This window comes from Cherax quadricarinatus, unplaced genomic scaffold (genome assembly GCF_038502225.1).
Source record: "Cherax quadricarinatus isolate ZL_2023a unplaced genomic scaffold, ASM3850222v1 Contig1964, whole genome shotgun sequence".
In the NCBI taxonomy this organism is placed as follows: Eukaryota; Metazoa; Arthropoda; class Malacostraca; order Decapoda; family Parastacidae; genus Cherax; species Cherax quadricarinatus.
The window spans coordinates 1-72,063 of record NW_027196990.1 but is presented as its reverse complement, the minus strand read 5'-3'; the positions used below and the strand labels follow the sequence as shown (position 1 = coordinate 72,063).

Sequence of the window (72,063 nt, the reverse complement as noted above, 5' to 3'; positions counted from 1 at the left end):
CACAGGATATCAGGTAGTAGGTTGGTAGACAGCAACCACCCAGGGAAGTACTACCGTCCTGCCAGATGACTGTGAAACAAAAACCTGTAACTGTTTTGCATGATGGTAGGATTGCTGGTTTCTTTTTCTGTCTCATAAACACGCTAAGATAACAGGGATATCTTGCTACTCCTACTTACACTTTGGTCACACTTCACAGACACGCACATGCATATATATATATACATACATCTAGGTTTTTCTCCTTTTTCTAAATAGCTCTTGTTCTTTTTTATTTCTTCTATTGTCCATGGGGAAGTGGAAAAGAATCTTTCCTCCGTAAGCCATGCGTGTCGTATGAGGCGACTAAAATGCCGGGAGCAATGGGCTAGTAACCCCTTCTCCTGTATACAATTACTAAAAAAGAGAAGAAGAAAAACTTTATAAAACTGGGTTGCTTAAATGTGCGTGGATGTAGTGCGGATGACAAGAAACAGATGATTGCTGATGTTATGAATGAAAAGAAGTTGGATGTCCTGGCCCTAAGCGAAACAAAGCTGAAGGGGGTAGGAGAGTTTCAGTGGGGGGAAATAAATGGGATTAAATCTGGAGTATCTGAGAGAGTTAGAGCAAAGGAAGGGGTAGCAGTAATGTTAAATGATCAGTTATGGAAGGAGAAAAGAGAATATGAATGTGTAAATTCAAGAATTATGTGGATTAAAGTAAAGGTTGGATGCGAGAAGTGGGTCATAATAAGCGTGTATGCACCTGGAGAAGAGAGGAATGCAGAGGAGAGAGAGAGATTTTGGGAGATGTTAAGTGAATGTATAGGAGCCTTTGAACCAAGTGAGAGAGTAATTGTGGTAGGGGACTTGAATGCTAAAGTAGGAGAAACTTTTAGAGAGGGTGTGGTAGGTAAGTTTGGGGTGCCAGGTGTAAATGATAATGGGAGCCCTTTGATTGAACTTTGTATAGAAAGGGGTTTAGTTATAGGTAATACATATTTTAAGAAAAAGAGGATAAATAAGTATACACGATATGATGTAGGGCGAAATGACAGTAGTTTGTTGGATTATGTATTGGTAGATAAAAGACTGTTGAGTAGACTTCAGGATGTACATGTTTATAGAGGGGCCACAGATATATCAGATCACTTTCTAGTTGTAGCTACACTGAGAGTAAAAGGTAGATGGGATACAAGGAGAATAGAAGCATCAGGGAAGAGAGAGGTGAAGGTTTATAAACTAAAAGAGGAGGCAGTTAGGGTAAGATATAAACAGCTATTGGAGGATAGATGGGCTAATGAGAGCATAGGCAATGGGGTCGAAGAGGTATGGGGTAGGTTTAAAAATGTAGTGTTAGAGTGTTCAGCAGAAGTTTGTGGTTACAGGAAAGTGGGTGCAGGAGGGAAGAGGAGCGATTGGTGGAATGATGATGTAAAGAGAGTAGTAAGGGAGAAAAAGTTAGCATATGAGAAGTTTTTACAAAGTAGAAGTGATGCAAGGAGGGAAGAGTATATGGAGAAAAAGAGAGAAGTTAAGAGAGTGGTGAAGCAATGTAAAAAGAGAGCAAATGAGAGAGTGGGTGAGATGTTATCAACAAATTTTGTTGAAAATAAGAAAAAGTTTTGGAGTGAGATTAACAAGTTAAGAAAGCCTAGAGAACAAATGGATTTGTCAGTTAAAAATAGGAGAGGAGAGTTATTAAATGGAGAGTTAGAGGTATTGGGAAGATGGAAGGAATATTTTGAGGAATTGTTAAATGTTGATGAAGATAGGGAAGCTGTGATTTCGTGTATAGGGCAAGGAGGAATAACATCTTGTAGGAGTGAGGAAGAGCCAGTTGTGAGTGTGGGGGAAGTTCGTGAGGCAGTAGGTAAAATGAAAGGGGGTAAGGCAGCCGGGATTGATGGGATAAAGATAGAAATGTTAAAAGCAGGTGGGGATATAGTTTTGGAGGGGTTGGTGCAATTATTTAATAAATGTATGGAAGAGGGTAAGGTACCTAGGGATTGGCAGAGAGCATGCATAGTTCCTTTGTATAAAGGCAAAGGGGATAAAAGAGAGTGCAAAAATTATAGGGGGATAAGTCTGTTGAGTGTACCTGGTAAAGTGTATGGTAGAGTTATAATTGAAAGAATTAAGAGTAAGACGGAGAATAGGATAGCAGATGAACAAGGAGGCTTTAGGAAAGGTAGGGGGTGTGTGGACCAGGTGTTTACAGTGAAACATATAAGTGAACAGTATTTAGATAAGGCTAAAGAGGTCTTTGTGGCATTTATGGATTTGGAAAAGGCGTATGACAGGGTGGATAGGGGGGCAATGTGGCAGATGTTGCAAGTGTATGGTGTAGGAGGTAGGTTACTGAAAGCAGTGAAGAGTTTTTACGAGGATAGTGAGGCTCAAGTTAGAGTATGTAGGAAAGAGGGAAATTTTTTCCCAGTAAAAGTAGGCCTTAGACAAGGATGTGTGATGTCACCGTGGTTGTTTAATATATTTATAGATGGGGTTGTAAGAGAAGTAAATGCGAGGGTCTTGGCAAGAGGCGTGGAGTTAAAAGATAAAGAATCACACACAAAGTGGGAGTTGTCACAGCTGCTCTTTGCTGATGACACTGTGCTCTTGGGAGATTCTGAAGAGAAGTTGCAGAGATTGGTGGATGAATTTGGTAGGGTGTGCAAAAGAAGAAAATTAAAGGTGAATACAGGAAAGAGTAAGGTTATGAGGATAACAAAAAGATTAGGTGATGAAAGATTGAATATCAGATTGGAGGGAGAGAGTATGGAGGAGGTGAACGTATTCAGATATTTGGGAGTGGACGTGTCAGCGGATGGGTCTATGAAAGATGAGGTGAATCATAGAATTGATGAGGGAAAAAGAGTGAGTGGTGCACTTAGGAGTCTGTGGAGACAAAGAACTTTGTCCTTGGAGGCAAAGAGGGGAATGTATGAGAGTATAGTTTTACCAACGCTCTTATATGGGTGTGAAGCGTGGGTGATGAATGTTGCAGCGAGGAGAAGGCTGGAGGCAGTGGAGATGTCATGTCTGAGGGCAATGTGTGGTGTGAATATAATGCAGAGAATTCGTAGTTTGGAAGTTAGGAGGAGGTGCGGGATTACCAAAACTGTTGTCCAGAGGGCTGAGGAAGGGTTGTTGAGGTGGTTCGGACATGTAGAGAGAATGGAGCAAAACAGAATGACTTCAAGAGTGTATCAGTCTGTAGTGGAAGGAAGGCGGGGTAGGGGTCGGCCTAGGAAGGGTTGGAGGGAGGGGGTAAAGGAGGTTTTGTGTGCGAGGGGCTTGGACTTCCAGCAGGCATGCGTGAGCGTGTTTGATAGGAGTGAATGGAGACAAATGGTTTTTAATACTTGACGTGCTGTTGGAGTGTGAGCAAAGTAACATTTATGAAGGGATTCAGGGAAACCGGCAGGCCGGACTTGAGTCCTGGAGATGGGAAGTACAGTGCCTGCACTCTGAAGGAGGGGTGTTAATGTTGCAGTTTAAAAACTGTAGTGTAAAGCACCCTTCTGGCAAGACAGTGATGGAGTGAGTGATGGTGGAAGTTTTTCTTTTTCGGGCCACCCTGCCTTGGTGGGAATCGGCCGGTGTGATAATAAAAAATAAATCTGAGGACAGAAGACCTGAAAATGTGATCCTGTGTTTTTAAATTGGTTGGAAAACAAAACTAGTACACTAGTGGATGCTTAACCACGGGTATACAGCACCAGCATGCCGCCTGGAGCCGCCCCAGCACCTGGGGCAGCTTCAGGATTTCTATATAGGAAAGGTTTAGGGGGTCGCAATATAGTTAGAGTGGAGAAGAGCTAGAAGATTTTTCTTGAAATTTAGTTTAATATCTTATGCACCCCATACCCATCCTGTTGGCGGTAGTCAAAAGATTACAGAGGTACATAATGGGTCCAGGGACTGGGCCCCAAAGTTTTGATAGCTGAGCAAGGTACAAAGGTAATGACCTTCAGGTAGATCTGGTCACAATCATGACAAGTTACAAAGGTATTTACAGATTACAAAGGTACATAATGGGTTCAGGGACTGGGCCCCAAAGTTCTGACACCTGAGCAAGGTACAAAGGTAATGAAGTCACAGGTTACAAAGGTAATGAATCATGTAAGTAAATTTACTTACTTGTGTTTATACATGGTTATAATCATGAACAAATTATGGAGTAATGAGCAATTTACACATCCACACCCGGTCACAACTGTAATGAGTTATCGGTGCAAATATTAATTGTTGGGTCACACACACACATACACACACACACACACACACACACACACACACACAAACACACACGGTAATGCTTTATTTACAGGGAGCAAAGTCCAGGATATTTTTTCCAGAATGGTCTGTAATATACCACTGTGGATAAAATACTTTAACATATCTTGAACATTTCGGATAATTGTAGGGGTATCAGAATCTTACAGGATTCATTACAATGTAGTGATCCTTTGTTTTATTAATATGATGTAAAACGTAGCTAAGGTAGACCAAGTGAACGGGTTATCATATGTGTCAGAAGACAATCTGTTGTTTCCTGACGAATGAGCCAACGCTGGTATGACAGCGGTTGCTGTCATACCAGCGGGTCATGTCTTACGAAGGCCCGTGTCAGGAGGCACTTTCCTGGTTCCTGACCAATAAACCACCATTACCATTCCATGCACACGAGGTAACACAGGAAGCATAGTTACAATGTTCTTGTGAATCACACTGTCTAGCAGTTGGCCAACTGGCCCCTCGTATGTCTGTAGAGCCTGTTTTTAAAGCTACCCAAAGTTTATTCCAAACATACACAACTTGTCAGGCGTTGTCCACAGCCTGACTGATTAAAGACCGGGAAGTAATTATCAGTGGGAGGATCGGACCTCCGCTACTACTGGTACTGATGGGAACTTTTGCTTCAGACTCTCTTTATGATAATGGAATTCTGTTCTTTTCTCAAAGGAAACGTAATTATCATGTAATAATGTTGGTAGAATTACCGACAATATGTTAAGTAAAAGGACACTAAGTGCAACTAATGCAACGTTGTATTGTGGCAACGTTTCCCTCTTTCAATTTCCTGGAGAGTGAAACGTTGCCACAGTAAAATGTCACATTAGTTGCACTTGTGTCCTTTTATCATTCACTAGGGTTCTCAAATATCCTTTTAAAATACACTAAAAAGCTTCTTTTATTTCCCCTTGAATTCATTTAATGAAACAATTTTCACCCTTCCCTCTCATTAATTGGACTGTCGATTCTATATTTTGCTCTGGTACTCAATCCCAACACTATAAGTTTAATTCCAGCCTCATTGGTTCAATAACTACATTTCTTTTCCTTCACGGGAGTGAGGGAGGGGAGTCTTAATGCTACTGAAGGGTTTTTGTTCCAAGAAATTTTAGTTATCCTCCTCTTCCCAGGATTAAACCTAATTATCCCACACCTCGTGTTAGCCATTACCCTTATGGGTTTAGCGATTTTCCATGAATATAAAATTGCCTTTCCCGGTCATCACCAAGTTAATATATCGTGTCTGCATATTGCCTACCCTTTAAGGTACCTTGATGCTGATGAACGGCTCTTCATCCACAAGATCTGCTATCCATTACTTCCCAATGCGCTGTATGACCCCTACGGGCCCCTCAAAGAAGGTTCCTTGATGTTGGTGAGAGGCTCTTGATCTAGGGAATTAGATCTGTGCTCCAGTTCCCTGAATTAAGCCTGAATACCTTCCACATTCCTCCCCCACCCCAGGCGCTGTATAATCCCAGCACTCCCCCATAATAATAATGACCCCCTATGGGCTTAACGCTTCCTCGTTATTATAGTAATAATAATGGCTAGATGCTGAATGTGCCTAATATTGCACATATCTTTATAGGTGTCGACACTGCAGGATATCGCAAACTCGGGGAGCTGGAGTCGCCCTTCTCTCAACACGGTGACATCCTCTGATTTACGGAGGTAGCCATGAATATGTCTGCTGCTGTGTTCTAGTGGGTAGCAGCAACAAACTCTTATTTTATATCTATATCAGAAACTGTAACAAAAATGTGATGGCTCCACAAACTCTGAATTACATTCGTGATGTTGGACAAACTCAGTTCACTGATGGCAGTCTCTTCCCAGTGAACCTTAAGAAGGTAGGTGCCTAACCTGGCACCCGTGTACGGGGACGAGGCAACGGCAGGTGCCACCACTTGTGAGGCAGGATGCCGTATCTCGGGGACAACGAACAGCAGCAGCAGCATCCCAAGTTCACCACAGACTTCAGCTATGTCAAGAAGCTGCCGGGTGCCCTAATTGTCGTCCAGCTGGTTAGTTTGGAGTTCTTGTTGTGTGCTTGTGCACGCGTGTGTGCGTGCCTGCACGTGTTTTTTGTGTGTGTGTGTGCGTGTGCTTGTTTGTATGTTTAACAAAATCACTGCTAAACGTTAATTAATACATAAAAACTATGTAATTCTGAAGAACTCTGTCTCAACGCTGTCACTAGTGAAATTAGTTTTTTTAATTTTATAGTTTTATTCTTTCTTGTCGATTTACCATACAAGTTATTTCCTGAGCACACAAGTTGAGACTCCACATAACATATCGGTGCCTAGATGAAGAGCTTTCGATTCAAGGAAATTTATTTCCCATTTATCAGGTGCTGTATGATCCCTGTGGGGTTAGCGCTTTCACATTGATGTATACATATGTACTGAAGGTTCTGTCTTGCCACAGGTGTGTACAGGTGTGGGCTTCTTTCTAGCCCTGGGTGGCTCCCTCGTCTGGATGGTCAAGACCGGACACGGCTTCTACACCTTCATCTCCTTCGTCAGCTTCTTGAGCTGCATCTCCTGGCTGGTGGTCCACGTCTTGCAGCTCTACGCCCTCTTCAAGACCACCATTAACTGGAACAAAGTGGTAAGAGAACAAAATTTAAGAATGTCATTGAAATGGAATACTTATGTACAGTAAATGTAATCATAGCTTCATATCATTAATGATAAACAGTATTTGCAAGTTAATATGTACAACACATATGCAACCCTTGGGTTACGTTTAGGCAATAACGATACCCATGTATTGCACATGTGCCTTATTCATCGTAACTCTACCATAGGTGACACATTGGGTATAACATTAACATGTACGCTATTGTGGTGCAGGGCATAGTGTACAACGGCGTCAACGGCTTCCTTATGATGGTGGCCAGCTGCGTCATGGTGGAAGTCGCCTCAGAGGCCAGGGCGCTGAAAGCTGCTGGAGTAAGTAATGAACCTCCTTCCTTTTCAGTGAGGTGTTATGAGGCTGGTGAAAAGCTTTTTAATCCAAAGAATTGGATCTATCTTCCACTTCCTAGGAGCAAGCCTGAGTATCCAAGGTGCTATATGGCCTCCTATGGTTTAACGTTTCGTAATAATAATCATAATAATATTGGAACCCTCCTTACCTCTTTCCCCGACATGCGGCAAAAATCCTCCGCTTATGCTTTTTTTGGGACATCAATAAACACGAAAGGAAAACAGTAGTTTAAGAATGTTTTTGTACTATATTAAAATGTTGGGTGTGTTTTGAGTTCTGCTTCATAGTTGGTCTAACCTCAGCGCTTTTTACCTACCCATATTAAATTTATATAAATGTCTATCCACAATCCTGCTACCGTCTACACTGTCGTGATCCTCCTCACACCTTACCCCGTATGTATGTGTGTGTGTGTGTGTGTGTGTGTGACCACGTTCTTCCTTCAGGTGTTTGGGTTCTTGGCCTTCACGGGGTTCCTGGCGGGGCTGGTGTGGGAGGTGCTGGCGTGGCACAAGAACAGAGACTCCTGCGAAGCCTTCACTGCCTCGGTCGTGCGCGGTCCAGACCGACGTGAGTACCTGTCCACTGGTCTTGTCGACTCCGTCCACCTGCCCTGACTCCTGCCTACCTACCTGCCCAGACTTCTGACCACTTGCCCTGACTCCTGCCCACCTGCCTGAACGACTCCTGACGTCCCCTTAGCATGACTGGCTGCGCGAGTAACTTGTCCTTTTAACGATTAGAGGACGGAGGATCGAGCCTCCACTACTCTTTGCGCCGAATGGGCCACTCGCGTTAAGCGTTTCACATAAGGTTAAATATATATTCTCCTGCCCTCCAACTTTAACCTCAGTCCCCCTTTAATGCAAATTTTCTATTAATTTATTGTTAATGACACATATCATGTGGGTGGTAATCAGAAGATAACAGATGCGCATATAAATAATTTCTAGACAGGAGTTATCAATTTTGGGCACGACTGTCTAGAAAAGTCACTGTTTTTCACAAGCAGCACAAAGAGAGACGAGCACGTAAACAAAAATTCACCTAAGGTAGAGCTGAATAACTGGTACGAGCTTAGTGCTTTTCTTGAAACTAGACTACTAATGATTATAATATTTCACCTTATGGAAGAAAAGATACATTTCCGTACTGGAATCACATGATTCGGGAATCCATGTGATTTGTGAATGGTTAGTTTATTATCTTTATTATGCACATCATACCCATCCTGTGGGTGGGAGTCAAAAGATTACAGAGGTACATAATGGGTCGAGCTACTGGGCCCCAAAGCTGTGATAAGTAAGTTACAGTGGTGTCACAGTTATAATGAGTTATTTATGCAGACCTGAATTCATTCACAAAAGTTAGTGTAGTTTACATGTGGAGTTGAATTATTCATATTACCTTATATTTTACCAAGGTATGGTTGAATTTAAATAAGCTTAAGTGGTTATGAGTTATTTACACTAGGCAAAGTCAGGATATTTTTTTTTTTCAAAATGGTAGGTAATATTCAACAGTGGACTTTAAAATACTTTGACATTTTTTGAGCATTTGTGAGTGAATTGTCTCTGAATTCTTTGTGGATGATAATGGTGATGCTTTGGTTGCAGCTATTTTATGAATCATACGGGTTTAACGTGTGTCTTTTAACATAATATAAATTTGTTGCAGCTGACACTCCAGACAGTCAGTGTTTGGATGTACGGGGGGAGGTGGCTGGCGACCATGACGACGACGATGATGGGGCTGCTGTCGGCTTCGTCGGCATGAGGGCAAGACCAGTGTCCTCCTTCCTGCAGGTTAGTCACTCGCCCCAACTCTTACCTGTCACTGTCGTAGGAGGTGCCTTGATGCTGGTGAAAATATCTTAGTCCAGGGAATTGGAACTTTATTTATTTTGTGCAGCTTTCTATCTTGATATTTCAGAGGTCTATGATAGGTGTTACTAATATATTATAATCTCAGTTGTTTTATTATTGCACTTCTCTATACGTTAAGGGTCACGGAATTTGATCCAAGGGCTTCGTGAAACGTTGCCGAATTCATAATAGTTTTTGTCATTGGGTATTCTTCATGAACGGAATCTAAAATCACAACTATTACTATGTGGGGGTCCGCGAAATTTTCTGATAAAAATAGGGGCCCTTATACTTACAAAGTTGGAAACCACTGCCTTAGTCTGTGATATGAAAGTAAGTTTTAGTATATTATTACCTCTTCCTTCTATCCATTTTTTTACATCAGCCTGCCCCCAATGGAGAGGTGACCACGCCCATGCTGTACGCCCCTGGATGGGAGGAAAAAGAAAAACACTCTGATGTCAAAGCCGCCGTCAGCAGCCAGCACTCTGAGAAGTCCTCAAATTCCTCCATTGAAGGAGAGTGGCAAACACCTTCATGAGCCTTGCCTTTATTCGTCTTTCCTAATGATACCCATACCTAGTGTTGTCTCTGAAGATACCGATACCTAGTGTCGTCTCTGAAGATACTGATACCTGAGCGTCTTCTCTGCTGACACAGAAACGTGTGTGTCCTCCCTGATGACTCTAGACTTGGTATTCTTTCTACTTGCTGATACTACACAATCTGTGGCTGACCCTTTCCCTCCCTGCAGACGCTACAGTCTGGGTATCCTCCCGGCCTAGTGACACAAAACTGGACTACTATGGAACCCGTAGGATCCAAGGAGAAATGTATTGACATTTAAAAATGGAATGTAATCAAATCCACACACGTGTGCCTCTCATTACATTAATAGTATGCAAGACCAACGAGTTGATAAATAAGACATATGTGCAACACCTGGGCATCTAGTAGGGAGACATTTCGCCAACCAGTTACATATCTCAAGTCAGTGTTTGCTGGGGGGAAGGGTGTGACTGCCTCTTAATGTACTGTCTTCAGTACATTATATCTGTAGTGAATTGAAAAAGACCTCCATTTCCCCTGGTTGGCGAAACGTATTCATAATGAATATACCCAGGTTAGGTAAGGCAAGATTCGCGAGGAAACAGGAAAAGTGTTTCCTGACGCGAGATGCACATGTATCTTTCCACCAAGTATGGCTTTCTCTGGTTATAATGTTGATCCATTCGAGTTTATTTTTCCCAGGCATACTTGACACTGGAAAGTATTTCATAGATGGAATGAAGCGTGTTGTTGAATATACCTTACCCTTCAAGAAGGGAGGAAGGGTCCCTTGATGCCAGTGAAGGGGCTCTTATTCAAGGAACAAGCTACTGTCACTTTCTTTGGGTCACATCTGATTGCCTCCAATTCTCCAGGCGCTATATGACCCTTAAGGGTTTCCTGTTTTTCTATGAATATAATAAAACGTACAAACCTTAGTTCTGCATTTTAGACTGATGTGTTCTGTGTCAACTTATGAAATGAGAGACATTTATAAGAAATAGAGTTGACTAGTAATACTGATGTGTGATGTAGCCTTGTTCGCTGGTTATATTAATGATGATAATGGATCTACAGGCCTATCGTTGCTCCATGATAAAATTATCTCTTGGCGAAGGTTGATCGGCTGTAGTTGACAAGTATTTTGTGTGTTCATTAATCATGTAAACATGTTTATCTCTGCTTCTTTGTATATACATTATATATATATATATGTATATATATTCAGGGCATTATTTTTGTGATTTATTTTTCACTTTAATTTACCAATTAACCCCTTTATAAATACATCTAAAATACTGAAAGTTTTATACTAAGCCTAATGCACTATCAGTTTGGTGTCGTACGCAGGTGCAAATGTTGAGCGCGGGCAATGTTTATTAGTAATTGAGATTTATGTATAGTAAATTCTAAAAAGTAATGTAGTATTTGTTGGAACTTCTGAAAGGAAAAACTGAATGCCAGGAGTAGAACGTTATTACTGACTGAATGTGATACAAGACCCGTCTTGTCCTCTGTGGCCTCTAATGTCATCAGTCATTTTTACAGCAGGATATATGCACCAAAAAAAAAAAAAGAAGTGTATGCCGCTCAGTATATATGCATATATATATATATATATATATATATATATATATATATATATATATATATATATATATATATATATATATATATATATATATATATATATATATTTATATATATTTCAACAAGTCGGCCGTCTCCCACCGAGGCAGGGTGACCCAAAAAAAAAAGAAAGAAAATCCCCAAAAAGAAAATACTTTCATCATCATTCAACACTTTCACCACACTCACACATTATCACTGCTTTTGCAGAGGTGCTCAGAATACAACAGTTTAGAAGCATATATGTATAGAGATACACAACATATCCCTCCAAACTGCCAATATCCCAAACCCCTCCTTTAAAGTGCAGGCATTGTACTTCCCATTTCCAGGACTCAAGTCCGACTATATGAAAATAACCGGTTTCCCTGAATCCCTTCACTAAATATTACCCTGCTCACACTCCAACAGATCGTCAGGTCCCAAGTATCATTCGTCTCCATTCACTCCTATCTAACACGCTCACGCACGCTTGCTGGAAGTCCAAGCCCCTCACCCACAAAACCTCCTTTACCCCCTCTTTCCAACCCTTTCGAGGACGACCCCTACCCCTCTTTCCTTCCCCTATAGATTTATATGCTTTCCATGTCATTCTACTTTGATCCATTCAACAAGTCGGCCGTCTCCCACCGAGGCAGGGTGACCCAAAAAAGAAAGAAAATCCCCAAAAATAAAATACTTTCATCATCATTCAACACTTTCACCACACTCGCACATTATCACTATTTTTGCAGAGGTGCTCAGAATACAACAGTCTAGAAGCATACACATATAAAGATACACAACATATCCCTCCAAACTGCCAATATCCCAAACCCCTCCTTTAAAGTGCAGGCATTGTACTTCCCATTTCCAGGACTCAAGTCCGACTATATGAAAATATTATATATATATATATTATATATATATATTATTATATATATATATATATATTATATATATATATATATATATATATATATATATATATATATATATATATATATATATATACATACATATATATATATATATATATATATATATATATATATATATATATATATATATATATATATATATATATATATATATATATATTTATTATGTGTGTGTGTGTCGTGCCGAATATGTAAAACTGGCCAATTAGCAACAACTCATTTAAAATTAAGTCCTTTCTAAAATTTTCTCTTATACGTATAAAGATTTTTTTCATTAATGTTAATGTAAAAATTTATAATTTTCCACCAAAAGAATCTTAGAAAACTTACCTAGCCTTATTATAACAAGAACAATTTATTTTAGCCTAACCCAACTAAATATATTTTAGATACGTTTACAGTAATTTAATACTAAGTAAACACAGTGAAATATATTTTTTTCGTTAGGTTCAGAATGATTTTGGCGAAATTATTGCATACACAAATATTCACTCCTCTTATATAGCAAGACGAGCGTTTATATTTAATACAAAATCTCTATTTCTGCCTATTCTGCACCACACACACACACACACACACACACACACACACACACACACACACACACACACACACACACACACATATATATATATATATATATATATATACACATACATATATATATATACATACATATATATATATAATTATATATATATATATATATATAGGTTGGTAGACAGCAACCACCCAGGGAAGTACTACCGTCCTGCCAGATGACTGTGAAACAGAAACCTGTAACTGTTTTACATGATGGTAGGATTGCTGGTTTTCTTTTTCTGTCTCATAAACACGCTAAGATAACAGGGATATCTTGCTACTCCTACTTACACTTTGGTCACACTTCACAGACACGCACATGCATATATATATATACATACATCTAGGTTTTTCTCCTTTTTCTAAATAGCTCTTGTTCTTTTTTATTTCTTTCTATTGTCCATGGGGAAGTGGAAAAGAATCTTTCCTCCGTAAGCCATGCGTGTCGTATGAGGCGACTAAAATGCCGGGAGCAATGGGCTAGTAACCCCTTCTCCTGTATACATTTACTAAAAAAGAGAAGAAGAAAAACTTTATAAAACTGGGTTGCTTAAATGTGCGTGGATGTAGTGCGGATGACAAGAAACAGATGATTGCTGATGTTATGAATGAAAAGAAGTTGGATGTCCTGGCCCTAAGCGAAACAAAGCTGAAGGGGGTAGGAGAGTTTCAGTGGGGGGAAATAAATGGGATTAAATCTGGAGTATCTGAGAGAGTTAGAGCAAAGGAAGGGGTAGCAGTAATGTTAAATGATCAGTTATGGAAGGAGAAAAGAGAATATGAATGTGTAAATTCAAGAATTATGTGGATTAAAGTAAAGGTTGGATGCGAGAAGTGGGTCATAATAAGCGTGTATGCACCTGGAGAAGAGAGAAATGCAGAGGAGAGAGAGAGATTTTGGGAGATGTTAAGTGAATGTATAGGAGCCTTTGAACCAAATGAGAGAGTAATTGTGGTAGGGGACCTGAATGCTAAAGTAGGAGAAACCTTTAGAGAGGGTGTGGTAGGTAAGTTTGGGGTGCCAGGTGTAAATGATAATGGGAGCCCTTTGATTGAACTTTGTATAGAAAGGGGTTTAGTTATAGGTAATACATATTTTAAGAAAAAGAGGATAAATAAGTATACACGATATGATGTAGGGCGAAATGACAGTAGTTTGTTGGATTATGTATTGGTAGATAAAAGACTGTTGAGTAGACTTCAGGATGTACATGTTTATAGAGGGGCCACAGATATATCAGATCACTTTCTAGTTGTAGCTACACTGAGAGTAAAAGGTAGATGGGATACAAGGAGAATAGAAGCATCAGGGAAGAGAGAGGTGAAGGTTTATAAACTAAAAGAGGAGGCAGTTAGGGTAAGATATAAACAGCTATTGGAGGATAGATGGGCTAATGAGAGCATAGGCAATGGGGTCGAAGAGGTATGGGCTAGGTTTAAAAATGTAGTGTTAGAGTGTTCAGCAGAAGTTTGTGGTTACAGGAAAGTGGGTGCAGGAGGGAAGAGGAGCGATTGGTGGAATGATGATGTAAAGAGAGTAGTAAGGGAGAAAAAGTTAGCATATGAGAAGTTTTTACAAAGTAGAAGTGATGCAAGGAGGGAAGAGTATATGGAGAAAAAGAGAGAAGTTAAGAGAGTGGTGAAGCAATGTAAAAAGAGAGCAAATGAGAGAGTGGGTGAGATGTTATCAACAAATTTTGTTGAAAATAAGAAAAAGTTTTGGAGTGAGATTAACAAGTTAAGAAAGCCTAGAGAACAAATGGATTTGTCAGTTAAAAATAGGAGAGGAGAGTTATTAAATGGAGAGTTAGAGGTATTGGGAAGATGGAGGGAATATTTTGAGGAATTGTTAAATGTTGATGAAGATAGGGAAGCTGTGATTTCGTGTATAGGGCAAGGAGGAATAACATCTTGTAGGAGTGAGGAAGAGCCAGTTGTGAGTGTGGGGGAAGTTCGTGAGGCAGTAGGTAAAATGAAAGGGGGTAAGGCAGCCGGGATTGATGGGATAAAGATAGAAATGTTAAAAGCAGGTGGGGATATAGTTTTGGAGTGGTTGGTGCAATTATTTAATAAATGTATGGAAGAGGGTAAGGTACCTAGGGATTGGCAGAGAGCATGCATAGTTCCTTTGTATAAAGGCAAAGGGGATAAAAGAGAGTGCAAAAATTATAGGGGGATAAGTCTGTTGAGTGTACCTGGTAAGGTGTATGGTAGAGTTATAATTGAAAGAATTAAGAGTAAGACGGAGAATAGGATAGCAGATGAACAAGGAGGCTTTAGGAAAGGTAGGGGGTGTGTGGACCAGGTGTTTACAGTGAAACATATAAGTGAACAGTATTTAGATAAGGCTAAAGAGGTCTTTGTGGCATTTATGGATTTGGAAAAGGCGTATGACAGGGTGGATAGGGGGGCAATGTGGCAGATGTTGCAAGTGTATGGTGTAGGAGGTAGGTTACTGAAAGCAGTGAAGAGTTTTTACGAGGATAGTGAGGCTCAAGTTAGAGTATGTAGGAAAGAGGGAAATTTTTTCCCAGTAAAGGTAGGCCTTAGACAAGGATGTGTGATGTCACCGTGGTTGTTTAATATATTTATAGATGGGGTTGTAAGAGAAGTAAATGCGAGGGTCTTGGCAAGAGGCGTGGAGTTAAAAGATAAAGAATCACACACAAAGTGGGAGTTGTCACAGCTGCTCTTTGCTGATGACACTGTGCTCTTGGGAGATTCTGAAGAGAAGTTGCAGAGATTGGTGGATGAATTTGGTAGGGTGTGCAAAAGAAGAAAATTAAAGGTGAATACAGGAAAGAGTAAGGTTATGAGGATAACAAAAAGATTAGGTGATGAAAGATTGAATATCAGATTGGAGGGAGAGAGTATGGAGGAGGTGAACGTATTCAGATATTTGGGAGTGGACGTGTCAGCGGATGGGTCTATGAAAGATGAGGTGAATCATAGAATTGATGAGGGAAAAAGAGTGAGTGGTGCACTTAGGAGTCTGTGGAGACAAAGAACTTTGTCCTTGGAGGCAAAGAGGGGAATGTATGAGAGTATAGTTTTACCAACGCTCTTATATGGGTGTGAAGCGTGGGTGATGAATGTTGCAGCGAGGAGAAGGCTGGAGGCAGTGGAGATGTCATGTCTGAGGGCAATGTGTGGTGTGAATATAATGCAGAGAATTCGTAGTTTGGAAGTTAGGAGGAGGTGCGGGATTACCAAAACTGTTGTCCAGAGGGCTGAGGAAGGGTTGTTGAGGTGGTTCGGACATGTAGAGAGAATGGAGCGAAACAGAATGACTTCAAGAGTGTATCAGTCTGTAGTGGAAGGAAGGCGGGGTAGGGGTCGGCCTAGGAAGGGTTGGAGGGAGGGGGTAAAGGAGGTTTTGTGTGCGAGGGGCTTGGACTTCCAGCAGGCATGCGTGAGCGTGTTTGATAGGAGTGAATGGAGACAAATGGTTTTTAATACTTGACGTGCTGTTGGAGTGTGAGCAAAGTAACATTTATGAAGGGATTCAGGGAAACCGGCAGGCCGGACTTGAGTCCTGGAGATGGGAAGTACAGTGCCTGCACTCTGAAGGAGGGGTGTTAATGTTGCAGTTTAAAAACTGTAGTGTAAAGCACCCTTCTGGCAAGACAGTGATGGAGTGAATGATGGTGAAAGTTTTTCTTTTTCGGGCCACCCTGCCTTGGTGGGAATCGGCCAGTGTGATAATAAAAAAAATATATATATATATGTACATATATATATATATATATATATATATATATATATATATATATATATATATATATATATATATATATATATATATGTCGTGCCGAATAGGTAAAACTGGTCAATTAGCAAGAATTAATTTAAAATTAAGTCCTAACATTTTCACTTGTACGTTTAAAGATATATTTTTTTCATTTATGTTAATGTAAAAAATTTTTATTTTACACCAAAAGATTCTTAAAAAACTTACCTAACCTTATTACAACAAGAGCAATTTATTTTAGCCTAACCAAACTAAATATATTTTAGATTTATTTACAGTAATTTAATACTAAACAAACACAGTGAAATATATTTTTCTCGTTAGGTTCAGAATGATTTTGGCGAAATTATTGCATATACAAATTTTCACTTGTCCCATTTGGCGAGATGAACGTTGCTATTTAAGCCAAGATAGCAAATTCTGCCTATTCGGCACGACATATATATATATATATATACATATATATATATATATATATATATATATATATATATACATATATATATATATATATATATATATATATATATATATATATATATATACATATATTTATATATATGATATATATATTTATATGTTCTTTCAACAAACTGGCTGTATCCCACTGAGGCAGGGTGGCCCAAAAAGAAAAACAAAAGTTTCTCTTTTTTTAAATTTAGTAATTTATACAGGAGAAGGGGTTACTAGCCCCTTGCTCCTGGCATTTTAGTTGCCTCATGCAACATGCATGGCTTGCGGAGGAAGAATTCTGTTCCACTTCCCCATGGAGATAAGAGGAAATAAACAAGAACAAGAACTAGAAAGAAAATAGCAGAAAACCCAGAGGGGTGTGTGTGCATATATGTTTGTACATGTATGTGTAGTGTGACCTAAGTGTAAGTAGAAGTAGCAAGAAGTACCTGAAATCTTGCATGCTCATGAGACAGAAAAAAGGACACCAGCAATCCTACCATCATGTAAAACAATTACAGGCTTTCGTTTTACACTCACCTGGCAGGAGGGTAGTACCTCCCTGGTACTATATATATATATATATATATATATATATATATATATATATATATATATATATATATATATATATATATATATATATATATATATATATATATATATATATTATTTATTATCACACTGGCCGATTCCCGCCAAGGCAGGGTGGCCCGAAAAAGAAAAAATTTCACCATCATTCACTCCATCACTGTCTTGCCATAAGGGTGCTTTACACTACAGTTTTTAAACTGCAACATTAACACCCCTCCTTCAGAGTGCAGGCACTGTACTTCCCATCTCCAGGACTCAAGTCCGGCCTGCCGGTTTCCCTGAACCCCTTCATAAATGTTACTTTGCTCACACTCCAACAGCACGTCAAGTATTAAAAACCATTTGTCTCCATTCACTCCTATCAAACACGCTCACGCATGCCTGCTGGAAGTCCAAGCCCCTCGCACACAAAACCTCCTTTACCCCCTCTCTCCAACCTTTCCTAGGCCGACCCCTACCCCGCCTTCCTTCCACTACAGACTGATACACTCTTGAAGTCATTCTGTTTCGCTCCATTCTCTCTACATGTCCGAACCACCTCAACAACCCTTCCTCAGCCCTCTGGACAACAGTTTTGGTAATCCCGCACCTCCTCCTAACTTCCAAACTACGAATTCTCTGCATTATATTCACACCACACATTGCCCTCAGACATGCCATCTCCACTGCCTCCAGCCTTCTCCTCGCTGCAACATTCATCACCCATGCTTCACACCCATATAAGAGCGTTGGTAAAACTATACTCTCATACACTCCCCTCTTTGCCTCCAAGGACAAAGTTCTTTGTCTCCACAGACTCCTAAGTGCACCACTCACCCTTTTCCTCTCATCAATTCTATGATTCACCTCATCTTTCATAGACCCATCCGCTGACACGTCCACTCCCAAATATCTGAATACATTCACCTCCTTCATACTCTCTCCCTCCAATCAGATATCCAATCTTTCATCACCTAATCTTTTTGTTATCCTCATAACCTTACTCTTTCCTGTATTCACCTTTAATTTTCTTCTTTTGCACACCCTACCAAATTCATCCACCAATCTCTGCAACTTGTCTTCAGAATCTCCCAAGAGCACAGTGTCATCAGCAAAGAGCAGCTCTGACAACTCCCACTTTGTGTGTGATTCTTTATCTTTTAACTCCACGCCTCTTGCCAAGACCCTCGCATTTACTTGTCTTACAACCCCATCTATAAATATATTAAACAACCACTGTGACATCACACATCCTTATCTAAGGCCTACTTTTACTGGGAAATAATTTCCCTCTTTCCTACATACTCTAACTTGAGCCTCACTATCCTCGTAAAAACTCTTCACTGCTTTCAGTAACCTACCTCCTACACCATACACCTGCAACATCTGCCACATTGCCCCCCTATCCACCCTGTCATACGCCTTTTCCAAATCCATAAATGCCACAAAGCCCTCTTTAGCCTTATCCAAATACTGTTCACTTATACGTTTCACTGTAAACACCTGGTCCACACACCCCCTACCTTTCCTAAAGCCTCCTTGTTCATCTGCTGTCCTATTCTCCGTCTTACTCTTAATTCTTTCAATAATAACTCTACCATACACTTTACCAGGTATACTCAACAGACTTATCCCCCTATAATTTTTGCACTCTCTTTTATCCCCTTTGCCTTTATACAAAGGAACTATGCATGCTCTCTGTCAATCCCTAGGTACCTTACCCTCTTCCATACATTTATTAAATAATTGCACCAACAACTCCAAAACTATATCCCCACCTGCTTTTAACATTTCTATCTTTATCCCATCAATCCCGGCTGCCTTACCCCCTTTCATTTTACCTACTGCCTCACGAACTTCCCCCACACTCACAACTGGCTCTTCCTCACTCCTACAAGATGTTATTCCTCCTTGCCCTATAAACGAAATCACAGCTTCCCTATCTTCATCAACATTTAACAATTCCTCAAAAAATTCCTTCCATCTTCCCAATACCTCTAACTCTCCATTTAATATATATATATATATATATATATATATATATATATATATATATATATATATATATATATATATATATATATATATATATATATATATATATATTCAACAAGTCGGCCGTCTCCCACCGAGGCAGGGTGACCCAAAAAAGAAAGAAAATCCCCAAAAAGAAAATACTTTCATCATCATTCAACACTTTCACAACACTCACACATTATCACTGCTTTTGCAGAGGTGCTCAGAATGCAACAGTTTAGAAGCATATACGTATAAAGATACACAACATATCCCTCCAAACTGCCAATATCCCAAACCCCTCCTTTAAAGTGCAGGCATTGTACTTCCCATTTCCAGGACTCAAGTCCGACTATATGAAAATAACCGGTTTCCCTGAATCCCTTCACTAAATATTACCCTGCTCACACTCCAACAGATCGTCAGGTCCCAAGTATCATTCGTCTCCATTCACTCCTATCTAACGCTCATGCTCGCTTGCTGGAAGTCCAAGCCCCTCGCCCACAAAACCTCCTTTACCCCCTCTTTCCAACCCTTTCGAGGACGACCCCTACCCCTCTTTCCTTCCCCTATAGATTTATATGCTTTCCATGTCATTCTACTTTGATCCATTCTCTCTAAATGACCAAACCACCTCAACAACCCCTTCTCTGCCCTCTGACTAATGCTTTTATTAACTCCACACCTTCTCCTAATTTCCACACTCCGAATTTTCTGCATAATATTTACACCACACATTGCCCTTAGACAGGACATCTCCACTGCCTCCAACCGTCTCCTCGCTGCTGCATTTACCACCCAAGCTTCACATCCATATAAGAGTGTTGGTACTACTATACTTTCATACATTCCCTTCTTTGCCTCCATAGATAACGTTTTTTGACTCCACATATACCTCAACACACCACTCACCTTTTTTCCCTCATCAATTCTATGATTAACCTCATCCTTCATAAATCCATCCGCCAACACGTCAACTCCCAAGTATCTGAAAACATTCACTTCTTCCGTACTCCTCCTCCCCAATTTGATATCCAATTTTTCTTTATCTAAATCATTTGATACCCTCATCACCTTACTCTTTTCTATGTTCGCTTTCAACTTTCTACCTTTACACACATTCTCAAACTCATCCACTAACCTTTGCAATTTTTCTTTAGAATCTCCCATAAGCACAGTATCATCAGCAAAAAGTAACTGTGTCAATTCCCATTTTGAATTTGATTCCCCATAATTTAATCCCACATCTCTCCCGAACACCCTAGCATTTACTTCTTTTACAACCCCATCTATAAATATATTAAACAACCATGGTGACATTACACATCCCTGTCTAAAACCTACTTTTACCAGGAAGTATTCTCCCTCTCTTCTACACACCCTAACCTGAGCCTCACTATCCTCATAAAAGCTCTTTACATCATTTAGTAACTTACCACCTATTCCATATACTTGCAACATCTGCCACATTGCTCCTCTATCCACTCTATCATATGCCTTTTCTAAATCCATAAATGCAATAAAAACTTCCCTACCTTTATCTAAATACTGTTCACATATATGCTTCAATGTAAACACTTGATCTACACATCCCCTACCCACTCTGAAGCCTCCCTGCTCATCCACAATCCTACATTCTGTCTTACCTCTAATTCTTTCAATTATAACCCTACCGTATATTTTTCCTGGTATACTCAGTAAACTTATTCCTCTATAATTTTTATAATCTCTTTTGTCGCCTTTCCCTTTATATAAAGGGACTAACCATGCTCTCCGCCAATCCCTAGGTACCTTCCCCTCTTTCATACATTTATTAAACAAAAGTACCAACCACTCCAACACTATATAATCCCCTGCTTTTAACATTTCTGTCATGATCCCATCAGTTCCAGCTGCTTTACCCCCTTTCATTCTACGTAATGCCTCACGTACCTCCACCACACTTACATTCTGCTCTTCTTCACTTCTAAAAGATGGTATACCTCCCTGGCCAGTGCATGAAATTACCGCCTCCCTTTCTTCCTCAACATTTAAAAGTTCCTCAAAATATTCTCGCCATCTACCTAATACCTCCCTCTCCCCATCTACTAACTCCCCTACTCTGTTTTTAACTGACAAATCCATACTTTCCCTAGGCTTTCTTAACTTGTTTAACACACTCCAAATTTTTTTCTTATTTTCATTAAAATTTCTTGACAGTGCCTCTCCCACTCTATCATCTGCTCTCCTTTTGCACTCTCTCACCACTCTCTTCACCTTTCTTTTACTCTCCATATACTCTGCTCTTCTTATAACACTTCTGTTTTGTAAAAACCTCTCATAAGCTACCTTTTTCTCTTTTATCACACCCTTTAATTCATCATTCCACCAATCACTCCTCTTTCCTCCTGCGCCCACCCTCCTATAACCACAAACTTCTGCCCCACATTCTATTACTGCATTTTTAAAAATATTCCAACCCTCTTCAACCCCACCCCCCCCCTCCCACTACTCATACTTGCACTAGCCCACCTTTCTGCCAATAGTCGCTTATATCTCGCCCGAACTTCCTCCTCCCTTAGTTTATACACTTTCACCTCCCTCTTACTTGTTGTTGCCACTTTCCTCTTTTCCCATCTACCTCTTACTCTAACTGTAGCTACAACTAAATAACGATCCGATATATCAGTTGCCCCTCTATAAACATGTACATCCTGGAGCCTACCCATCAACCTTTTATCCACCAATACATAATCTAACAAACTACCTTCATTACGTGCTACATCATACCTTGTATATTTATTTATCCTCTTTTTCATAAAATATGTATTACTTATTACCAAATTTCTTTCTACACATAGCTCAATTAAAGGCTCCCCATTTACATTTACCCCTGGCACCCCAAATTTACCTACTAATCCCTCCATAACATTTTTACCCACTTTAGCATTGAAATCCCCAACCACCATTACTCTCACACTTGATTCAAAACTCCAGAATCTCTCTCTCTCTCCTCTACACTTCTCTCTTCTCCAGGTGCATACACGCTTACTATAACCCACTTTTCACATCCAATCTTTATTTTACTCCACATAATCCTTGAATTTATACATTTGTAGTCCCTCTTTTCCTGCCATAGCTTATCCTTCAGCATTATTGCTACTCCTTCTTTAGCTCTAACTCTATTTGAAACCCCTGACCTAATCGAAATATAAACACATATGCAGTATAATGTGATCCTTTATTGACTACGTTTCGCCCACACAGTGGGCTTTTTCAAGTCACAAACAGAACTACCTGGGGTGGAAGGAACGCGAGTATTTATAGTCAGGTTCAGAGTGCTGAGGTCAGGTGGAGAATGCTGCATCTGATGATGTACCGAGTGGGGTTATAGAGTCTAAAATCTTGGGTAGCTTGGAAAGGAGATTGGACAAGTTTGTGAGCAGACCTTCTACAGTGTTCTTATGTGGGATAGCGATGAAGAAGCTTCTTGGCAAGTGGTTCAGCTATGTTATAGAAGCCACTATTCTGGTTGAAGTTGTCGGATATAGAAATAAGTGATGATTCCAGGATTCTTCGGTATTGAGTGTTGTCTTCTGTGGCGATAAGTCTTGAGTTTCTGTAGTTTATCAAGTGGTTGTGTGAATTACGGTGTTGTACGCAGGCATTCCTTGTGTCGTCAGACCTGCTTGCGTATTGGTGTTCTGAAATACGTGTTTGGAGGTCCCTTGATGTTTCGCCAACGTATAACTTGTTGCAGTCATTACAAGGGATTATGTATACCCCTGCAGAGGGTGGAAGCTTGTCCTGTCTATCACTGGTAATGTCCTTGATGGTCGTGGTTGTGGAGGTAGATACTTGAAATGAGGTATTGGAAAAGATGTTGGAAACGTGTTTGGCAATGGAGTTGGTGGGGAGGACTATGTATCTCTTCTCGGCAGTGTCTTCTCTGGGTGTGTTGAAGATGTTTAATGCCCGTCGTCTGCAGTCTCTGATGAAGTGACGAGGATAGTGAAGTTTAGAAAATACTTGTTCAATCATCGTGCATTCTTCTTCAAGAAACTCATTGCTGCAGATTCTGAGTGCACGCAGGAAGAAGCCTATAATTACACCACGTTTGGTTTTGGTGTCGTGGTGAGAGTAAAAGTGGAGAAGATCGTTTTGGTTGGTGGGTTTTCGATAGACTTTAAAACGAAGTTCGTGGTCAGCTTTGCAAAGCAGAACATCAAGGAAAGGTAGAGTGTTGTCGACTTCTTCTTCAAGTGTGAACTGGATTGAAGGCTCGACCTGGTTGAGCTTGTCTTGGAGAGCTTTAACATTGAAGCGTTTAGGAGTTATGAGGAGAATGTCGTCAACATAACGGAGCCAGGTGACAGACGAAGGAATAATGGAGAAACGTTCGGCTTCAAGATGTTCCATGTATAGGTTCGCCAGGACCGCACTGAGTGGCGAACCCATGGGTAATCCAAAAGTCTGCTGAAAGAGGTGGTTTTCGAAAGAGAAACACGTAAAGCCAACACATAGTTCAACAAGGTCGATGAAATCGCTGGCTGGAATGGGAAGATCACGTGAATCGTCAATTTTCCTGCGCAAGAGATCGATGGCTTGTGTAGTAGGTACTTTGGTGAATAGGGAAGTTAGTCAAGGCTGGAAAGTTTCTTGTTCCTGATGTTGATGTTGCGAATGCGATTGAGAAGATCACCCGAGTGTTTGAGATGTGCTGGACTGATAGTGCCCAAGAGTTTAGAGAGGTGTTTAGCGAGAATTCCTGAGAGCTGGTGCTCTCAGGAATTCTATCAGGCAGTGCTCCCCACCAGCTCTCAGGAATTCTCGCTAAACACCTCTCTAAACTCTTGGGCACTATCAGTCCAGCACATCTCAAACACTCGGGTGATCTTCTCAATCGCATTCGCAACATCAACATCAGGAACAAGAAACTTTCCAGCCTTGACGTAACTTCCCTATTCACCAAAGTACCTACTACACAAGCCATCGATCTCTTGCGCAGGAAAATTGACGATTCACTTGATCTTCCCATTCCAGCCAGCGATTTCATCGACCTTGTTGAACTATGTGTTGGCTTTACGTGTTTCTCTTTCGAAAACCACCTCTTTCAGCAGACTTTTGGATTACCCATGGGTTCGCCACTCAGTGCGGTCCTGGCGAACCTATACATGGAACATCTTGAAGCCGAACGTTTCTCCACCATTATTCCTTCGTCTGTCACCTGGCTCCGTTATGTTGACGACATTCTCCTCATAACTCCTAAACGCTTCAATGTTAAAGCTCTCCAAGACAAGCTCAACCAGGTCGAGCCTTCAATCCAGTTCACACTTGAAGAAGAAGTCGACAACACTCTACCTTTCCTTGATGTTCTGCTTTGCAAAGCTGACCACGAACTTCGTTTTAAAGTCTATCGAAAACCCACCAACCAAAACGATCTTCTCCACTTTTACTCTCACCACGACACCAAAACCAAACGTGGTGTAATTATAGGCTTCTTCCTGCGTGCACTCAGAATCTGCAGCAATGAGTTTCTTGAAGAAGAATGCACGATGATTGAACAAGTATTTTCTAAACTTCACTATCCTCGTCACTTCATCAGAGACTGCAGACGACGGGCATTAAACATCTTCAACACACCCAGAGAAGACACTGCCGAGAAGAGATACATAGTCCTCCCCACCAACTCCATTGCCAAACACGTTTCCAACATCTTTTCCAATACCTCATTTCAAGTATCTACCTCCACAACCACGACCATCAAGGACATTACCAGTGATAGACAGGACAAGCTTCCACCCTCTGCAGGGGTATACATAATCCCTTGTAATGACTGCAACAAGTTATACGTTGGCGAAACATCAAGGGACCTCCAAACACGTATTTCAGAACACCAATACGCAAGCAGGTCTGACGACACAAGGAATGCCTGCGTACAACACCGTAATTCACACAACCACTTGATAAACTACAGAAACTCAAGACTTATCGCCACAGAAGACAACACTCAATACCGAAGAATCCTGGAATCATCACTTATTTCTATATCCGACAACTTCAACCAGAATACTGGCTTCTATAACATAGCTGAACCACTTGCCAAGAAGCTTCTTCATCGCTATCCCACATAAGAACACTGTAGAAGGTCTGCTCACAAACTTGTCCAATCTCCTTTCCAAGCTACCCAAGATTTTAGACTCTATAACCCCACTCGGTACATCATCAGATGCAGCATTCTCCACCTGACCTCAGCACTCTGAACCTGACTATAAATACTCGCGTTCCTTCCGCCCCAGGTAGTTCTGTTTGTGACTTGAAAAAGCCCACTGTGTGGGCGAAACGTAGTCAATAAAGGATCACATTATACTGCATATGTGTTTATATTTCCATTGTGTCGGTATTTTATGCCATTTATTTCCATCCCTGACCTAATCCCATTTATTCCTCTCCATTGAAACTCTCCCACCCCCTTCAGCTTTGTTTCACTTAAAGCCAGGACATCTAGTTTCTTCTCATTCATAACATCCACAATCATCTCTTTCTTATCATTTGCACAACATCCACGCACATTCAGACTTCCCACTTTGACAATTTTCTTCTTCTTATTCTTTTTAGTAATCTTTACAGGAAAAGGGGTTACTAGCCCATTGTTCCCGGCATTTTAGTTGACTTTTACATACATACATACATACCTTTCCTTGATGTTCTGCTTTGCAAAGCTGACCACGAACTTCGTTTTAAAGTCTATCGAAAACCCACCAACCAAAACGATCTTCTCCACTTTTACTCTCACCACGACACCAAAACCAAACGTGGTGTAATTATAGGCTTCTTCCTGCGTGCACTCAGAATCTGCAGCAATGAGTTTCTTGAAGAATGCACGATGATTGAACAAGTATTTTCTAAACTTCACTATCCTCGTCACTTCATCAGAGACTGCAGACGACGGGCATTAAACATCTTCAACACACCCAGAGAAGACACTGCCGAGAAGAGATACATAGTCCTCCCCACCAACTCCATTGCCAAACACGTTTCCAACATCTTTTCCAATACCTCATTTCAAGTATCTACCTCCACAACCACGACCATCAAGGACATTACCAGTGATAGACAGGACAAGCTTCCACCCTCTGCAGGGGTATACATAATCCCTTGTAATGACTGCAACAAGTTATACGTTGGCGAAACATCAAGGGACCTCCAAACACGTATTTCAGAACACCAATACGCAAGCAGGTCTGACGACACAAGGAATGCCTGCGTACAACACCGTAATTCACACAACCACTTGATAAACTACAGAAACTCAAGACTTATCGCCACAGAAGACAACACTCAATACCGAAGAATCCTGGAATCATCACTTATTTCTATATCCGACAACTTCAACCAGAATACTGGCTTCTATAACATAGCTGAACCACTTGCCAAGAAGCTTCTTCATCGCTATCCCACATAAGAACACTGTAGAAGGTCTGCTCACAAACTTGTCCAATCTCCTTTCCAAGCTACCCAAGATTTTAGACTCTATAACCCCACTCGGTACATCATCAGATGCAGCATTCTCCACCTGACCTCAGCACTCTGAACCTGACTATAAATACTCGCGTTCCTTCCGCCCCAGGTAGTTCTGTTTGTGACTTGAAAAAGCCCACTGTGTGGGCGAAACGTAGTCAATAAAGGATCACATTATACTGCATATGTGTTTATATTTCCATTGTGTCGGTATTTTATGCCATTTATTTCCATCCCTGACCTAATCCCATTTATTCCTCTCCATTGAAACTCTCCCACCCCCTTCAGCTTTGTTTCACTTAAAGCCAGGACATCTAGTTTCTTCTCATTCATAACATCCACAATCATCTCTTTCTTATCATTTGCACAACATCCACGCACATTCAGACTTCCCACTTTGACAATTTTCTTCTTCTTATTCTTTTTAGTAATCTTTACAGGAAAAGGGGTTACTAGCCCATTGTTCCCGGCATTTTAGTTGACTTTTACGTACATACATACATATATATATATATATATATATATATATATATATATATATATATATATATATATATATATATATATATATATATATATATATATATATATATATATATATATATATATATGCAATAAGAGCACAGTAAACAGGTGATTTTAAATTATGCAAAACAACCACTGTGAAAGAGTAGTGAAATTCCAAGCGCTTTCGTGACTACTCACATTGTCAAGGAACTATGAAAGTAATACATCAAAGGAAGGCAATAAAAGGGCTTAGACCACATCTCACAGTCAACTCCTACAACAAAGAAACACCTGACGTGTGACAATACCAGACTCATAAGAAAAGAGGAACACTGCAGTAGGTCCGCTGGTCCAATAAAGAACTTTCTAACATCGCTAAGGAAACCTTTGAAACTGCAAGGAATATGAGGGCCAATCTTCAGATTGACCAACACACTGCTGAGCATATACTCAGCACAGTCACCACAGCTAACCTCCAACAGAAGATCAAACTCAATCGCAAACTTCAGTACCTCTGCACTAACAGTCGGTGGAAGGATATGGGACGCGAATCCCTGATAAACAACTTATCGTCACGCACCTTAACCGACTACGAGAAACAAGCACTGAGTCTGGGACTCAAATTTACCACCAACATACGCAAACCTAACTATCAACTCAATCTTGTTACCAGGAACCATAGACACAGTGACAGCAACTTCCAGAAGGGTTATATACAGGGCCTTCTCACTGCAGCTTTATGTGAACCTTCTTCTTCTAATCTTCCTAGAAGATACATCACTGCCCTTAAGGACCTCGCCAACGACCCCAACATTATCGTCACCACCGCCGACAAAGGAGGTGGAGTCGTCATACTCAACACCAGTGACTACAACACTAAAATGATGGACCTTTTGAATGATCAATCTACATACGAACCTATCAGCACTCAACAGTGGGAGACGCTCACCAAAGACTTTCTATACAAAAGCAGACAAATACTCAAACGCACTAGAGAAGGGAAGAAACTTCTGTACTTGTTACCAAGCAACCCTAAACCAGCACACATGTATGGTTTACCCAAGACCCATAAACACAATATTCCTCTCAGACCAATCACGTCAGGAATAGGCAGTGCTCCACACAAACTAGCCGGAGTACTTGCCAAACATCTTTCCTGCCTTCTGGGGACCATCAGCCCCGCTCATCTTAAACACTCAGGCGACCTTCTCAACCGCATCCGTAACCTCTCCATCCGTAACAAGAAACTAAGCAGTTTGGATGTGACTTCCCTCTTCACAAAAGTACCTACCAAAAAAGCCATCGAGGTTCTACGACGTAAAGTCAACCAGGACCTTAATCTTCCTTTACCTCCCGGAGATTTTGTTGACTTGATTGAACTCTGTGTTAACTTCAACTGTTTTTCCTTCAATAACAAGCTCTACAAACAAACCTACGGCATGGGAATGGGGTCCCCAATAAGTGCCGTCCTAGCCAACTTATACATGGAACACCTAGAGTCTGAACACTTCGCCAACATCATCCCTTCAAGCGTCACTTGGTTACGTTACGTGGACGATGTCCTCGTAATAACTCCAAAACGTTTTGATGTACGGGATCTTCAGGCAAGGCTCAACGCAGTTGAACCAGCGATTCAGTTTACACTAGAAGAAGAGTCCAATGACAAGCTACCTTTCCTCGACGTCCTCATTCACAAAGTAGACAACAACCTAAGATTTCAAGTTTATCGGAAACCCACCAATAAAAATGATCTCACACACTTCTATTCCAGTCAAGATACCAAGACCAAAAGAGGCATCATCATCGGGTTTTTCCTAAGAGCATACCGAATTTGTAGTCCTGAGTTTCTTGACGAGGAATGTACTTACATTCACCAAACATTCACTGAGTTACAATTTCCTTCTTTTTTCATCAAAGACTGCAAGAAAAGAGCTCTTCAGATCATCAATTCTCCACGCATCAACACCGCTCCCAACAAAGTTATAATTCTTCCCAACAGCCAGGTTGCACTAAACGTCTCAAAAGTACTTTCACAAGCTAACACCAGAGTCGCCATCGCTTCTACCACTTCAATAAAGGATCTAACCAGGACAAAACCCAAGCACCACGAACCAGTCAATGCAGGAGTTTACACTATACCCTGTGGAGGCTGTGACAAGATCTACGTAGGTGAAACAGCAAGAAACCTCGACACCCGCCTCAATGAACACATATACGCATGTAGGAACGACAACTTAAACAACGCCTGTGTACAACACCGAAATTCCACCAATCATCTTATGAAATTCAGAGACGCCCAATTAGTGATAAAAGAAACTAATTTCCGCACACGCAAGTGCCTTGAATCAGCACTGATCGCTGTTTCGAATACAATTAAACAAAACAACGGCAGCTTCACCATCTCCGAAGTCTTAGCAAGAATCCTCCTGAAAACAGTAAACCCTGCCATCACATAGTCTCTCCTGTTATACTACACAAAGCACAGAGAGTGAACACTGAAACAACCTGCCTCATTCCAGTTTATATTTGTCCAACCTATTTTTATGTTACCCAACTAATAGCTTTTATATCCTTTTACTCATGTACGAATTAATTGCTTTTGTCACTACCACTACTACTACTACTACTACCACTAGTGAACATCGAAATGATACCTCACTAGTATTCACCTCACTCTGAGCCTTTATATACCCTCTGTGTCCATGTATTGTTTGTAATGGCTTGATAAAGCTCCTGGAGAGCGAAACGTTGCTACAATAAATGTCACATTAGTTGCACTTGTGTCCTTTTACTTTACATATTGTCGGTAATTCCACCAACTTTATTACAGGTCCTCACGACAACCCACCAACAAATCATTCTACCCAAGAAATGAGGTTTATTATTTGTCCAATGTATTATTAAACTCTAACCAAATTTTATTAATTATAAATGAATCTAATTTATACAAACCTAAGGAAATATTAATATTATTTTCAAAACTGCTTTTTATGAAGCAAGATTCAATTATATTTCTGTCAACCATGGACTTGCTTGATACAACTTTCTCAACTTTTTGAAAATCAATTGGATGGTTAAAGTCTCTCACATGAATAAATAGAGCATTGGAATCTTGTCCAGTTCTAATGCTATATTTATGTTGTTTTAATCTAAATTCGAGACTTTTACTAGTTTGACCGTAATAAACTTTATCGCAAATTTTACAAGGAATCTTATAGACACATCCATCAGCATTTTGGGGGGAATTCTTTATCAAAAGTTTTTTTGCTGTATCAAGATTTTTAAATACAACTTTAATATTAAAAGTCTTAAGAAGAGAAGGCATATCAACCAAGTTTTCATGGTAAGGGAGAACCAACATATTTTTTAGTTGAATAAGGTTGGTTGTCCCTTTTTGGGTTGTAAAAAGTATTTCTAGCAATTTTAAATGATTTATCAATTACATTCCTCGGGTATTTCAGATCATTGGGTATTTCATAAATTTTGGATATTTCTTCATCTATGAACTCTGGACTACAAATACGTAAAGCTCTCAAAAACATTGATGAGAAAACAGACAGTTTAACTTTATCTTGATGGGAAGAATAATAGTGTATATAGGAACAGTTATTTGTAGGTTTTCTGTAAATTTTAAATTTGAATTCATTATTACTCTTAATAATTAAAACATCTAGAAAAGGCAATGAGTTATTTTCCTCAAACTCAACAGTAAAGTTTATAGAATGGGCTAAGCTATTTAATTTGCCAAGGAAATGGTGTATATCTACATTCTTAGGTATAAGACATAAAATAGCATTGACATATCTGAACCATTTTGCTCTATTAGGGAGGATTGTGTTAAGCAATCTTGTTTCAAAAAATTCCATGTATAGATTACTAATAACAGGTGAAAGAGGATTCCCCATTGCCATACCAAATTTCTGAGTGTAAAATTTATCATTAAATACAAATTTTGCATCAACAATGCAAAGTTTAATAAGTTTAATGATGGTAGGAACTGGTAATGGTAAATCATAATTAATGAGTTCTTCAGATAAGAAACTTAATAAATCATCAACAGGAACTTTCGTAAACAAGGAAGTAACATCAAAACTAACCATGTTAAAATCATTTAAGTCAGCCAAGGAGCTTAATTTATCAACTAAATTTAAGTTGTTTTTAACATTGAAGTTAGAAATTTTACCACCAATAGGGCTCAAAATGTCAACAAGCCATTTGGATAATTTATACGAAACTGATCCTATGGAGCTAATAATTGGTCTGATTGGATTACATTTATGTGTTTTTATTAGTCCATACATGTAAGGTAAAGATGGATTAGTGGAAGTAAATTGTTTAATTAATTCATCTTTGCCTTTTAGTAGAAGATTTATTGTTTTATTGAAATTGCTGTTAACGGTTTCTAAGGGATTCTTTCTAAGTTTAGAATAGGTTTCAGTATCATCTAAGAGATTATTCATTTTTCCTTGGTAATCATTTTCTTTCATAATTACTATTGCATTTATTTTATCTGCTTTGGTAAGGCGGAAATTTTTATTATTGTTAAGTGTATCATAAGACTTAAAGAATCTTTGAGGGCAATTGGGAATGTTTTGTTTTAACATAGAGCTATATACCATTCCCTTACTAATATTAATTTCATCAGTGGATAAATCAGAAGATTTTTCAAAGTTACAAAAGGCTTTTGCAATTTCAACATTATTAAGTTTTTTTGAAGTTACAAAACTTAGACCAAAACCTAGAGCAGCCGTTGTATTTTTATCTAACACTTCACCTGATAAGTTAATTACAAAATTGTTATTAGCATGCTTTGTACAATCACTATTTTCAATTAAATTGTCTAATTTTCTTTGTAGTTTGTTTTTGAGTTCATTATAAATTCTTCTGGTATGGCAATGGGGAATCCTCTTTCACCTGTTATTAGTAATCTATACATGGAATTTTTTGAAACAAGATTGCTTAACACAATCCTCCCTAATAGAGCAAAATGGTTCAGATATGTCAATGAAATTTTATGTCTTATGCCCAAGAATGTAGATATACACCATTTCCTTGGCAAATTAAATAGCTTAGCCCATTCTATAAACTTTACTGTTGAGTTTGAGGAAAATAACTCATTGCCTTTTCTAGATGTTTTAATTATTAAGAGTAATAATGAATTTAAATTTAAAATTTACAGAAAACCTACAAATAACTGTTCCTATATACACTATTATTCTTCCCATCAAGATAAAGTTAAACTGTCTGTTTTCTCATCAATGTTTTTGAGAGCTTTACGTATTTGTAGTCCAGAGTTCATAGATGAAGAAATATCCAAAATTTATGAAATAGCCAATGATCTGAAATACCCGAGGAATGTAATTGATAAATCATTTAAAATTGCTAGAAATACTTTTTACAACCCAAAAGGGACAACCAACTTTATTCAACTAAAAATATGTTGGTTCTCCCTTACCATGAAAACTTGGTTGATATGCGTTCTCTTCTTAAGACTTTTAATATTAAAGTTGTATTTAAAAATCTTGATACAGTAAAAAACTTTTGATAAAGAATTCCCCCCAAAATGCTGACGGGTGTGTCTATAAGATTCCTTGTAAAATTTGCGATAAAGTTTATTACGGTCAAACTGGTAAAAGTCTCGAACTTAAATTAAAACAACATAAATATAGCATTAGAACTGGACAAGATTCCAATGCTCTATTTATTCATGTGAGAGACTTTAACCATCCAGTTGATTTTCAAAAAGTTGAGAAAGTTGTATCAAGCAAGTCCATGGTTGACAGAAATATAATTGAATCTTATTTCATAAAAAGCAGTTTTGAAAATAATATGAATATTTCCTTAGGTTTGTATAAATTAGATTCATTTATAATTAATAAAATTTGGTTAGAGTTTAATAATACATTGGACAAATAATAAACCTTATTTCTTGGGTAGAATGATTTGTTGGTGGGTTGTCGTGAGGACCTGTCTAGTTGGACCAGCGGACCTACTGCAGTGTTCCTCTTTTCTTATGAGTCCGGTATTGTCTCGCGTCAGGTGTTTCTTTGTTGTGGGAGTTGACTGTGAGATGTGGTCTAAGCCCTTTTATTGCCTTCCTTTGATATATTACTTTCATAGTTCCTTGACAATGTGAGTAGTCACGAAAGCGCTTGGAATTTCACTACTCTTTCACAGTGGCTGTTTTGCATATATATATATATATATATATATATATATATATATATATATATATATATATATATATATATATATATATATATATATATATATATATATATATATATATATATATATATATATATATATATATATATATATATATATATATATATATATATATATATATATATATATATATATATATATATATATATATATATAGCAAATAATATTGTTGCAGTAATAACACCAGGAGGCAGCTCTGATGAAAACTCACACTCACGCGAGCTTTTAAATCTCTGCACAAAATTCAATTTAAACCAGCAAATAATAGAGCCTACTAGACTGGAGAATACACTAGACCTCATCTTCACTAACAATGATGATCTGATAAGAAATATCACCATATCAAAAACAATATACTCAGATCACAACATAATTGAGGTTCAGTCATGTATGCGCGGAGCCCCAGACCGACATAATGAGATTAGTCACGAGGGAGCATTCACCAAATTCAACTTCAATAACAAAAACATAAAGTGGGACCAAGTAAACCAAGTCCTAACCGATATAAGCTGGGAAGATATACTAAGCAACACAGACCCCAACTTATGCCTAGAACAGATTAACTCGGTAGCACTCGATGTATGCACAAGGCTTATTCCTCTAAGAAAAAGGAGGAGTAGATGTAAAACAGAAAGAGACAGGCGCTCCCTTTACAGGCGACGGAAAAGAATAACAGAGCGGCTAAAAGAGGTCAATATATCTGAAATGCGTAGGGAGACACTGGTCAGAGAAATAGCAAGCATCGAACTTAAGCTAAAAGAATCCTTTAGGAGTCAGGAATCGCGGGAAGAACTAAAAGCCATAAATGAAATCGAAAGAAACCCAAAGTATTTCTTCTCCTATGCCAAATCAAAATCGAGAACAACGTCCAGTATTGGGCCCCTACTTAAACAAGATGGGTCCTACACAGATGACAACAAGGAAATGAGTGAGCTACTCAAGTCCCAATATGACTCAGTTTTTAGCAAGCCGCTAACCAGACTGAGAGTCGAAGATCAAAATGAATTTTTTATGAGGGAGCCACAAAATTTGATTAACACAAGCCTATCCGATGTTATCCTGACGCCAAATGACTTCGAACAGGCGATAAATGACATGCCCATGCACTCTGCCCCAGGGCCAGACTCATGGAACTCTGTGTTCATCAAGAACTGCAAGAAGCCCCTATCACGAGCCTTTTCCATCCTATGGAGAGGGAGCATGGACACGGGGGTCGTCCCACAGTTACTAAAAACAACAGACATAGCCCCACTCCACAAAGGGGGCAGTAAAGCAACAGCAAAGAACTACAGACCAATAGCACTAACATCCCATATCATAAAAATCTTCGAAAGGGTCCTAAGAAGCAAGATCACCACGCATCTAGAAACCCATCAGTTACACAACCCAGGGCAACATGGGTTTAGAACAGGTCGCTCCTGTCTGTCTCAACTATTGGACCACTACGACAAGGTCCTAAATGCACTAGAAGACAAAAAGAATGCAGATGTAATATATACAGACTTTGCAAAAGCCTTCGACAAGTGTGACCATGGCGTAATAGCGCACAAAATGCGTGCTAAAGGAATAACAGGAAAAGTCGGTCGATGGATCTATAATTTCCTCACTAACAGAACACAGAGAGTAGTCGTCAACAGAGTAAAGTCCGAGGCAGCTACGGTGAAAAGCTCTGTTCCACAAGGCACAGTACTCGCTCCCATCTTGTTCCTCATCCTTATATCCGACATAGACAAGGATGTCAGCCACAGCACCGTGTCTTCCTTTGCAGATGACACCCGAATCTGCATGACAGTGTCTTCCATTGCAGACACTGCAAAGCTCCAGGCAGACATCAACCAAATCTTTCAGTGGGCTGCAGAAAACAATATGAAGTTCAACGATGAGAAATTTCAATTACTCAGATATGGTAAACATGAGGAAATTAAATCTTCATCAGAGTACAAAACAAATTCTGGCCACAAAATAGAGCAAAACACCAACGTCAAAGACCTGGGAGTGATCATGTCGGAGGATCTCACCTTCAAGGACCATAACATTGTATCAATCGCATCTGCTAGAAAAATGACAGGATGGATAATGAGAACCTTCAAAACTAGGGAGGCCAAGCCCATGATGACACTCTTCAGGTCACTTGTTCTATCTAGGCTGGAATATTGCTGCACACTAACAGCACCTTTCAAGGCAGGTGAAATTGCCGACCTAGAAAATGTACAGAGAACTTTCACGGCGCGCATAACGGAGATAAAACACCTCAATTATTGGGAGCGCTTGAGGTTCCTAAACCTGTATTCCCTGGAACGCAGGAGGGAGAGATACATGATTATATACACCTGGAAAATCCTAGAGGGACTAGTACCGAACTTGCACACGAAAATCACCCACTACGAAAGCAAAAGACTTGGCAGACGATGCACCATCCCCCCAATGAAAAGCAGGGGTGTCACTAGCACGTTAAGAGACCATACAATAAGTGTCAGGGGCCCGAGACTGTTCAACTGCCTCCCAGCACACATAAGGGGGATTACCAACAGACCCCTGGCAGTCTTCAAGCTGGCACTGGACAAGCACCTAAAGTCAGTTCCGGATCAGCCGGGCTGTGGCTCGTATGTTGGTTTGCGTGCAGCCAGCAGCAACAGCCTGGTTGATCAGGCTCTGATCCACCAGGAGGCCTGGTCTCAGACCGGGCAGCGGGGGCGTTGACCCCCGGAACTCTCTCCAGGTAAACTCCAGGTATATATATATATTTTTTTTTTTTTTTTCAACAAGTCGGCCGTCTCCCACCGAGGCAGGGTGACCCAAAAAAGAAAGAAAATCCCCAAAAAGAAAATACTTTCATCATCATTCAACACTTACACCACACTCGCACATTATCACTGTTTTTGCAGAGGTGCTCAGAATACAACAGTCTAGAAGCATACACATATAAAGATACACAACATATCCCTCCAAACTGCCAATATCCCAAACCCCTCCTTTAAAGTGCAGGCATTGTACTTCCCACTTCCAGGACTCAAGTCCGACTATATGAAAATAACCTGTTTCCCTGAATCCCTTCACTAAATATTACCCTGCTCACACTCCAACAGATCGTCAGGTCCCAAGTACCATTCGTCTCCATTCACTCCTATCTAACACGCTCACGCACGCTTGCTGGAAGTCCAAGCCCCTTGCCCACAAAACCTCCTTTACCCCCTCTCTCCAACCCTTTCGAGGACGACCCCTACCCCGCCTTCCTTCCCCTATAGATTTATATGCTTTCCATGTCATTCTACTTTGATCCATTCTCTCTAAATGACCAAACCACCTCAACAACCCCTCTTCTGCCCTCTGACTAATACTTTTATTAACTCCACACCTTATATATATATATATATATATATATATATATATATATATATATATATATATATATATATATATATATATATATATATATATATATATATATATATATATATATATATATATATATATATATATATATACATATATATATATATATATATATATATATATATATATATATATATATATATATATATATATATATATATATATATATATATATATATATATACGTATATATATTAGCTTAGTTTACTTTAACCCTTGCTTTAGTGATTAAAATATTCTTGACTGGTGGTGAATAGGTGATATACAGCTTTAATTAATGACCATCTTGTAGTCGATAGGCTTTAAGCCCGATTGCCCAACTAACCAACCACCTTAGTATAGAAACATCTTAGGGTACACCACTGTGTGGTAGTGCTTTGTTTATTGCATGGTGTGTTCGAGCTGGGGTACGCTGGTGGATACTTAACCACTGAACGTTCCATCATATAGTTTAGACCTGTGTCAGGAGACATTGTGTCATTTCCTGACTATTAAACAACCATTAATCACCTCAGTTTATAAATGTTTTACGGAAGATCATAAGTAAATATAAAGATGTAGATTGCTGAGCACATAGGAGGTGCGAGGAGTAGACTAACTTCGGTGGCACTCTGGTCAAAATACCCAGGTCAACGGCGTACAAAATGACTAATGTAGCTATCAGCACTGCCGTAGCTTGATTTATGTTACTACAGTAGTTCCCAATTCTTTAAAATGTCTCAAGATTATAACCATATCAAAATAGATGATAGAGAACTAGTTTTGATGGATAGATGGCTAAAAGAAATTTGGATACTCAAGTACTCTCATAGTTTGTTAGGAGATAGTTTAGAGTGATGTCGAATGAACACTCACTGCCTCTTATTTGTTGCAGACAAGAAACACTGCAAATAATGTTTTAGGGTACATATGTGCTGTACTGGAAATACTTATAATTCATTTGTAATAGAAAATGTGGCACTTTTCCAAAGTGAGTGAGTTGCACTGCCGTGAGTGTCTTGTACAGGGCGCGGCGTAAGTTGTTTAAACCAGAATAATATGATCACTTTGTAAAGAATTATGTAAGTTACTACAGCAAGTGTTCCAAGTGTCCTCCATAATGTTCAACACACGTTAAACTGCAAGCTGGTCAACTCACTACTGCACCCAGAATATTAAAACATTTGTTGCCACATGAGTGCAGCCAAATATATAAAAAAACGAATTCTTTTATGGCACCCTGTACGGTGTACAGAATAGTACAGACGGCCATTGAATGCATGAGATATGAAAAAATTCGAATGTAATAGTTTAGTGTAGAATATTTACTAAGCTGCATTGATCCAGTAGACTTAGTCAAGGAGGGTGTCCCCTCGAGGGAGGGTCCTTGATATCGGTGAGGGGCTCAATCCAAGGAATTGGATCTGTCCTCCCCTTTCTTGGATCAAACCTGAATGCCTCCTATTTTCCCAGGCGTTATATGACCTCCTACAGGTTTAGTGCTTACCCATGAATAATGTCAAGGAGGGTACCTTGATGTTGAAAAACTCTTGATCCTAGGAAGGGTAGATCCAGTTCCTTGGATCAAACTTGATTATCTACAGTTTCCCAGGAGCTGTATGACCCGTACGGGCTAGAGCTCTACGCCTGTACTGAAAGATTTTAAACAAAGCCGTGTGAGTCCGTAGCCTACCCGGGTGATAATAAAAAATACAGCAGCAACCATGGTGTTTTTTTTTAGTACAGCTGAATACCTTGACGATAGTGAAGTGTTCTTACTCCAAAGAATTGAGCTAGCCTCCCCCTTCCTCGGATCAAACTTGATTTCCTCCTATTCCTCAAATATATTTTTAATCAGGTTAATTTCGACTACGTCGAGTTGGGGTTGTATGAGGTTAAGCTGTCGCGGTTGTATGACCCTTGTGGGTTTAGCGCTTAGTTTTGATTGTAATAATAAGGCTGTCGTGACCAGGGAGGTATGAAGCTAAAACTATGTTAATTAAAAAAAAGGATGAATAAATGTTTATCATAAACATCAAACAAGTCTAACAATGTTATAGATACACACGTGAGGACACTTCCAGTTATATCTGGTAATAGCTACGTAATAAATAATATCTAAGAATATAGAAATAGAATAGACTGGATAGTGACGTGTGAGCAGAGGGCAGTGGTTATTTGCTGTACCATGGGTAGTTCTTCAGTGGTAACTTGCTGTACCATGGGTAGTTTTTCAGTGGTTACTTGCTGTACCATGGTTAGTTCTTCAGTGGTTACTTGCTGTACCATGGGTAGTTCTTCAGTGGTCACTTGCTGTACCATGGGTAGTTCTTCAGTGGTTACTTGCTGTACCATGGGTAGTTCTAAAGTGGTTACTTCCTGTACCATGGGTAGTTCTTCATGCTCTGGTACATGGCAGTGTTGTCAGGGATAACGGTTTCTTTGACATGGTTGTCCTCTACATAGTTGTCGTAACTTGCCGTCCCGAAGCCTTTATAACCTCCATCCTTTAGCTGAAAAAAATGAATGATTATTACTCAGTCAAAAGTCAAGTAGACACCAAGAACACATGTTGTAGTACAACTTATTACTGGGACAACATTTCGCTCCGTGTCATGATTGACTTGATAAAGTCAATCATGACACGGGTTCAGGTTCGAACCCCGGGTGCAGATACTCACCCCTGGGTAGACGTACTTTCCGGGTCCCAGCTTGTCGAGGAACCTGCCAGGACCCACCTCCCGGGTCACCTGGAAGTCTCCCAGGTACGGCACGGCCACCCGCAGTCCAAGACGGTTCTCATAGCCTGGATAAGACGATATTGAGGTCAGGGAGACAGTCATAGGTACGTGTGTCCAAGTTAATGTGGATTCAAATTTTGGATCTGTGTTGGTTAACTTTGCGTCATATTTCCCACAGACAAAATTTTGTAGTTTTGTCAGTCATTCATACAGGTTGCAACATGAGTAATTCTTGAATGGAAATCCATTCACGGGGGGAAAGATGTGCCTTGACACCAATAAAGGGATCTTAATCCTAATAATATGTCTTAAAGTGTTTCAACAGGTGTCCTTTGCTTCTAACAGTACAGTCACTAACAGAGTACAGCATCTGTATCCTAATGTCGTACTGCCATTAACACCACCACATCATTCTTTGCCTCTTATTTTCTACATGATATTCCCACCACACACTGATAAAATTCATGAATTCAGAGACAACTCACTCAGAAATGTTGAAGAAATGTCAAAGTATTTTATCCACAGTGGCATATTATCAACTATTCTAGATAAATACCCTGACTTTGCCAACTGTAAAAAACACAACTACATAAACTTTTTTTTTCTTTTTTTGTTTTTATTATAGCCATAACTTGCTAAAATATAAGATAATGTTTTTGTATTTTTTGTAACCCAATTCATGTCTGCATAAATAGCTCCTTACAAATGTAACCAGATGTAAATACTTCCTTACCACTGTAACTTGTTTAGTTATCAAAACTTTGTGGCCCAATCCCTGAACCTATTATGAACCGCTGTAATCTTTTGACTACCGCCCACAGGATGGGTATGAGGTGCATAATAAACACATTAAACTAAGCACACTGATCTCAAACATATTTCCGTTGTCTCTGGCTTCCTCCTCTCTGCAACAGTCAAAGACCATGTCTCACCCCTTTACAACAGTGTTGGCATTACTATACCCTGATGCATTCTTCCTTTTCAGATACTGACACATAGCTTAGGATTCATCCCACAATAGTCGACTAGCACACTGATACCTATTTTCTGCTAGGTGAACAGGGGCAGGATGTGTAAGGAGATGTGTATGTCTCTCGGTAAATGTACACTGAGAGGCGTTTTCTTACAATGTATACACAACCTCGAGTAGTCGACAGCCTTAAAGCTGAATAAACTTGTCTGGCTAACGAAATGCTCACCTTTGACGATCCTCTGGGGGTCATGACCGTAGCCGCCGCTGCCTTTTCCAACCTGCTGCAGAATAGGAGATATGAAGTCCTGCACGGGGATGTGTCCGCTCCAGAAGGTTTCTATGGAGGAAGTAAGAGAGCTCAGTTTTAGTGAGAGGGTTGGAAGGTTTTAACAAACCAAAATGAGGCACACACGCAGTGTGCGACTATCATACCCTATGCCACAGATACACTGAGAGAACACCCGATGTGCAGTTATCCTAGTTTATATGAGAAATCAAGATGTGAATACCAGTAGTGAGACTACCCCATTCTACTTAATAATTACACAGGAACCCTTGCAGTGTGTGGCCACCCTATTCTATATGACCCAAGCAGATTTCGTGCATGGTTTTGCTTATGATGACAATAATAATAATAACAACAAATTCTATATGAATTACATTGTAGAATATATATATATATATATATATATATATATATATATATATATATATATATATATATATATATATATATATATATATATATACAGCTCTCTCTTTCTCTTTGTTCTCTCTCTCTCTCTCTCTCTCTCTCTCTCTCTCTATATATATATATATATATATATATATATATATATATATATATATATATATATATATATATAGAGAGAGAGAGAGAGAGAGAGAGAGAGAGAGAGAGAGAGAGAGAGAGAGAGAGAGAGAGAGAGAGAAAGAGCTGTATTAACTAAAAAAAAAGTCTGAGTCTCTTAACCAGACACTTTAATACAATCAACATAGCAACTTAAAGTTGACGTATCTATCCTGAGAGTCAATGTACTCACCCAGTGTACATCTACCTTTCAGGACGTCACATAATGCCGCGGAACGTCACATAGTGTTTCAGAATGTCGCATAGTATCTCAGGACAGCATAATGCTTTAAGTCATGACCTAAATTTTCAGAGAACCACATTATATCTCGGGATATCACATAATGTATCAGAGGGTTACATAATGCTGCAGAGTCTCACATAATGTCACAGAGCGTTATGCAATGCTTCAGCTCCACATAATGTAACGGAGCGTTACAGAATGCTGCAGAGACTCACATAATGTGACAGAACACTACACAATACTTCAGAACATCACATAATATATCTGAGCGTTACATAATGCTTCTGAACATCACATAATGTATCAGAGCGTTATATAATGCTTCAGAGCATCACATAATGTGACAGAGCACCTACTTTCTGACCGGTATCTGCCAGCAGGTTCACCTACCCACCTCATGACGGTACTGGCCGTAAATATACCTACTTTTCACATGGGGTATGTCGATCTCTTCCTCGTAGTGGTGGTGCTCTGGCTGCTGGTAGTAGTAGGAGGGAGCATAGCCTAGAATGTAGTAGCCATAGGTGGCGGCTCTCTCTAAAGCAGGCGATATGGAACTCAGGATCCCGGCGCCTCCTGGGGAAGAAAGGTAAACACCTTGATATAGTCCAGTAATATAACTTATGTTAGAAACAGAGAGGTGATGTAGGCAACAGCTCTTAGCTTGTAAATAAAGTTAGGAACCTTAACCTAGCCTTGTAAAACCCTGTGTAAAAGAGAAAGAGAGAGAGAATAGGAGGCAGATTTTCAGAAACCCCATAAGTTATGTCAGCTGCAGAACATGCTGGCATTTTATATAGCTTGCTCGAAGCTGCTGCTACTGCTGCTCAGTCTCATAACATTGGCTGCAGCTCTCCTGGTACAGTACTGCCCTTGTACTACCCCTACGGCTTTAACGCTTCCCCTTAAATAAAATAACGGTATATTAGTATAGTACTCATAAAAACGAGTTTATATCACGTCAAAAAGTGTGCCATTACACTTTGTTATATATGTACTCACCTAGTTGTACTCACCTAGTTGAGGTTGCGGGGGTCGAGTCCGAGCTCCTGGCCCCGCCTCTTCACTGATCGCTACTAGGTCACTCTCCCCGAGCCGTGAGCTTTATCATACCTCTGTGTGTGTATATATGTGTGTGTATGTATATATATATATATATATATATATATATATATATATATATATATATATATATATATATATATATATTATTTTTTTTTTTTTTTTATTATCACACTGGCCGATTCCCACCAAGGCAGGGTGGCCCGAAAAAGAAAAACTTTCACCATCATTCACTCCATCACTGTCTTGCCAGAAGGGTGCTTTACACTACAGTTTTTAAACTGCAACATTAACACCCCTCCTTCAGAGTGCAGGCACTGTACTTCCCATCTCCAGGACTCAAGTCCGGCCTGCCGGTTTCCCTGAATCCCTTCATAAATGTTACTTTGCTCACACTCCAACAGCACGTCAAGTATTAAAAACCATTTGTCTCCATTCACTCCTATCAAACACGCTCACGCATGCCTGCTGGAAGTCCAAGCCCCTCGCACACAAAACCTCCTTTACCCCCTCCCTCCAACCCTTCCTAGGCCGACCCCTACCCCGCCTTCCTTCCACTACAGATTGATACACTCTTGAAGTTATTCTGTTTCGCTCCATTCTCTCTACATGTCCGAACCACCTCAACAACCCTTCCTCAGCCCTCTGGACAACAGTTTTGGTAATCCCGCACCTCCTCCTAACTTCCAAACTACGAATTCTCTGCATTATATTCACACCACACATTGCCCTCAGACATGACATCTCCACTGCCTCCAGCCTTCTCCTCGCTGCAACATTCATCACCCATGCTTCACACCCATATAAGAGCGTTGGTAAAACTATACTCTCATACATTCCCCTCTTTGCCTCCAAGGACAAAGTTCTCTGTCTCCACAGACTCCTAAGTGCACCACTCACTCTTTTTCCCTCATCAAATCTATGATTCACCTCATCTTTCATAGACCCATCCGCTGACACGTCCACTCCCAAATATCTGAATACGTTCACCTCCTCCATACTCTCTCCCTCCAATCTGATATTCAATCTTTCATCACCTAATCTTTTTGTTATCCTCATAACCTTACTCTTTCCTGTATTCACCTTTAATATATTTATATATATTTATATATTTAATATATTTAATATATTTATATATATATATATATATATATATATATATATATATATATATATATATAACAAAGTATTAAATGAAATAATTTTTAAAGTTTGCTTTGTGACGGTAAACTGAAGCCAGAAGGTCGTGATAGGTCGCCCATTTAGTCAAACGAGTTTCTCTCCGTGCACATTTTATGCTTACCCAGTGCACTGGTTTCGTACTTTCCCAGTGCACTGGTTTCGTACTTTCCCAATGCACTGGTTTCGTACTTTCCCAATGCACTGGTTTCGTACTTTCCCAGTGCACTGGTTTCGTACTTTCCCAGTGCACTGGTTTCGTACTTTCCCAGTGCACTGGTTTCGTACTTTCCCAGTACACTGGTTTCGTACTTTCCCAGTGCACTGGTTTCGTACTTTTCCAGTGCACTGGTTTCGTACTTTCCCAGTGCACTGGTTTCGTACTTTCCCAATGCACTGGTTTCGTACTTTCCAAGTACGCTAGTTTCATACTTTCCCAGTGCACTGGTTTCATGTTCTCACGAGGCACTGGTTTCAGAATCTTAATCTGTAACTAGTGTAAAAAAAAAATAGCCGTCATATACACAAGCTGAAGATCCGGAAGAACTAGACAACTAGCCCCAACACTCAACTTTCTCCATACCAGGAACCACAACTTTCACGCCAAGTCCTTGACCAAGACATCACGTCTACCAAGCCTGATAACTTGATTATTTACCTCTCACCTCTCCTGTGGCTGATATACTCTCCATACCCATCCCATGTGAACTGTAATAAAAAGATCAGACACGCGGGGCCAGGAGCTAAGACTCGATCCCAGCAACCACAAATAGGTGAAATGGTCCAGGAACTGGGTCCCTGGGCCCAGAAACATAATGGGTTTGACTACTTTGTGGCCCAGTCCCTGGACCCATTATGTACCTCTCTAATCTTTTGATTACCGCCCACAGGATGGGTATGAAGTACATAATAAAAACATTAAACTAACATAATGGGTGGAACATAATGGATGGAAATACCGCATCACTGAAGTCAGGTTCTACGTGTGAGGGATGAAAATATTTTGTTAATTGGGCTAAAAGCCTATCGATTTCTCAAAAGGTTAAGTTTGCATGTTCCTTTTCACCACTAGTCGAGAATAATTTGATCCCTGAAATACATCATCGCGTCGAACTGTTTTGCTTGCAAAATCAAGTACTAACTAGTGATGGTGGTGGTGTGAATTCTTGCTCCTATCATTATTATCACCATCCTCATAACCACCATCATCATTATTACTACCGTCACTATTATCATCAACATTACCATCATTATCATTAACAATACCATTATAACCATCATGAAATGTGAAAGTTAGGGTATAATTATGATAACCCATAAAAAATAAAGGATACAACGAACACACTCCACTCAAATACTGTAACTACAAAGAGATAACTACAAATAGGTAAAGTGCATATCTGAGCTGGCTTCCTGGTTACTTTAATATCCAGGTTTTGGATCACTTTTCGATTCAGTAAACTCAATTGGTACCCGATCCATAAACAAAAAATTTATTGTAATGTCACCCTCAGATAAGATATATATATATAATATATATATATATATATATATATATATATATATATATATATATATATATATATATATATATATATATATATATATATATATCTTACATCAAACTGAATTTCGCATCCGACGCTCTCAGAGATGAAGAGGCCGTCAGGAAATGGGACAGTCTCCTGGACACAGTTCTTATTCAGATAATGACCCGTTGAATGATTAAGTATAAGCTGGACACAGGGTCTCTTCGTAGTAAATTCCTAAGGTTCCTGGTACTGGGGTAGGCTATATCGTTCGCTGTTGGACACATGGCCACTTTTAATGCTGCCAACATTCTGATACACTGAAAACTATAATGAATATCTAATTTTGTTATTAGTGAGAGAAAGGCATAGTTCCTGTTCCTCTGTTGGAGTTACGGTCTGTCGACTGAACGAGTTTAATTTAAGATTCCTATTCATGTAGACGTTATTATAAAAGAAAAATGAATCTCTGAGATCATAAATTAAGCGGAGGTAAAAGAGGTTATGGTTAGTAAGTTTATTCAGGTACGGGTACACATAAATACAGTTACAAATTATCATACATAGCAGCATGTGTGTAGATTACCTAGGATAACCCCAAAAACGTCAAAGTGACTTATTTCAATTGGGATCCTTGTTAGTTAATTTTAATATTTGTATCATGCCTCCCATACCCATCCCTGTGAATCGTAGTTGAAAAAATTGCACCGACCAAAGAATACTTTTTTTTTTTATTGCACGAATCGGTACTGTGACTGGAACAATTCACAACTAACCCACAATTTGCAGAGAAAACTTGAAATGTCAGTTCAGTCCGTGCTCATCATTTTGAAGCTCAACGTGGAGGAACATAATTATTTTAGATAAAAATATCTTTAGCGCTTTCATGTCTTACATTATGTTTTGCGAGTGACGTGAATCATCTTCAAATTCTGAAACTTAAATAAAAAAAAATTTTTTAAAGATGTGGCAGCAAGAATTTAATTAGCTTAAGCCTACCTGGTGTCGTACAAGTGGTGAGAAGGTATATAGTGACGAGCCCTAAATTTTTTCTCGTCCACATGGTGTCCAGACCCCTACTATATATCACTATAATATCAACTGCGGGTCACTTGTGGTACGTAATGTGTTAAATCTGAGCTTGCTCCACTTTCAACCATAGGTTCTTTTGTCCTTAAACAAACTTCCCACTTGACAGATCTTTACTTAATGGCTCAAGTTCTTGCGAGAGCAAGGTTGTCTGTGATGGTAGCGTCACACTAACGGTACAAGTCTGACTGAGATGGAATATGTGGGACACCGTCTTGGACCCCTCCTCCGGTCTTCCTCAGGAGGGAGGGAGGGAACTCTAGTGTCTAGTGAACTTAGCTTAAACTGAAGTTCAGTTAGCTACGAAAATAATGTTTTATCATGATGATGAAACAATATTATCTCGAAACTGCACTTTGTATACAGTGGTACCTGGGGATACGAAATTAATTCGTTCCAGAAGGCTGTTTGATATAGTGTTCAAATGATTTCCCTTTCACAAGAGAAAACGTATTGGAAAGCGACACGACTTACTGGGAGATAATTTAATACTCACGAGTTATATCACAGAGTATATATATATATATATATATATATATATATATATATATATATATATATATATATATATATATATATATATATATATATATATATATATATATATATATATATATATATATATATATATATATATATATATTATTTTTATTATCACACTGGCCGATTCCCACCAAGGCAGGGTGACCAGAAAAAGAAAAACTTCCACCATGATTCACCCCATCACTGTCTTGCCAAAAGGGTGCTTTACACTACAGTTTTTAAACTGCAACATTAACACCCCTCCTTCAGAGTGCAGGCACTGTACTTCCCATCTCCAGGACTCAAGTCCGGCCTGCCGGTTTCCCTGAACCCCTTCATAAATGTTACTTTGCTCACACTCCAACAGCACGTCAAGTATTAAAAACCATTTGTCTCCATTCACTCCTATCAAACACGCTCACGCATGCCTGCTGGAAGTCCAAGCCCCTCACACACAAAACCTCCTTTACCCCCTCCCTCCAACCTTTCCTAGGCCGACCCCTACCCCGCCTTCCTTCCACTACAGACTGATACACTCTTGAAGTCACTCTGTTTCGCTCCATTCTCTCTACATGTCCGAACCACCTCAACAACCCTTCCTTAGCCCTCTGGACAACAGTTTTGGTAATCCCGCACCTCCTCCTAACTTCCAAACTACGAATTCTCTGCATTATATTCACACCACACATTCCCCTCAGACATGACATCTCCATTGCCTCCAGCCTTCTCCTCGCTGCAACATTCATCACCCATGCTTCACACCCATATAAGAGCGCTGGTAAAACTATACTCTCATACATTCCCCTCTTTGCCTCCAAGGACAAAGTTCTTTGTCTCCACAGACTCCTAAGTGCACCACTCACCCTTTTCCCCTCATCAATTCTATGATTCACCTCATCTTTCATAGATCCATCCGCAGACACGACCACTCCCAAATTATCTGAATACATTCACCTCCTTCATACTCTCTCCCTCCAATCTGATATCCAATCTATCATCACCTAATCTTTTTGTTATCCTCATTACCTTACTCTTTCCTGTATTCACTTTTAATTTTCTTCTTTTGCACACCCTACCAAATTCATCCACCAACCTCTGCAGCTTCTCTTCAGAATCTCCCAAGAGCACAGTGTCATCAGCAAAGAGCAACTGTGACAACTCCCACTTTATGTGTGATTCTTTATCTTTTAACTCCACGCCTCTTGCCAAGACCCTCGCATTTACTTTTCTTACAACCCCATCTATAAATATATTAAACAACCATGGTGACATCACACATCCTTGTCTAAGGCCTACTTTTACTGGGAAATAATTTCCCTCTTTCCTACATACTCTAACTTGAGCCTCACTATCCTCGTAAAAACTCTTCACTGCTTTCAGTATCCTACCTCCTACACCATACACCTGCAACATCTGCCACATTGCCCCCCTATCCACCCTGTCATACGCCTTTTCCAAATCCATAAATGCCACAAAGACCTCTTTAGCCTTATCTAAATACTGTTCACTTATATGTTTCACTGTAAACACCTGGTCCACACATCCCCTACCGTTCCTAAAGCCTCCTTGTTCATCTGCTATCCTATTCACCAGGCCCGGTGGTCTGGTGGCTAAAACTCCCGCTTCACACACTGAGGGCCCGGGTTCGATTCCCGGCGGGTGGAAATTCCGACACGTTTCCTTACACCTATTGTCCTGTTCACCTAGCAGCAAATAGGTACCTGGGTGTTAGTCGACTGGTGTGGGTCGCATCCTGGGGGACAAGATTAAGGACCCCAATGGAAATAAGTTAGACAGTCCTCGATGACGCACTGACTTTCTTGGGTTATCCTGGGTGGCTAACCCTCCGGGGTTAAAAATCCGAACGAAATCTTATCTTATCTCTTATCTTTCAATAATAACTCTACCATACACTTTACCAGGTATACTCAACAGACTTATCCCCCTATAATTTTTGCACTCTCTTTTGTCCCCTTTGCCTTTATACAAAGGAACTATGCATGCTCTCTGCCAATCCCTAGGTACCGTACCCTCTTCTATACATTTATTAAATAATTGCACCAACCACTCCAAAACTATATCCCCACCTGCTTTTAACATTTCTATCTTTATCCCATCAATCCCGGCTGCCTTACCCCCTTTCATTTTACCTACTGCCTCCCGAACTTCCCCCAAACTCACAACTGGCTCTTCCTCACTCCTACAAGATGTTATTCCTCCTTGCCCTATACACGAAATCACAGCTTCCCTATCTTCATCAACATTTAGCAATTCCTCAAAATATTCCCTCCATCTTCCCAATACCTCTAACTCTCCATTTAATAACTCTCCTCTCCTATTTTTAACTGACAAATCCATTTGATCTCTAGGCTTCCTTAACTTGTTAATCTCACTCCAAAACTTTTTCTTATTTTCAACAAAGTTTGTTGATAACATCTCACCCACTCTCTCATTTGCTCTCTTTTTACATTGCTTCACCACTCTCTTAACCTCTCTCTTTTTCTCCATATACTCTTCCCTCCTTGCATCACTTCTACTTTGTAAAAACTTCTCATATGCTAACTTTTTCTCCCTTACTACTCTCTTTACATCATCATTTCACCAATCGCTCCTCTTCCCTCCCGCACCCACTTTCCTGTAACCACAAACTTCTGCTGAACACTCTAACACTACATTTTTAAACCTACCCCATACCTCTTCGACCCCATTACCTATGCTCTCATTAGCCCATCTATCCTCCAGTAGCTGTTTATATCTTACCCTAACTGCCTCCTCTTTTAGTTTATAAACCTTCACCTCTCTCTTCCCTGATGCTTCTATTCTCCTTGTATCCCATCTACCTTTTACTGTCAGTGTAGCTACAACTAGAAAGTGATCTGATATATCTGTGGCCCCTCTATAAACATGTACATCCTGAAGTCTATTCAACAGTCTTTTATCTACCAATACATAATCCAACAAACTACTGTCATTTCGCCCTACATCATATCTTGTATACTTATTTATCCTCTTTTTCTTAAAATATGTATTACCTATAACTAAACCCCTTTCTATACAAAGTTCAATCAAAGGGCTCCCATTTTCATTTACACCTGGCACCCCAAACTTACCTACCACACCCTCTCTAAAAGTTTCTCCTACTTTAGCATTCAGGTCCCCTACCACAATTACTCTCTCACTTGGTTCAAAGGTTCCTATACATTCACTTAACATCTCCCAAAATCTCTCTCTCCTCTATATTCCTCTCTTCTATATGTGCATACACGCTTATTATGACCCACTTTTCGCATCCAACCTTTACTTTAATCCACATAATTCTTGAATTTACACATTCATATTCTCTTTTCTCCTTCCATAACTGATCCTTCAACATTACTGCTACCCCTTCCTTTGCTCTAACTCTCTCAGATACTCCAGATTTAATTCCAGTTATTTCCCCCCACCGAAACTCCCCTACCCCCTTCAGCTTTGTTTCGCTTAGGGCCAGGACATCCAACTTCTTTTCATTCATAACATCAGCAATCATCTGTTTCTTGTCATCCGCACTACATCCACGCACATTCAAGCATCCCAGTTTTATAAAGTTTTTCTTCTTCTCTTTTTTAGTAAATGTCTACAGGAGAAGGGGTTACTAGCCCATTGCTCCCGGCATTTTAGTCGCCTCATACGACACGCATGGCTTACGGAGGAAAGATTCTTTTCCACTTCCCCATGGACAATAGAAGAAATAAAGAAGAACAAGAGCTATTTAGAAAAAGGAGAAAAACCTAGATGTATGTATATATATATATGCATGTGCGTGTCTGTGAAGTGTGGCCAAAGTGTAAGTAGGAGTAGCAAGATATCCCTGTTATCTAGCGTGTTTATGAGACAGAAAAAGAAACCAGAAATCCTACCATCATGCAAAACAGTTACAGGTTTCTGTTTCACAGTCATCTGGCAGGACGGTAGTACTTCCCTGGGTGGTTGCTGTCTACCAACCTACTACCTACAATATAATATATATTTTTTTTTTTATTATCACACTGGCCGATTCCCACCAAGGCAGGGTGGCCCGAAAAAGAAAAACTTTCACCATCATTCACTCCATCACTGTCTTGCCAGAAGGGTGCTTTACACTACAGTTTTTAAACTGCAACATTAACACCCCTCCTTCAGAGTGCAGGCACTGTACTTCCCATCTCCAGGACTCAAGTCCGGCCTGCCGGTTTCCCTGAATCCCTTCATAAATGTTACTCTGCTCACACTCCAACAGCACGTCAAGTATTAAAAACCATTTGTCTCCATTCACTCCTATCAAACACGCTCACGCATGCCTGCTGGAAGTCCAAGCCCCTCGCACACAAAACCTCCTTTACCCCCTCCCTCCAACCCTTCCTAGGCCGACCCCTACCCCGCCTTCCTTCCACTACAGACTGATACACTCTTGAAGTCATTCTGTTTCGCTCCATTCTCTCTACATGTCCGAACCACCTCAACAACCCTTCCTCAGCCCTCTGGACAACAGTTTTGGTAATCCCGCACCTCCTCCTAACTTCCAAACTACGAATATATATATATATATATATATATATATATATATATATATATATATATATATATATATATATATATGTATATATATATATATATATTATATTCTCTCAGAGAGAGAATATAATATATATATATATATATATATATATATATATATATATATATATATATATATATATATATATATATATATATATATATATATATATATATATATATATATATATATATATATAAGATTTAAGATATACATTGTTGATATAAAGGTGGCATATACGGTACATGTTGTTACGTGCGTATCACCGATTATAAGGCGAAAATCTCATCTAGCTCTTCAGAGCTGGGGCGTGTGCCCAAAATACAGCAGGCATTACCCCTTTGAACAGCCACACTGAGCCGCTGGAACAGAAAACTAGCTGCCCTGGGATCCCTAGTTACCCTGATGAGTCTTTTTCCCAGCTCCTTAAGGAATTTAAATGCATTCTTTCCCCATGAGCCAAGGGTCTCTGAGCCTATGGGAACAAACATATAATGATGGGCAAGTTCTCCACATTTTCTAGATTTTTGGGACTCCCTAAAGCTGGCAGCTGCCCCTCCTTCCTTCCCGGTGCATTGGAGATAGGTATCAGCCAAGGTAGATGCACATGTGTAGTCCCACACCACCTGCTTACCGTCTGTCCAGGCTAGAAGTGTGATACCATCTGGACGCTTCTGGCTGCCATCAGATCTGCATAGTTGGGGTGGTTCCCTTACTGCTGGGCATCCAGCTGTTGTGAGGTTCCTCTTGATAATGTTATTAACCTCCTTATGTCTTGCAATCTTTCCCTTGGATTTACGGCACACAAGACCATGGTACCCGAATCAGTCTGCTGCTTCACTGCCACAAATACACCTGTGTTCGGCGAGTTTACCTGGAGAGGGTTTCGGGGGTCAACGCCCCCGCGGCCCAGTCTGAGACCAGGCCTCATGGTGGATCAGGGCCTGATCAACCAGGCTGTTACTGCTGGTCGCACACAAGCTGACGTACAAACCACAGCCCGGTTGGTATACTCTAGGTATGCAGGTTGGGCTATGAAACCAGACATGAAAAAAATGCCAGCACTCAGCAGTATACAGTAATAAAGAGAAGAATGTAGACACTGCTGGCCAACACTGCTGGCCATCACTGGTGGCCATCACTGGTGGCAATCACTGCTGGCCAGGGATCCACCAGCGGCAGAGAAAGTTTCACCTACATTCTGATTTTTTCTATCACTGATTCTTGTTTAAAAATTCCAGATGTACTGGATGTCGTATCCTGAGCAAAACTGTCAACGTGTAAGAAAACTCCAGACTCGCTGGATTATTATCCTCAGGTTTAACTGCAAGGCTCCAGGCGGACATCAACCAAATCTTTCAATGGGCTACAGAAAACAATATGAAGTTCAACGATGAGAAATTTCAATTACTCCGATATGGTAAACATGAGGAAATTAAAACTTCATCAGAGTACAAAACAAATTTCTGCCACAAAATAGAGCGAAAAACCAACGTCAAAGACCTGGGAGTGATCATGTCGGAGGATCTCACCTTCAAGGACCATAACATTGTATCAATCACATCTGCTAGAAAAATGACAGGATGGATAATGAGAACTTTCAAAACTAGGGAGGCCAAGCCCATGATGACACTCTTCAGGTCACTTGTTCTATCTAGGCTGGAATATTTCTGCACACTAACAGCACCTTTCAAGGCAGGTGAAATTGCTGACCTAGAAAATGTACAGAGAACCTTCACGGCACGCATAACAGATAAAACACCTCAATTACTGGGAGCGCTTGAAGTTCCTGAATCTGTACTCCCTGGAATGCAGGCGGGAGAGATACATGATTATATACACTTGGAAAATCCTAGAGGGACTAGTACCGAACTTGCACACGAAAATCACTCACAACTAAAGCAAAAGACTCGGTAGACGATGCACCATCCCCCCCAATGAAAAGCAGGGGTGTCACTAGCACGTTGAGACAATACAATAAGTGTCAGGGGCCCGAGACTGTTTAACTGCCTCCCAGCATACATAAGGGGGATTACCAATAGACCCCTGGCAGTCTTCAAGCTGGCACTGGACAAGCACCTAAAGTCGGTACCTGACCAGCCGGGCTGTGGCTCGTACGTTAGATTGCGTGCAGCCAGCAGTAACAGCCTGGTTGATCAGGCTCTGATCCACCATGAGGCCTGGTCACAGACCGGGCCGCGGGGGCGTTGACTCCCGGAACTCTCTCCAGGTAAACTCCAGGTTAGGAGGACAGTTTGGCCCGGGCCTGAAGCTCTAAGGAGGCCTTAGATAAGGCACTTGGTAATTGTTTATTTGACAAAATTAGTATAAACTATGACACTGCACGAAAGGTTCACGCATTCTTAATCATTAGTGAATTTTCAAGGAAAAGCCAGAAATGCCTTTTTTTTAATAAATACACACACACACAAATTAAATTTCCACCGTTTTGAGGGCCCTGCCTTTGTTTTCGCGTGTCGTTATTTTTTCATTATAGGTTATATTCTCAAAAGTTAAGTGACCAATACAGTCCACTCAGGGCCTTTCAGGTGTCCTGGTTATCATTACATTCACTAAAACGCTAAACCAAACCTGTTAAAATTTAAAGTGTTGGTGAAAGGTACTCGCAAAATGCGGTGCATCTAACATTGACACTTTAAAATAAAAAACATAAATATATTGCACGAATCATTGCACTATAATCATAACCGTAACTTTTAAAGGGGTGGAGTGGTAAGCCAGTTAAAAGTCTCGGTCAGATGACCAAAAGCTCCAGCTAAGATCCGCGTCAGGAAACACTTACCTAACCTGAGGAAGCCACTGTCTGGCGAAACGTTGCTATTGCTAGCAGACTCGGCTCACACACTGAGGTCTGTGGTACGATCCCCGATACTTGTAAAAACACTAGAACATGTTACTTAAAACACTTGCTGTCCATGTTCACTTAGCAGTAAAATAAGTACCTTGGTGTTAGTCGACTGGTGTGGGTCGCATCCTGGGACAAAACTGACCTAATTTACCCGAAATGCTCTATATAGTAGTGTCATTGATGTCAGCTAGGTCTGTATACCTTGTACATGTACATAGTACTTGTAGAAATAAATATTATTGTTATTAAAAAGTACCAAAGTGTCTAATTCATCAAGTCTATTGATGTTAACTTAGATGGGGGTGTGAATGGGTGTCTAGCGCTGCCTGAACTAACTGAGAACTTATTGATTCTGTTTCCATTATCAGAGTAATCTTTGTTTCCTTTATAATGCATGCCTAGATTTAGGCTACATTATTCAAGGACTCCCGAGAAACATGGCCCAATAAGGCGTAAACTTTGGGAGCCCTTATTAACCCCAACAACAACAACAAAGTCATTTAGGAGACCACAAGGTGGTTGGGAGTGTCGAGTCGCAGCTCCTGTCCTACGGCGGTCAGAGTTTTCAAATCACCGACGACAGGTAACAGATGGGTTATGATTATATTCAGGGAGAGGCAATTAATAAGGTGTCCCATAGCTCGATCGCTAGCGCACTCAGATCACACACTGAGGTCCGGGGTTCAATTCCCCGGTACGGCAGGAAACATTAGGACGTGTTTCCTCAAGGCACCTGCCTATTCACCCATCAGTAAAATGGGTACCTGGGTGTTAGTGGACTGGTGTGGGTCGCATCCTGGTCAGGTAGGCCTGTATACCTTGTACACGTACTTGTAGGAATAAAGATATTATTATTTATTTAATTAGGCTCAATCCAAGGAAGGGTAGGATAAGTCCAATTCCTTAGATCAAGAGCCCTTCAGCAGCAGCAAGGAACCTCCCTAGAGGACGGGCTTGGCAGGTACATTGAGTTAAAATATAACCATGAATTAGTATCCAACAACATGGTTACATTAATATTACATTAGGCTAGGCTATGGTAGAATAACGCTTGCCATTAACTTAAAAAAAATTATGCATATGTGACAGCTCTTTGCCACTAGGGAAATAGATTTCTGTCTGATCAGTGACTTGGGAACATCAGCGAGATTACTGATATTTACCATGGAACTATGATATGGTATCTGTTACGATAACAACAAGTATACACAAAACACTCCCGGCAAGGGTGGAAACATCGGGCGTTTCCTTACACCTACTGTCCCCGTTCACCTAGCAGTAAGTAGGTACCTGGGTGTTAGTCGACTGGTGTGGGTTGCATCATAGGGGACAGGATTAAGGACCCCAGTGGAAATAAGACACAGTCCCTCAATGACACACTGCCTTTCTTGGATTATCCTGGGTGGCTAACCCTCTGGGGTTAAAAATCTGAACAAAGTCTTACCTTACAAATTTTCTGCTAAGTGAACATATATATCCTGCAGCATGGAAATCAAACTCCTGGTGAAGAATGAGACACTTGTGCAACATGTGGGAATCTTTTAATGTGGAAACATTTTGACAGCTACATTAAAGATTCCCAAACGTTACACAAGCATCTAATTCTTCTACTTCTCAATTTTCTAAACCATTTAGTACGTCACAAACTCATGACCTTTTACTTTTGAGTCAAACTCTTGCCTTATAGCTCATTATTTATTTAACCCAAATATGCTATCGGAAACTGTTCATATGCTCTCATATCAAAGTGCATTTTAACTATCAGGCAAATGATCTTACTGTAGTCTTTTAATTTTAAATTATTATTAAGATGTTTGCTCTTCAGTAGAAATGTTTCGCTGATTTATTTAGTGCTTCACCCACTTATCAATTTTAATCTGATATTCTTTATATTTTCAGTTCTAAAACCAGTGTGCAACTGAATAATGGGGAAGAATAAATTACAAACAAGAAATCCTGGCAAATCTGGTAATCCTATTTATAAAAAAGCAGGTACTGGAATTCCTCAAAAGGCCAAAACCAAAGTCAAGCCAATCAAGACCAACCTTAAGCAAGTAAGGACTTTCAATATGGTTTAATTTTTGATACAAATGTACAGTAGTGATATGTATTTTGAACAGAAATCACATTTAAAATGATTTTGCAAGATTCATTATAAATGCATTAGTATAATGATATTATTACTCCACTTCCTACTATTATGTGATACAAAAAAAGTAGGTTAACATATGCATTGTGATATCTCATTATAATGATTTAGTGGAGGCGAAGGGGGTGGCCGCTTAAACGAATATCTATTGCATTGATGGAACAGCCAAATGTGCAATGCAGTGGACTTAGTCTACTGCACTGATGGCACAACATACTAAGAATAAATTGTATTATGGTATAGTACAGTAAACTGATTGCAATAGCAGGCATACTAAGAATGAACTGTAATATAGGACATTACAGTAAATTATCTGAAAATAAAAGAAATAAAATTGCAGTACAGTACAGTAGGTATATTCCTGTGTTTAGTGGTGACTCAGAATAACTGTTATTCTGAATCAAGGAGCTGTTAAACTCTAGCAGTAGCGTTGCAGATGGTGTGGGAGATATAGTTGTAAATGGAATGGGAGATATAGGTGTAAATGGAGTGGAAGATATAGGTATAGATGGAGTAGGAGATATAGGTGTAAATGGAGTGGGAGGTGTAGATAGTGTTGGGAGATGTAGATGGCTCAGCAGACATAGATGGCCAAGGAGACAGATAGTTTAGTAGACATAGAAGGGTGAGATGTAGATAATAGGCCTACACTTCTTTTTTGTCCGTGAGGTCAGTGTATGTAATGAGAACATAAGTTGAAACTTGTACTATTGACAGTTTGAGTAGCTTCACAGTCACTTTATCATCATGATTATCTTGTTCATTTGCAAGTTCTGCATCACTCAGTATCTGGTAACAAGGAGTGCCATCATTTTCTTCCAGTCATTCAGTCACAGCTTGCCCCATAACATCCATGTCTCCTGCCCTCTGAAAAGCTTTATGAAAATCACTGGCCCTCAAACCTTTCCAAGTCCAGCTCTTTGTAACATTAAATAGTTTTTCCAACCATTAGTTAATTTTCTTTTCAGTTCCTTCCATGATGCTGCAAGGTTGAAGATGGAAAACAACAGATTATACTTCTTGATGTTTTCCAGCATACATAAGCCTCTGGTATCTTTTTCCAAGTCATTTTCCTCTGAAATTACTACAGTTACTACGTCTAAGTATCTGCATTGATACAGCCTCTTGCAGGTTGCAATAATACCCTGTTTCATAGATTGGATCAGGGAAATAGTATTTGAGAACAGAAACATGGATTTAATCTTACTATCAAAACTGATTAATTTTTCAGCCCTTGAATGAACAAGTGCATTGTCAAGCAAAAGAAGAGCTTTGACATTGTCTGGCTAAAGTTTCAGGACCTCTAGCTGGTGTATGTACTTGTATATTTCATGGAAAAACTTTGGAAACAATAGTCAGCAAACACTTATAGCTTGCTAGCTTCTTAGCACCAGAGCAAAGCTAAAGAGATTGAAAATTAACACCAGTGTGCCTTGTTGAACATACCTTTTATACACTGGTTTCTTCAACCCTTATATCTTGGGCCATTTTCATATGCTACCTAGAAGCAAGTGATGAACTTTTTGCTTAGCCTCTACACCATTCTTAACGTGTGTTGAAAATAAGTTTCTGCTTAACATTTATATTCACACACTTCTTGTCACCATCACTTGCTGTAGAGGCCATTGTTAATAACACTGTACAGAAAAATATATTATAGTCAAACCCCAGATTTCGTCCACACCAGATATTGCATGATTCGGATTTCGACCACTTTTTCAGCAAAATTTTGCTCCAGATTTCATACCTCATCTCGGAAATTGTCTGTATCAGACGTGTCTGCCCACCTGAGATGCCACCACTCATGCGTACGTGTCTCAGTCTGGCTTTGTCACTGGTTGAGTGAGCATTCATCCGAAACATTTCGTAATAATCCATTGTTTTCTGTACTTGTTTATTGAGTGCTTGAAGAAAATTGTGGCCAGAACGTGTCCGCAACAAAGATTTTGATGGGCTTGAGGCTGACCCTGTCGACCCTACACCTGTTGTGGAATCTATTGTGTCTTTGGGCAAGTCCATGGGGCTGGATGTGAGTGGTCAGAATGTGGAAGAGTTGGTGGAGGACCACAGGGAAGAGCTAATCACTGAAGAGCTGTAAGACCTTCATCTGGAACAGCAACAGACCACAGCTGAGGAAATTGCTTCAGAGGAGGAGGAAGAGCGAGAGGAGAAGGCGCCTTCTTCAGTGATTAAGGACATTTGTGCGAAGTTGAATGAGGTGCAAACTTTTGTGGAAAAATATCACCCTGACCAAGCTGATACAAGCCATATCTGCAACATGTTCAGTGACAGTACCTTGTACCTTTCAGGGTCCGTCCCGTAGATCTACGGCTTTACGTTCAGGGTCCAAACCGTAGATCTACGGCTTTACGTTCAGGGTCCAAACCGTAGATCTACGCCATGAGCTCAGCTCACTCTGATAAACTGCAAGTGGTAAATTTGGGCCTAGATATGAGAGAATACATCTATGTGGTATGTGTGCACCACATAAAACAAATCCTGCAGCACACTGTGTATAATGAGAGAAAAAACTGAGACCGTGATTTTCAATTAAAACAGCGACTTTGCAGTGTTTTTTTTTTTTTTGTATGTTTTTTATAGTTGTATTTACGATTTCTTGGTTTCATTTGATAGAATGGAAGACATATTACAGAAATAGAGATGATTTTGATTGATTTTAGCACTGGAAATGGCTTGAAACTGAGCTCAAAGTAGCGGAAATGTTAAATTTTTGCCGATGTTCAAGAGTAAACAAACGACCTCACACGTCTAATACACGCCAGCTGGTGGGTCTAATATACATTCACAAATGTGGTGATGATATTTATACAATTATTACAATATTGCATAACAGTAAATCTTCTATTTTTTTTATGTGAATAAAAATTCATTATGTGAATAAAAAATCAAAATGGAATTTATTTGTAAAGCCTCAAAACATAACTAATGAACAGAAGAAATGTTAGTTTAGTGCCAGGAATACCTACATTGTTTATTCTGGACCCTATTTTGAAATTGGAATATTTTGAACTTTGTGTTAAATTGGCCAAATTACCAATTTCCAATCACTTTATTTTGTAGTTGAAACAGTTGATTTGGCGACTTCTTGTGCTCAATTGATAGAATAGAAGTAATACTAGTGAAATAGTTAAGAATTTGGTCGACTGGAATAATGTAATTGGCCTAAAATGGGAGTCAAAATTGGCAAAATCGCCGATTCGTAAATATCGTTGACACATCAAAATTCACGAGAGCATAATTTCGTCAATTTTCCATCAAATTTCGTACTTTTTGTTTTATTACCTTCGCAGAAAGATTCTCTACCATTTCATAAGAAAAAATAACAAATTTTTTTTTTTGAAAATTCTTGGACACTGGGGCACCATTTCAGATTTTGGCCTTGGACCCTGAAAGGGTTAAAGAGACGCCAGAAATAGAGCGCTCTGGACAGATTTTTAGTGTGACAGGGGTCCAGTGCCAGTCAAAGACAAAGAAGGGAAGTAACCCTGGATAGGGCTTTGATGCCTGAAGTCCTTATGGAGAGGGATTCCCCTTCCAAACAATAACCTCTGCCCCTCCTCCCTCTCCCCTCCTTGCTGTCCATACCCGAACAAGAGTCTTTAATAAAGGTAAGTGTGATGTTAAATGTTCATTTATCCATTTCATTAGTCATTCATATTTCTTTCTCATTGTTTTCTGTATGAAAAACTATAGTATTTTTTTTTAATATTTTTGGGTGTCTGGAATGGATTAATTGTATTTACAATATTTCTCATGGGAAATATTGCTTCGGTTTTCGTCCATTTCGGATTTAGACCAATCTTCTGGAATGGATTAACCCTTTGACTGTCGCGGCCATATATATACGTCTTACGAGGTACTGTGTTTGACGTATATATACTCATAAATTCTAGCGGCTTCAAATCAAGGAGAAAGCTGGTAGGCCCACATGTGAGAGAATGGGTCTGTGTGGTCAGTGTGCACCATATAAAAAAAATCCTGGAGCACGCAGTGCATAATTAGAAAAAAAAAACTCCGACCGTTTTTTTAATTAAAATGCCGACTTTGTGGTCTATTTTCGTATAGTATTTATGGTTGTATTCTCGTTTTCTTGGTCTCATTTGATAGAATGGAAAACATATTATATAAATAGAGGTGATTTTGATTGATTTTTCTATAAAAAGAACCTGGAAATGGAGCTCAAAATAGGGGAAATGTTTGATTTTTGCTCATGTTCAAAAGTAAACAAATGATGTCATTGTCCAATAAATGTCCAACTAGCCATTCTAATATGCAGTCATGAATGGGTTGATGTTATTTATACAATTATTACAGTATTGCAGTAGTCTGCATAATAGTAAATCTTCTATTTTTTGTTTGAATAAAAATTCAAAATAGAAAGCAAGAGTAATATCAGAGGGGCCTGGAGATATGACTGATGAACAAAGAAAATGTTATTTTAGAGCCAGGAATATCTGCATTGTTCATTCTGGACCTTATTTTGAAATTGTCATATTTTTTAATTTTTGTGAAATTGGCCAAATTGCAAATTTCTGACCACGTTATTGGGTAGTTGAAATTGGTAAATGGGCAGTTTCTTGTACTCAAGCGATAGAAAAAATGGAGTTCTAAAGAAATAACTATGAGTTTGGTCGACTGGAACAATGGAATTAGTCGAAAATAGGGCTCAAAGTGGGGGAAATCGCCGATTTGTAAATATCGCCGAGGTCGCTAACTTCGCGAGACCGTAATTCCGCCAGTTTTCCATCATATTTCGTTTTTTTTGGTGTCATTACAATCGGGAAAAAATTCTCTTATCATTTCATGAGAAAAAATAATTTTTTTTTTTTTTTTGAAATTTTGCGACACCAGGAGACACCTCAGGATTGGGGGTTGCAACAGTCAAGGGGTTAAGGACAAAATCTGGGGTTACACTATACTTCTACAGATCTGACATTCATTAGACTACTGTGTCACCATGCTCTTGTCTATGTTCACTTTATCTTCCTTTGCACAATCTTCTAAACTCTCATCAAAAAACTTGTATTCTCAACAAAGAGCAACTGTGATAATTCCCCTTTTATACCAGATTCATTGTTTTTAAAGCCCATACCTCTTTCCTACACTAGCATTCACTTCATTTACAACCCCATCTGTAAACACATTAAAACAACTAAGGTGACAGAAAATACTTTTTAACACTGAGTTATATTGGAAAATATTCTCTTACTTAAGTCTCACACTCTTCATAAGACTTAATAAATTTTAACATCTGATTAATGAGTATTCCATATGCCCTAAGAAAATCATGGTGCTGAGTTTACAGAAATGCATTGAGATCATTTTGTTATGTGGATATGAAGGGTGGTCACAAAGAAGTGTTGCAGAGTTCCAGAGGAATTCAGTAATAATCATCTAGAACAATCAATAAACCAGTTCTTGCCGACATTTTTTTTTTTAAATTCTGTGCAACAGGATTTGTAACTGACAAACCTAGCATTGTGGAAGAGATTTGAGAAGTGATCGCTGCCAAGGTTCATGCAAGCCCAAAAGAATCATTTAGAAGAACATCTGTGGAATTAGAGATTCTGAAGAGCACTGTTCACGAAGTATTGAGCAAATGCCGGTACTAATAGGCTTGGAACGTCTCAATGAATTCAATATGAAGTCAACTCCATCAGCCCAGATGTGTTAAGGAACATTCCAAGAAACCTGCTATTCTGTTTACAAACATGTTTTGGAATTAGAGGGAACAAATGACTATGCATTCGGAACATATGATGTAACCATCCTTACAAATAAGTTTTTCATATGATGCATGACTGAGTGGACACTCTGTATACAGGTAGTATTCAAAGACCCTTAAATTACATTCACTTGTTAGACGAAGAATGAGGGGAGACATGATTGAAGTGTATAAGTGGAAGATGGGTATCAATAAAGGGGATATAAATAAGGTTTTGAGGATATCTCTCCAAGAGAGAACTCACAGTAATGGATTCCAATTACATAAGTTTAGATTTAGAAAGGATACAGGAAAGTATTGGTTTGGAAATAGGGTAGTTGATGAGTGGAACAGTCTGCCCAGTAGGGTTATCGAGGCTAAAACCTTGGGTAGTTTCAGATTTAGGTGGGATAAATACATGAGTGAAAGGGGTTGGATTTGAGTGGGACTTGCACATGGGTAAATAGAGTTACCAAAGCTTATTTCTTGGGTAGCATTGAAAATTGAGTTGGGCAAATATTTTGTTAGTGGGATGGATTGTTAAGGACCTGCCTAGTATGAACCAACAGGCCTGCTGCAGTGTTCCTCCTTTCTTATGTTCTTATTGGTAAATACTATACTGCTTCCCTATCATGCCATTTTCAAATCCATAAATGCATCCAATAGTGTCTTAACCTTATCTAAGTAATGTTCTCTTACATGCACTTGCAGACTCGATTGAGAAGGCCATTGGTGAAATGCCTATGATTTTAAACTGATGGAAGATAGAGGTATGGGTGTGTGTGGGAAACAAGCAGGTTGCAACACTAGGGTTGGAAACAGTAAATGTATAAAAGGCATTCAGCATGAAGTTATAAATAAAGACAATAGAACAGGTCAGCAAACAAAGGGGGACAGCAGAGGGCAGCAAGGGACTAGCTCCCTTAAGGTTTACTATACTAATAGCAGGAGTGTTAGAAATAAGATAGATGAGCTAAGATTAATTGCAAGTGCAGGAAACATAGATATTATTGCTATAACAGAGACCTGGCTCAATCTGAAAGATAGAGAGATGCCCTCTGAATGTCACATACAAGGCTATAAATTATTCCACACTGACAGGGTCAACAGGAAAGGTGGTGGAGTAGCGATGTATGTCAGAGACAATTTAAATTGTTGTGTTAGACAAGATATTAAATTAGAAGCGTCAGCCACTGAATCTGTTTGGTTACAGCTTCTCGAGGGCCGAGAAAAACTAATTTTGGGTGTGATTTACAGGGCCCCAAATCTTGATAGGGAGTGCAGTAAACTTCTATGGGACGAAATTCGTAAGGCATCTACATACGAAAATGTTGTGCTAATGGGAGATTTCAACTATAGACAGATTGACTGGAGCAATTTGACAGGAAATTTAGAGTCGGGTGACTTTCTTGATACGATCCAGGATTGTTTTTTAAAACAGTTTGTGACAGAGCCAACTAGGGGAAATAACCTCCTTGACTTGGTTCTTGCCAGTAGGGAAACACTAATTAATAATCTTGAGGTTAATGATGAGCTTGGGGAGAGTGATCACAAATCACTCAGTTTTAACATATCATGGAATTCCCCTAATAATGGCAATCAAGTCTCCGTCCCTGACTTTCGCTTGGCTGATTTCATAGGACTGAAAAATTACTTAGGTGGGCTGAACTGGAATGACCTGACTAGGGGTCAGGTAGGTGGTGATGGTTGCCGATATGATGCTTTCCAGGGCATAGTTCTAGCTGCTCAGTCAAATTATGTTCCAAATAGGGAAATCAGATCAAACAAAAATGATCCTAAATGGATGAACAATAGATTAAAATATCTGATTGGTCAAAAGAGAGGCATATATAGGCAAATCAAAAGAGGAGAGGGGCAATTAAGAAATCGATATATTCAGTTAAAGAGAGAAATAAAAAAGGGAATTAGAAAAGCAAAAAGAGATTATGAGGTTAAAGTTGCAAGAGAATCGAAGACTAACCCAAAAGGATTCTTTCAGGTATACAGAAGTAAGATCAGGGACAAGATAGGCCCACTCAAAAGTTCCTCGGGTCAGCTCACTGACAGTGATAAGGAAATGTGTAGAATTTTTAACACATACTTCCTCTCAGTTTTTACACAGGAGGATACCAGCGATATTCCAGTAATGATAAATTATGTAGAACAGGACGATAATAAACTGTGCACTATTAGGGTCACAAGTGACATGGTCCTTAGGCAAATAGATAAATTAAAACCTAACAAATCCCCAGGCCCTGATGAACTGTATGCAAGGGTTCTAAAGGAATGTAAAGAGGAGCTTAGCACACCTTTGGCTAATCTTTTCAACATATCACTACAAACTGGCATGGTGCCAGATAAGTGGAAAATGGCAAATGTGATACCTATTTTCAAAACAGGTGACAGGTCCTTAGCTTCGAACTATAGACCAATAAGCCTAACCTCCATAGTGGGAAAATTTATGGAATCAATAATTGCCGAGGCAGTTCGTAGCCACCTTGAAAAGCATAAATTAATCAACGAATCTCAGCATGGTTTTACAAAGGGGCGTTCCTGCCTTACGAATTTATTAACTTTTTTCACTAAGGTATTTGAGGAGGTAGATCATGGTAATGAATATGATATTGTGTATATGGACTTCAGTAAGGCTTTTGACAGGGTCCCACATCAGAGACTATTGAGGAAAATTAAAGCACATGGAATAGGAGGAGAAATTTTTTCCTGGATAGAGGCATGGTTGACAAATAGGCAGCAGAGAGTTTGCATAAATGGGGAGAAATCAGAGTGGGGAAGCGTCACGAGCGGTGTTCCACAGGGGTCAGTGTTGGGCCCCCTGCTGTTCACAATCTACATAAACGACATAGATGAGGGCATAAAGAGCGACATCGGCAAGTTTGCCGATGACACCAAAATAGGCCGTCGAATTCATTCTGACGAGGACATTCGAGCACTCCAGGAAGATTTGAATAGACTGATGCAGTGGTCGGAGAAGTGGCAGATGCAGTTTAATATAGACAAATGCAAAGTTCTAAATGTTGGACAGGACAATAACCATGCCACATATAAACTAAATAATGTAGATCTTAATATTACGAATTGCGAAAAAGATTTAGGAGTTCTGGTTAGCAGTAATCTGAAACCAAGACAACAGTGCATAAGTGTTCGCAATAAAGCTAATAGAATCCTTGGCTTCATATCAAGAAGCATAAATAATAGGAGTCCTCAGGTTGTTCTTCAACTCTATACATCCTTGGTTAGGCCTCATTTAGATTATGCTGCACAGTTTTGGTCACCGTATTACAGAATGGATATAAATTCTCTGGAAAATGTACAAAGGAGGATGACAAAGATGATCCCATGTATCAGAAACCTTCCCTATGAGGATAGACTAAGGGCCCTGAAACTGCACTCTCTAGAAAGACGTAGAATTAGGGGGGATATGATTGAGGTTTATAAGTGGAAGACAGGAATAAATAAAGGGGATGTAAATAGTGTGCTGAAAATATCTAGCCTAGACAGGACTCGCAGCAATGGTTTTAAGTTGGAAAAATTCAGATTCAGGAGGGATATAGGAAAGTACTGGTTTGGTAATAGAGTTGTGGATGAGTGGAACAAACTCCCAAGTACCGTTATAGAGGCCAGAACGTTGTGTAGCTTTAAAAATAGGTTGGATAAATACATGAGTAGATGTGGGTGGGTGTGAGTTAGACCTGATAGCTTGTGCTAACAGGTCGGTTGCCGTGTTCCTCCCTTAAGTCAAGGTGACCTGACCTGACTAGGTTGGGTGCATTGGCTTAAGCCGGTAGGGACTTGGACCTGCCTCGCATGGGCCAGTAGGCCTTCTGCAGTGTTCCTTCGTTCTTATGTTCTTATGTTCTTATGCTTTATTGCAAACACTTAATGCACACATCACTCTCCCTTCTTAAATTCACACTTTTTCTTTGCAGTCATACTTTTGTGTTTTTTGAGTGTCTTATTCCTCTATTTGAAAAACACTTATTATTATATTTGAAAGAGATTCTGAGCATTTCTTTTTTTGGGGTCATCCTACCTTGGTGGGAGATGGTTACTGAGTTAAAAAATCTTTCAGCATAATTTTGTAACCTACATGTACAGTATCATGCACTTTTTTTTACTTGTTATATAGTGTAGGTTCCTTAAATCACAGAACAGGTGGGATTTAAACCCATGGCAAGTGAATCCTAAAACTCACAGGCCAGCACAATAAACATTCAGCCAACTGGCTCTAATAAGATTCATCCAACTAGGTATGTTTCTATACACCATAAAGAGGTTAGCATGGGCCCTGCTGTGACCACAAATGCAGATTTTTCAGACAAATCCCATACCAGCATGACTGTGGCATACTCTAGCTTAAGTTCCTTCAAAGCCACACTTGTGTGGGATTCATATGTAAATATGTACCTGTATTTGTAGCCACAGTGATGGCCCATTTTAACCTCCCTGTGATGTATAGAAATACCCTAGTTAGATGAACCTTATTAGAGCCAGCTGGCCCAGTGGTTAACGCAATGGCCTGTAAGTTCGAGGACTCGCTTGTCGTGGGTTCAAGCCCTACATGATCTGTGATTTGTCTGTAATTGTGTTATTACAATTTTGTGTGTCAGTAGTGTAGTTTCTTTGTTGACATTTTGATTTGTTTGCAGTAAAGAAAAAATCATTATATTTTATTGCACCACATGAGATACTACAGTATACCTTTTTCAACAAGGTAATTGAAAGTTCTCTGAACTGTGATTATTGTACTCACTAATATTTTCCTTTGTGCTCCACAGCTGAAAATTGTGAACAGGGAGGCCATAGCATCAATAGACAATAAACTTGGTTCCTTCTATGAAGCCATGCAAACAAAAACCAAAGAAAAAGAGGAGTCTGTCAAAATGAGTGAACCTACTGAAGAACAAGAAAAAGATGAGCCTGTCAAAATAGGTGAAGCTACTGAAGAACAAAAAGAGGAACCTGTCAAAATGGATGAATCTTCTGAAGAATTGCCTAAATTTTGATATTCTTATATAGTATATATATTAATAATAAAATGTTTCTCTATTATGGTTTGTATAATTTAGTCCTTCAGTATTGTCATGCAGTATTACTTTCTTACTTTACAATATATATATATGTATAGCCTTTATAAATAAAGCTTTAAGTGAATGATAGCTGTTGTTTTTACTGTAATACTTTTCCAAGTTGAGATAACTTAGTGTTCTTTCTTTCAGGCATGTGTGTTATTTCCAATTTGTAGTTGCAGGAGCAGAGCCATGTTTTTACATCCCATCTATATTTATATGCAAACGAACTTTTTTTTCCCCCAAGTTATGACTCAACTGTCACCTAATACCCAGGGACCCCAGTTTGCTGCCAACTGAACAGGTGTAGAGATTTCCATAAGTATTCCTTTGCCTGCCTGACAATCAATCTGGGACCTTTCAGTTGTGGGTTAACACACTGACCACTGCTCTTACATGAATAATTTGCACATCCATTTATCTTGGGTTCAGTTGTTGGGTATTAAATTTTAATTTCATATTTCAGCTTTGTTGTAAGATTGTATTAATCATAAGGTTAATACAGTATCTTGAAAGATAATGCTTGAAGATGCATACAATTTTTTACTACTATAATATGTTACTGGCTGGAACATTGAAGTTACAGATTTGCATAATACACATTTCTGGTTTATACCCACATACCATAAATATTATAATCTTATGTTTTTATGCTTCCCGGTTTTGCACTATTCACAAGTAATGATAATTAGATGTTTTATGGTTGCTGGGATTCCTGATCAAGTTATTATTTCTCTAATAGCCCAAGTTTCCTGTAAGCCAGAGGTCTCTGCTGCAAAGGCCCAGCATAGTGATACAATGGTGTGTTGAATAACCTTTACTGGTTTAACAACTGTCATTAATATTATAATATAGTAATAGTAAGCCAGTGAACACTGTTGCCATGGCCTGCCATAGGGTCAACTGCCACACAACTCAACCATCACATGGGATGGTTCCCCAGTCTTACTCCATCATGCAAGATGATTTTAATATGCTCTCACACACGATGGCTTTCCTGTCATTATTATTATAATCATGGGGAGTGCTAACCCATAGGGATTATACAGCACCTGTGGGGTGGGGGGAGGGCATGGAAAGCATTCAGACTCAATTCAGGGAACTGGAGCACAGATCCAATTCCCTAGATCAAGGGCCCCTCATCAGCATCAAGGAACCTTCCTGAGGAGCTTTCCTGTCATACTTGACCCCAGTTTTTTCCTGTTGTATGCCATCCCTTACACAATTATTTTCCTGTCATACCCATCAAAGAAGGTGCCTTGACAGTAAGGAGTTCTTTATTCAAGGAAACAGATCTATCCTCCCCTTCCCTGGTTATCTTCCATTCCCCATGTGCTGTATGACCCCTATGGGTTTAGCACTTCCCCTGATTATAATAATTTCCTGTCATACTCCATCATGCTAGATTTTTTTCCAAACCTTACCTGCAAGATAGTTATCCCTGCCATACTCCATGTAGGATTCATTTCGTATACCATCATGCAGAGCAGGTTTCATGTCATTCACCATCACATAGGATGGTTTTTCTGTCATACTTCATAATGCAGGATGATCTTTGCCTGAGGTGTATGTGAATGAGGCATACCTATAATAATGAAAAGGGCAACCTTAGCTGGAAGACTTCAGTATGCAATTATAATACGTGTATTGTCAAGCATTCCACTCTGGGTTATGTAGCTATTGTTTAAAGAGCTTACTGACCTTGTGAAGCTTAAAAAATACCAGTTTTCAATATTTCTGAGTTTCCTTTTCTCAGGTATATTCTGTGCAGTTCTGTGAGATTTTAAGAAACTGTAATTTGCATACCTCCTATGAGAGGGCCAGGATCTGAGACTTAACCCCAGCAACTATATATTTGTAAGCACAAGGATAACTGAAGGGTTTAAGTAAAATTTTGTAAATTGGCACCTACACAGTCCAATAACAATCCAAAGCTAACTCTAAGATATGTCAGCACTGAAGGTTTGAAGCTGACTGAATGAGGTATTTACAGATTATCAAGAGAACCAATATTTCAATTTACCCAATTCTAATAGTGGCTTCAGAGGTCAGATGAACCAGGCAGAGATATGATAATAGTATACAAAATAGAGCGGAACCTAAGTATTCGAACTTAATTTTTTCCAGAAGGCTGTTTGAGTACTGAACGAATTTTTCCCAACTCATTTTCTTTTTGTTGGTTGTTATCACTAATCTTCTTAGGCCCTATGATGGCTTATTTATACAATTAATATAAAAAAAACACCAAAAAATGCGAAGAAACGTGAAATAGTTTACAGCAAATTTCTGGCAGGTCGTGTTTGTTTGGTCGAGAATACCAAATTGCTCGAGAAGGGAGCTGTTCGAGTACCGAGGTTGCACTGTAATCAGGATTGCTATTATTATAATCAAGGGGGAAGCACTAAACCCGTAGGATTATACAGCACCTGTGGGGGGATGTGGAAGGTAATTCAGGTTTAATTCAGGGAACTGGAGCACATATCGAATTCCCCAGATCAAGAGCCCCTCACCAGCATCAAGGAACCTTCCTTGAGGGGTCAGGAATGATAGGGATGACAGGGACAGGCTGTTTGAGGTGAGAAACGGGTATTTTGTAAATAACAGATGAGCCACAATGATGTCAGGAAGTATTTCTAGTCTCAACAGTGGTTGGGAAGTGGAATGATCTGAATGAAGTGGTGGAAGCAGGCTTCATACATAGTTTTAAGAGCAGATACGATAGGGCCCAGACGACTAGGGAGGAGTGAATCTGGCAAGAAGATAGTGGAGAAGAGGAACCAGGAGAGACTGATCCCTGCAACCCAAAATCAATGCTAGCCTATTTATTTATTTATTTATTTATTTATTTATTTATTTATTTAAAAATTTGAGCACACATACAGAGGTACAACAAATACAGGTAAGAGCAGTATGCCAAAGCCACTTATACTATGCATAGCATTACGGGCTGGCTTAAAATTAACTTAAGATTAACTAAGCAATGATGAAATCAGTGATAAAACATTAATGTAAACAGGTTACTATAAAGCACAAGTGAGTATTACAAAGACAGGTCATATGGTTGTATGCATTGTTGTACATTCAGTAGAATGGAGTATTCTGTTAGGTAGTGTATTTAAAAAATAATAAAGTTAGATTGGGTTTTAGGTTTAACATTTATGTGATATAATTGTGAGAAACATTTAAGATATACAATTTATAAGGTTCAGTTATTCAGTATTTATTTGGTTTTGGGTAAGTGATCTTTGAGAAGAGACTTGAATTTATAAACAGGTAGTGTTTCTTTTATATTTACAGGTAATGAATTCCAGATTTTAGGGCCTTTTATGTGCATTGAGTTTTTACATAGTGTGAGATGGACACGAGGAACATCAAAGAGTGATCTGTGCCTTGTGTTATGGTCATGTGTTCTGTTGAGGTTGGCAAGGAGATGTTTGAGGGGAGGGTTAATATCAGAGTTAAGTGTTCTATGTATGTAATAGGTGCAGTAGTAAGTATGGATGTTTTGTATGGTGAGGAGGTTTAGTGTATTGAATATTGGTGGAGTGTGCTGCCTATAGTGAGAATTTGTTATCATTCTAACTGCAGCCTTTTGTTGGGTAATTAGTGGTCTGAGATGGTTACTTGTTGTTGAGCCCCATGCACAAATTCCATAGGTGAGATAGGGGTAAATAAGAGAGTGATATAGGGCCAGGAGGGCTGACTGTGGAGCATAGTACCGTATCTTCGATAGTATGCCTACAGTCTTGGAAATTTTCTTAGAAATTTGTTGTATATGTGTATGAAATTTGAGTCTATTATCAAGGTGGATTCCTAAGAATTTTCCCTCTGTTAGCTTTGTGATAGGTGATCCGTTTATCATTATGTTAAGAGGGACATCTGTAGCTCTGTTACCAAACTGAATGAAGTAGGTTTTGTCAATGTTTAGTGTAAGTTTGTTAGTCCTCATCCAGGTAGATATTTTCTGTAATTCGGTATTTACAGTATTGGCTAGCGTGACTGGGCTCGGGTGGGAGAAGACGTATGTAGTGTCATCTGCAAATAGTGTGGGTTTGAGTAATTGCGAAGCATTTGGTAGGTCATTTATGTATAGGAGAAAGAGAAGAGGGCCAAGGACACTTCCCTGTGGGACACCAACTGTAATTGGTTGTGCAGAGGAGTTTGCCCCATTTGCATACACATATTGGCTTCTGTTGCTGAGGTATGACTTGAGGTAGTTGAGGGAGTGCCTTCTTATACCATAGTGTGA

At 39.5% G+C, this 72,063-nt stretch overlaps 3 protein-coding genes across 6 annotated transcripts; 2 read left to right on the top strand and 1 right to left on the bottom strand.

Moving 5' to 3' along the window:
• The first annotated feature begins 5,875 nt into the window (after positions 1-5,875).
• LOC138851758 (CKLF-like MARVEL transmembrane domain-containing protein 4) lies at positions 5,876-10,629 on the top strand. The gene is made up of 6 exons (XM_070081204.1): positions 5,876-6,307; positions 6,714-6,896; positions 7,142-7,240; positions 7,724-7,847; positions 8,955-9,082; positions 9,528-10,629. The coding sequence occupies exons 1-6, from the start codon at positions 6,203-6,205 to the stop codon at positions 9,681-9,683; spliced, it is 795 nt and encodes a 264-aa protein (XP_069937305.1). The 5' UTR covers positions 5,876-6,202; the 3' UTR covers positions 9,684-10,629.
• Positions 10,630-37,867: 27,238 nt separating this feature from the next.
• Positions 37,868-69,372, bottom strand: LOC138851759 (uncharacterized). 2 transcript variants are annotated; one of them, XM_070081205.1, is made up of 5 exons: positions 69,239-69,372; positions 42,457-42,606; positions 41,163-41,273; positions 39,904-40,028; positions 37,868-39,735 (listed from the first exon to the last, which is right to left on the bottom strand). In XM_070081205.1, exons 1-5 carry the CDS (start codon positions 69,345-69,347, stop codon positions 39,595-39,597), a joined length of 636 nt encoding a protein of 211 aa, XP_069937306.1. In that variant the 5' UTR covers positions 69,348-69,372; the 3' UTR covers positions 37,868-39,594. The 2 variants fall into 2 exon arrangements, with proteins under 2 accessions (XP_069937306.1, XP_069937307.1); XM_070081206.1 differs by lacking the exon at positions 69,239-69,372 and adding an exon at positions 46,800-47,087.
• Positions 54,744-67,797, top strand: LOC138851757 (ribosomal biogenesis factor-like). 3 transcript variants are annotated; one of them, XM_070081202.1, is made up of 3 exons: positions 54,744-54,854; positions 56,753-56,907; positions 67,524-67,797. In XM_070081202.1, the coding sequence occupies exons 2-3, from the start codon at positions 56,779-56,781 to the stop codon at positions 67,749-67,751; spliced, it is 357 nt and encodes a 118-aa protein (XP_069937303.1). In that variant the 5' UTR covers positions 54,744-54,854; positions 56,753-56,778; the 3' UTR covers positions 67,752-67,797. The 3 variants fall into 3 exon arrangements, with proteins under 3 accessions (XP_069937303.1, XP_069937302.1, XP_069937304.1); XM_070081201.1 differs by lacking the exon at positions 54,744-54,854 and adding an exon at positions 55,278-55,436; XM_070081203.1 differs by lacking the exon at positions 54,744-54,854 and adding an exon at positions 55,569-55,657.
• Positions 69,373-72,063: the final 2,691 nt, after the last annotated feature.

Bases quoted from the DNA above. Each gene is read 5' to 3' on its own strand.
- LOC138851758 (XM_070081204.1), top strand. From the start codon at position 6,203: ATGCCGTATCTCGGGGACAACGAACAGCAGCAGCAGCATCCCAAGTTC. The intron at 7,241-7,723 runs GTAAGTAATGAA...TTCTTCCTTCAG, and splicing joins GGGCGCTGAAAGCTGCTGGA to GTGTTTGGGTTCTTGGCCTT. The intron at 7,848-8,954 runs GTGAGTACCTGT...AATTTGTTGCAG, and splicing joins CGTGCGCGGTCCAGACCGAC to CTGACACTCCAGACAGTCAG.
- LOC138851757 (XM_070081202.1), top strand. From the start codon at position 56,779: ATGGGGAAGAATAAATTACAAACAAGAAATCCTGGCAAATCTGGTAAT. The intron at 56,908-67,523 runs GTAAGGACTTTC...TGTGCTCCACAG, and splicing joins TCAAGACCAACCTTAAGCAA to CTGAAAATTGTGAACAGGGA.
- LOC138851759 (XM_070081205.1), bottom strand. From the start codon at position 69,347: ATGACAGAAAAACCATCCTATGTGATGGTGAATGACATGAAACCTGCT. The intron at 42,607-69,238 runs GTAAGGTTTGGA...TTTCTTCCCCAG, and splicing joins CAGGGATAACTATCTTGCAG to GAGGCGCCGGGATCCTGAGT. The intron at 41,274-42,456 runs GTAGGTATATTT...CTTCCTCCATAG, and splicing joins CGACATACCCCATGTGAAAA to AAACCTTCTGGAGCGGACAC.